This window comes from Haemaphysalis longicornis, unplaced genomic scaffold, assembly GCF_048455015.1.
Source record: "Haemaphysalis longicornis isolate Haplotype H1 unplaced genomic scaffold, Haemaphysalis longicornis Haplotype H1 scaffold_1, whole genome shotgun sequence".
Taxonomy (NCBI): domain Eukaryota; kingdom Metazoa; phylum Arthropoda; class Arachnida; order Ixodida; family Ixodidae; genus Haemaphysalis; species Haemaphysalis longicornis.
In genome coordinates this window covers 450,664,596-450,736,684 of record NW_027526203.1, presented here as the reverse complement: position 1 = coordinate 450,736,684, position 72,089 = coordinate 450,664,596, and the positions used below count along the sequence as shown (strand labels likewise).

The 72,089-nt window shown below is 48.5% G+C and overlaps 1 long non-coding RNA gene and 3 other non-coding genes across 4 annotated transcripts; all 4 read right to left on the bottom strand.

Annotated features, from left to right (window-relative positions):
• Positions 1-41,558: 41,558 nt before the first annotated feature.
• Trnaa-ugc (transfer RNA alanine (anticodon UGC)) lies at positions 41,559-41,630 on the bottom strand. Its single transcript has one exon. It is a non-coding gene; the product is annotated as a tRNA-Ala (tRNA).
• Positions 41,631-41,710: 80 nt separating this feature from the next.
• Trnaa-ugc (transfer RNA alanine (anticodon UGC)) lies at positions 41,711-41,782 on the bottom strand. The gene has a single exon. It is a non-coding gene; the product is annotated as a tRNA-Ala (tRNA).
• Positions 41,783-44,114: 2,332 nt separating this feature from the next.
• On the bottom strand, positions 44,115-47,343 carry LOC144156010 (uncharacterized). The gene is made up of 2 exons (XR_013319681.1): positions 47,012-47,343; positions 44,115-45,512 (listed from the first exon to the last, which is right to left on the bottom strand). It is a non-coding gene; the product is annotated as an uncharacterized LOC144156010 (long non-coding RNA).
• A 7,592-nt stretch (positions 47,344-54,935) lies between these two features.
• On the bottom strand, positions 54,936-55,007 carry Trnaa-ugc (transfer RNA alanine (anticodon UGC)). The gene has a single exon. It is a non-coding gene; the product is annotated as a tRNA-Ala (tRNA).
• Between the last annotated feature and the right edge of the window lie 17,082 nt (positions 55,008-72,089).

Sequence of the window (72,089 nt, the reverse complement as noted above, 5' to 3'; positions counted from 1 at the left end):
GAATCTAGGCCCCGGCGCGTACGATTAATGGAGCTTGCGCCTCCCACTGCGGTGCGCGCGTGTTCGCGGTTCGATCGGGCACTGCAGCAGCCGGATTGCGGCCGCGCTCGGACACGATGTTTGGCGCCGATAGCGAGCCCATCTCGGCGGAGAGAGCAGAAATTAGAGCGGGGGATGTGTACACACTGGCGGCGAGAATGGCGGCTCTCACGAAGGCCCGCGCGAGATGGTTATCGGTAGGAAGCGAAAGACGTATGCAGTGCCCCATCGCAAGCGGTGCGGCGTGCCATTCAAGGTGAGGGTTGCGGCGAGTACGCAGAGGCGGCGCGGCGTGAAAGCTCCATTTCGGCTGCGATCTGCTCGTCCCGTCGTGGACTGATTGGCATGCCGCTCGGGAGATGCACGATCAGGCGGCCGCCGCCGAGAGGAGAGGCTCGCCGATTGCCCCTTCCTGCGCTTCCTGCCTGGCCAGTCCTGGCGAGCCGCCGCGCTGCGCTTCCATCCGAGTTCTCACTACGTTGTGCACGCACGGGTCACGTTGGGCAGGGCGGGCCCTACCTAGAGCGATGCAATGGAGGAGGGGGGGGGGGGGCGAAAACTAGTGTTGGGCAGGTGAAAATTCGGGGTCGCTCCTCATGCATGACTACAAAAAGCGCACGAAATGCGTCATATTGTAACCGGCCAGATGTGTAACAAAATTAACACAACGAAAGGTAAACCTGTGGGGAAGATATACGCACAAATCTCATGAGGCCTGAAACATCAACGCCTGAAACATCAAATCCCACATCGTAGTAAAAAATACGTGTACCCCTCCCCCTTATAAATGGCGTAGAATTCACGATATCGATTTCATATTAAAACGGTCACACATAAATGCCGTGTAAAACCTCGTAAAAACCTCGCGAGGCTATGTAAAACCTCGCACTCATACCCCCTTAGTCGGCGTATAGTTTAGGGCGAATTGTGCCTACATACACACAAAAGTGTCCTGATTGAGGCCAGCCCGTGGCGACCGATGTCTTTACCGAGGGGGCAAAAATTTTGTACGCGTTTGATGAAGACATTGCTGGGTACATGCACCCGTATGGTGTGCTCAATTCCACAGGTGCCTACACCTTCGCCGCGCCTTTTCGTTTCCATGTAGCGCAGACGTCCTCTTGCCGCGGGCGGCCGCTCGCTGAATAAACACCTCCCGCCCGGCCAGCCTCCCTGTCTGGCCTCCCAAGTGGTGGAGGTCCGGTTTCATCCAACGCACCTCATGCAAGGGCACCTCCCTGGAGCTTCGCTCATGCCGGCGCGTTACCTACCCTACCGACACCTGCCCTGTTTGATGTGCCAGAATGGACAATCAGCAACCGGCAGCGGCATCCGCAGAGCATTGCTGATTTCACGGAGACTACGTAAACGACCGGCTTGACAGTTACAACCGCCTCTTTTAACAGGTTGGATTATTCCCTCAATCCACAAAACGTTGTCTCCCACCTAACCCATGTAGCTAGGTCTCAATATACCACGCAGTTGTGTGGCCCATTTTCGAGACGTCTGCCACACGATCCGCAGAGGCCAAAAGAAAGCTAGATGGCCTGCAGCACATCTGAAACGAATAAAGCGCGATGATGATGGCCCTCCATGGTCGCAGAACGAAAACGGAAGGGACAAGTTGTGGCTGGGAGGTAATGATAATCAGTGTACATATTAAAAGGATTAGGACTGAGCAGCGCGCGTTCTTTTTTTTTTGAGGGGGTGGGGGGTGCACTGAAGTTATCTCTAAACACAATGCTAAAAGGGGGAAAGTGGCTTACTAATCCCGTTGCTTCATTTCTACAATCACTTGTTTCCTGGGGAAAAGGAGGGTCTCGACTTTAGGCGTCCCGGAAGCACAGAAATCTATAAACGCACCTCTTTGTTTTCTTTTTACAGCCAAGAGATCGCCAAACGACCGCTCCCGCCGCGTGCAGCGGGCCGCCGATATTACGGCCACCGTCCAGACGTCGTTTATGTCCCGCCAGCGGCTCAATACCGCCCTGACCTCGGCAGTTACCCCGGCCTTTGTTTTCGGCGCCCGCTCCTCTCCGGGCGGAAGGGTCGGGTCGAGTGCAACCACTGCTTGGCTCGTGCGGAGTTGATCGGCACTAGCTTGGCCCAAACGGTGACAAAAGGACCGGGGTACATTTCCAAGTGACCCAAATGTCATGGACGCGCGGATGAGCAACAGCCCTTTCGACCCGCCGTTGTGTCCGACCTCGAGCCATCGTAACCGCGCGCTTTCGCGAGCGACTGGTTTTAGAGCGCTTAGCGTTGTTTTGGGAGTTTCAGGGCGATCTATCTTTAGAGGTGCCGCGCAGTAAAAATATGCGTGAATCTGCAGCCGCCGCCATGCCTTCTCACCAAGGCCCGTTAGGATAGTTCCCTCGGCAGCACGCACTGACAGACAGACAGACAATGAACTTTATTGTGACAGACAATGAACTTTATTGTGCACGCACTGACTTTTTTTTTTTAAAGATGTGTGGTGGGGATAGGTGACGAGGGATTCAGTGACCACGCTAAAATCCTAATGGGTAGATGAGAAGATCTCGCTCAAACCTCATTCGCGACGTGATGACGTCGAATTCCCTTCTACGGAGGCCACAATGCCGGGGAAAGGAGGCCACGACAGCGGAAACTCATTTAGTGTTCTGGTGTGGTTTTTGCAGTACTTACCAGTTTCGCGCTCTGACTTTTTATTTGTTTGCACAGACAGGCACTTTTTCGACGGGGAGGCTGAATGCAGGAGTTACCCCGTACGAACATCTAGAGGGTGCGCCGTACGAAGCTGTATGTCAGTCTGAAACATTCTACCAGAAGACTGAGACATACGGCCACGGGTGTCGCTCGCGGCGTATGTTTTTTCGCGGCACAATGTTTTTTTCGCCACGGCTGCCACGTTGCTTGAACTCTGATAGGCCCCATGTACGGCACCGTCAGAAATTACCGAATCTAATATGCAGCAGTGACGTTGATCATGTCCACCCAAATCTTACAGGGGAAAAACTAAATCGGGCAGAACGTGATAACGCCTTACAATAGAGTGGGTTGCACAGCATACTACGTACCATGTGAAGTGAAGGCCGACTGGATTTTTACCAGCCACGAAAGCAAACATTTCAGCATTTTGATATAATATTCTTGGCTACAGGAGAAACAGCATCACTGTCTTCCTCCTGCTTGCTTCTTGAGCCTGCATGTCTATAAATATCAGATTTTATTTCAGCTTCTAAACTTCAATGCTGAATAAAACGGCACAAGTGGAGCAGTTTTAGCTTACTGCTTCAGAAAACACGGTCCTACAACACTGTAGTGTTTACACAAGAAAATGTTGCTTGCACTCAGTCGACTAAGCCAAGAACGGCATGCACTCCACAAAGTACTGTCTCATACCTTCATGAGAAACACGTACAGTATTCTAAAACGTTTTAAAACGCTTCGTGTGTATACCTAAGTGCAGTGTTGTACGGAACGGCGTTCCAAGGAACGGCGTTCCTGGAACTAGTTCCTTTTTGGAGGTACGGAGGAACGCCACCGTTACATTACGGGTCGGTGGAACTGTAACGGTAACTCGTTAGGTTTATGAAGGAACGGCAGGAACGGCGTTCCTTCTGCAAACGTTACATTGCTAGGATTTGGCTGTTTTTGATGCCGAAGCTCGAGTACAAAAATCTACAAGTCGCTACTGTGTTTCTCTTCCTACAAGCTGGCCAGTTTTCCCGCGCCCTTCAGCGGAACGTGCTTCCTCGAGAGTCAAAGGCAGAAGAATAACCACGCAGCGGGCCGCAGCCTGTGCTTGCTTTCATGCCGGCGGAGCTTACGCGGCGTTCGACGGGTGAATAGCGTAGCCGCGAGAATGCTTTTCACCTTTCATCGTTTCTCTGGAAAGGCCAGGGTGCACGTCTGGCCGATAGAATTGTTCCCTTCCGGGGAAAAGGTTGTCCTAGGTCCGAGCGGTGCTGCAAGTTCCTTGTGAAACCACCGTATCTGTATATTGTTAGGGGTAATTACCGCGTTAGTGAGCGCGAGGCGCGGGTGCGTTGCTATGCTATGCTATAAGGTTTTAAGGGGGGGGGGGGGGGGATGTATGGGTGAAAAGGGCCTGGAACTGCCTGGCGTGGGGTGCCGACGGGGGAGTTGCGCTCGCTGTGAGGTCATTCGTAGTGTCACCGGCTATGATAGAGCTGGGCGCGCCAGTGTCTCGGGATGCTGTACTGCTCGAAGTTACAGAGTAGGCATGCAGTTCGTCACGGCGCGGTCTGTTGGTTGACGGGAATGGGTCGACGGGAGTGCCAGGACCTTTTGTATTGCACGCGTCGTGTTGACAAAGACAGGAACTTCGTCATTGTTGGGCATAATTTCATCGCGTGCCGTATGGACAATACCTGTGAGAGGCCGGCCGAACGAGGACGGCCAGCGTTCAGAGTTACTTTAGTTGGTTGGTTAAAACCATTGCTCTGAGTTTTTATAGGGAACATGTTTTTTACGCACGTGATTATCCTCCGCGTTATTTCCTGTTCTTTTCTCTTATGCGTATTTCTAACCATAGCCACTGATTTGTGCGTCGCGTCCACATATTTGGCTATTTTTGGTTGTCTACTACCCTGATTGTGTTCGGTATACTTTGTCATTCTTGCACGTAGATTTCATGTGTGACTACTCTGCTTACTTTTATTTTATTTTTTTCTTGACTTAAACTTGTATTGTGAAACTTGTATTGTGAAACTTGTATTGTGAAACTTACTCGCAAATTTGTGCTGTATCATCCGCAAAGCTTGACTTTAGTAACCCGCTTACTCAATTCCCTGCGCAGGGCGTGTAAGGCATTTTAAATAACCTGCAATATTGTAATAACCATTCATTAAACGCCTGTGTATTGTTCCTTTCGGCACAGTTTCCTATGCAAAAAATTTAATGTTCCTGCATGTAACTTTCTATTTGCACATCTGAAGCGCAGTAAACTTACAGCGCATTTGTAAGACCGAAGTCGAAAGTGCCATATGTGTTGCACCCATAATAGACGAGCACCAATATCGCAGTTGGACATGTCTGGAGTTTGTCCGGTGCTCCATGAATAAATTTGTCTAGGAGCGTTTCTTTGGATTCTTTTTATCTCCAGATAATCTGCTGCCGGCGCTGTTCCTATTCGTATAATATACGTATTTTGGTGTGAGTTTTAAATTTCACATTTTATTTCGCCTCGGGATTATCCGACACCATACTTTAATCTAAAAAATGAAATGTAACGTTAATGTAACGACACGTTTCAATGTTCGAAGTGGAACGGGAACGCGTTCCTTTCGCAATAAAGGAACTTGGAACGGGAACTCGTTTCAATATTGGGAAGGAACGAGGAACGAGCTTTCGTTCCTGTTTTAGAGGAACGTGTACAACACTGCCTAAGTGTGTGCAAGAATTAGGCAAGGGTCAGTTTTGTTGAAACTTTTGTATCGTAGTTAACACATTCATGTCACTACCGGAGCCTGGCCCGGAGTTAGGCTGTCGGCGGGACATCCTGTACTAACACAAAAACACACACATGAACAATAAATGCAGTTGAGGCAAGTATCAGTTAAACAATACGCATTAGTGACAAATTCTTAAAATCATCAAGAAGTTGAGAAGCGTCATGAAGCGTGATGATGTCGGGCAAGAAGCGTGATGATGTCGTACATGAGACGTAGACTGATCGGCTTCGTTGGTTGGTTGGATGATTGGTGCCAGAAGAATGGCTCACACCCACTGAGGGGGATTGGCCAGGAAATGGGCGCTAGCTCAGAGAAAAAAATAGCAGTGGCTTAGCTCGGCTATGCCATGATATACGTAGCGTGAGCTAAGGTTCAGCTGGTTATTCTTAGCAGACCTGATTGTCTAGGATTAGCTCGATTATCATGCTTACTGCTGCTTCAATGACACACACACACACGGTATACGCATATGTGACACATGTATATTTATCAAGCGGCTCCGGCGCAGCGTAACCAATCGCCCCAGAGCTAAGCTGGTTCCACAGGCGCACGCTGGCGTTGCTGCGACGCACGAACCATTGGTTCCACACCCGGCCGCCCCTCGCATGATCATCAAGTGGACCGGGCCGCCACGTGCGGAACGGAGGTCGGCGAAGACGCTGGGCGCGTGGGGTGTGTGAGAGACACCGGGCAGCGAGCGCAGCACGGCTCTCCAGGAGCCACGCGAAACTGCTCAACCTCGGCAAGTGTAGCTCACGCCACAAAAACTGAGCTCGGGATTAAAAGAAATATAATGAACGCACTTGAAGTACTCGTTTAGGGAAAAAAAAAGTGAATATAAACGGGAACAAAAAATATAATAAGTAGACTGCCAGAAAATGAGGTACGGCTTGAGAGAGGACACACCAACTTTAAAATCAACACTAATGAATGAGGCAAGGATAGAAAGAAGGACAGGCGTGAAAAGTACGTAAAGAAATAAAGCAAGCAGATACGGTAGTGAAGGACAGGCAGTGACAAACATCGACGTCGTCGACGAGCCGGGAGCTGTTGTTGTTGTTCCTTTGTTTGTGGCGCATACCCACTTGGGGGATTGGCCAGGATCGGGAGCTTCATTGGGGATAATGGGCCCGATTTAGGAAACTGAGATTTGGAGAAAAAAATTGATGAGAATAATCGCACAACAAATATCGGAATTTGTAGAAGGAAATGGCGTACTTCACCGGAGTTTGGAAGAAAAGGCTATGCCAGTGAGTACACGCGGCTTAGTATTTCGTCTTCATCATCGTCGTCGTCGTGGTGGTGGTCGTCGTCATGTTCATACAAGACGAAGGCCCGTCCCATTTGTTTTCAACCGATCCTGCCGACCGACAAACGAATTCTGACTGTTCTCAAAATTAACCTGTTCCAGTTAAAATCAAAATTTCGAGCGTAAATATTTCAAAAATTCAGTGCCCTTCCACTCTGTGAAGAAAAAGGACCAGCGAAGCTATGGTGCGTAACGTTAGAGTCTTCTTAGCGCCTAATTGTCATAAAATTTGTTTCGGGGTACTTTCAATAACACAATAGTTACAGCCGTTTTCTGTACCATCCCCGCCACACACAGTGGCTTTAGCCAAGAAAGAAAAAAACCAGCGCTTTTTTTTTTACAAATGCGTGGTTATGTGTCCTTCAGTGCTAACGGATAAAGAAATCCTGCAGCTTCGCTATGGTTCAAGCCTTGCGCAACCAAGTGCAAGCTTCGCCAGTTGAGCTGGTGGAAGTCTACAATGTTGAGGATGACTTGGCATCCACCACTCGCCGCGAAGAAGACGACGGCCTCTTGGATGCATATGCCGACGACTACTAGTATCACCGCAACAATGCAAATAAACAACTGTACTGAAACTTAACTATGTGTCCGGCCATTCTCACCTACAACAGCTTCACCATTCAAGTCTTGCGCGTGAGTGCAAGCTTACCTGAATTTTTAAATTATTTTTCATGATTTTTTTCCACACGCTGAAGGAGTGGCGCGCACTTTTACGATACCGGGGATTTGAGCGGGCGCCGAAGGGTGGCACAGTGCTCTCGTGCACTTCTTTACGTCGTTCGGTTGTCGGGGGTAATCGCTGGAATCGTCTGGATCCCATGGACAGCTCCGCTGTTAAAAAAAAAAAAAAACGTACAGCTATTCAATTCGTTGTTTCAACAAGGAGTCATGCACGGTGGAAGGCACAACATGGGGAATTTACTGTGGTTGACAAGTAAATAACAAGAGAAACCCCTGAAAAAGCCTGGCCATATTTTCTACGCTCGCTGCGCTCTCTCTTTTAGCAGGCACTAAGCTGCAAGTGAACAGGTGGCGTGCCTGTACTATTCTAGTTACCATTTACCATAAGCATCCTCGTTTGAATGTCCGTCCGTCCGTCCGTCCGTCCGTCCGTCCGTCCGTCCGTCCGTCCGTTCGTTCGATCGTTCGTTCGTTCATTCGTCCATTCGTGTGTCCGTCCGTCGTTCGTTCGTTCGTTCGTCCATTCGTTTGTCCGTCCGTCCGTCCACCCATTCGTTTGTTTGTCCGTCCGTCCATCCATCCGTCGTTCGTTCGTTCGTTCGTCCATTCGTTTGTCCGTCCGTCCGTCCGTCCGTTCATTCGTTTGTCCGTCCGTCCGTCCGTTCGTTCGTTCGTTCGTTCGTTCGTTAGTTCGTTCGTTCGTTCGTTCGTTCGTTCGTTCGTTCGTTCGTTCGTTCGTTCGTTCGTTCGTTCGTTCTGGTACCAAATTACAAAAGCACAGCAAACGTCCAGCAATTAGGGTGGAGCCAAAAAGGCTAGAAAAGCACAAATTATTTATTAGTCCAGAGGCGCTCTCTAAGGCGGCTGCAGACGAATCCCCCAACCGACTAAATCGCACTTAATATCTCCTCTGTGCCAGTTTTGTAGCTAACCTGGCACATTGTACCACGTGGCGTGAGAGGGTAAAAAAAAAAAAAGCAAACCCGAAGCAGACAAAATTCTCCGGCAGTCTCGTGAGCAATAGGGTGAACGTGCTGTCCAGTTCCAGCCCGTACGACCAGTTTTGGCTGGCGAAAAGGGCAGTCGCAGCTGGAACTACCAGTGGGCTTCTGAAATGAGGACACCGCTCTGCTAATTTTCCGCTTAATAAGGAGGTTTCTTTTCTCTTTCTGCAGCTTCATGCTGAGCCGCGAGCAGAGTATTAAAAAGGCCAATACCAAAGCTTCACTTTTTGGCAAAAGAACATCGATTTGTACGTAATCGCACGCATCCTCCACTGTCCAACAGTTCCGGGTCCCATCTATACTAGAGGAGAGAAGCAGGAACGAAGCAACTCACAGCGCATCTGGCCCAGTGCCGCACTGTAGATTGAGCGCGAGTAAGCACTGCGTGGGTATGCAAGAAGCGCAGAACCTGAAAGCGGCCGAAGATTTGATCGAAGCCTCAAAATAATCGTACGTTTTCCCCCCGGGGTATACGATCGCCTCAGCCGCGCACCTCGGAATCGAGGGAAGATCGAAGGAGCCGTTCAGCGCACCTACAAACCGGAAAGGTTCGGCCCATGCTTTGAAGTCGCGCAGCGTGCGTTCTGTTCGGACCCGGAGATGCCGACCGGCTCCATAAATTACGCCGGCGCGCTCTCTTCCCGCGGGCAACGACTCACACAGTGCCCTTACGAACACTGCGGTGCACGGGCGTTCGTGGGCATCCGCAGCCGGGTCGCCGCACCGCTGGACACGTGTTTTATCCGCAGCCCACGCTTACGGAGCACGCCCCTCGCACAGTTCTTATGCACTGCTACTACAGTGCGGCCCCCCTTTCCCTGCCATCCTCGTGGGTCTCTTATCGGCGTTGAGGACAGCTCGCGACAATCTCTATACAGCTACCGCCCGCCATGTTTCGCTGCAGCCTCAGCTCCGCCTTCTGTCGTCTCCTGCTGGACAAACCTCTGCACCCACGTGGAGTCTTCCTTCGTTCTTCTCTCGTTTCTTTATGTGTTGCCCTTTCCCCTCCCCAAGCCTCTTCGCCTTGGTATTAATGTGTACAGGAATAGAGACTGCGCATTCCGTCCACCCTCTTCTTCCCGTATTTAGAAACAGGAACTAGATGAAGAGACAACAGCAGCAAATGCAATCATGAAAGATACCCGCATATGAGAGCCCGAAATGATGCATAGTTGGCGCAATACAAACGAGTTTTGCACGGGCTTATCAAAATTGAGTGGATAAGCGTTTGAGGGGAATATACCGCGGCGTAAGCGCTGTCCTGTATCGCCCTTTTGCTTTATGAAACCACCCTGACTGACAAAACTGGCACTTCAACTTGCAAAGCGCTCAATGCGTGGTAAAACAGGGGCTGTGGGCTGTTCAATGTCATGGCAGAAGAGCCCTGGTTCCTGTAGAGTGCGGTTATGCATGAACTGTGCATAGTGACCAAGTAAAGCAGTCTATGAGCTATAGTCTTCAGTCTTAGACTTGAGCTTTACAAGTGACGCGCTTGAATGAACGCGTAGCAAAGGGGATGAGGAGAGTGGCGCTACGCTCCGGGCGAAATAGCATGAGGAAAGACAAGACCGGAACACTGGCTTGATATAATTAATTTTTCTCTGTGATAGTTGTCCTGTTGTTTGTCTGCTTGCATCGTATGTTGTACATAATTTATTTGTTCTCACTTTGTTATTTTATTCACAATGCATTTTTCTTGTAACTTTCTACGTTCCATCGTCTCATTGATTGGTCTGACAATTTCATTTTCTGTTGGCTCGCAAGACTTCTCTCGTGTACCGTTGTATGCTGTTCATACATTGTATACGGTAAATGTTTTTCTTGTGGTGACTTTATTTTTTAATCTTGATTCGAGCACCAGCAAAAAGGCATATCAGCTGTCCCTGGGTACATAAAGAAACGAATCATTGCTTGATACGTTAGTTCATTCATTCACTAGTTGATTTATCCACTGTTATAGGTTTAAAAGCATCTCAATGGCTCGACTGCGAGACACATACATGTTACTAAGTGGGAAAATTTGCAAAAGTTGTGCGTATGTGTGCGTGTAAGTGCGCGCTCGCGCCAAAACCACCACCTGCTGGCGTTCCTAGCAAGGCGAAAGGGAAGGGGAGCGCCTGCTCTTCGCCTGAGAATAGTAATGTTGAATGTTAATGCATTAGACGCGTTATCCGCTCATGTTGTGTGGGGATCCGAAGCGTGTTGTGCATTTTTTAAGTGCGAATGCACTTTATATGCGACCCCAAACCATCCACCGCCGGCGGCGGCGGCGTCCGCAGTGCTCCTCTATATTTAAAAACGAAACAGCATCCGGCGCCAGGTTTCGATCCGAGGACTTTGCGGGCCGCAGCCCGACGCTCTACCGAATAAGCCACGGACGCGAAGCTGATATCGGTGTCAGTAACGCGCCTTATATCTTTAACGCATTCAAACTACGTCGTCAGCGGCGTGCGTTGGCGACTCAGCGGCGTTATAGCGGCTTGATAACTGCGTGGTGTACACGTGATACTACAAACCCGATGGAAGAGATGGAAGAGAAGGCGGCGAGGCGGTGGGCTGCGGGGGCCGAGCGCAAGCGCCGCAAGCGGGCCGACAACCGTGCATTCGCACTTTCACATTCTCCCCCTCGGGGAAATGCGGGGGAATTTTTTTTCTTTTTTCTTTCTTGTTTTTCTTCTTCCTAACGTTTCAAATTTCCTATTTTCCCATGGAAACGCCATGAGCTACTTCCTTCCTTGGGGCCCTTGACTTCTAGGTTGAAGAAAAGATTATAGAACCAAGTGGGACAACAAATGGTAAGAACAGCGCTCAAAAGTACAAAGCAACCATATATTTTAAGGAAGGGGAGGAAAAATTGCTCGGGGCGCTTAAATCTGCTTACGTGCCAAAGGCCAAAGCCTGGCGATAAATTATCGACTTCTTTGCAGCAGCATCGCATTTGCGTCGCTCTCATTGCTTTCTTTGTTTTGTCATTTGGCGCGAATTATTACAACCGCCTCTTTTGCTGCTACAACGTCTATGCGTCTCTTTCTTCGCTCTCGTTTCTTCGTCGCAGGGCGATTACGTCAGCAAGCAGACTGGCGTGCGCCACAGCGTCTCGAAAATCAGGATTCTGCGTGCCTGGTATCCACCCGTTCTACTCATGTCATCACGTCTTCGTGTCACGCGGCGAACATAACTCTACAACATTTACGCTTCAAATTACATAACTTTGTGAATTTTGTTAAGTGGGCTCGTTATCCTCTCAAAGCTTCCGATTCCTGGAAAATCCCTCGAGTGGGTAGTACCACGAAGAAAGGAACAACAGCGACAACTTTGGTTATAGACTGGCAATTACTAGAACATTGTACTGCAATGTGTGGAGATAGCACAGGTTTATTGAACTGCACAGCACTGCAGTTCAATAAACCTGCATTCCTCCTCCTCCTTTCTTAGAAGCCCGACGGCTGCCTGAAGAGTAAGTTATGGCACGGGCCGATGGTCATACCCCATATTTATTGTAACTTCCCCTTCGAGGCATTATTTCCGTGGGTTCTGGGGTTATTGCATTCAGAAATTTTAATAGGTATACGCATTTTCGTTCCATGGAATGATTAAAGCTTTTCTAAAGTTATACTATATATAGCTTAAGTTCTCAAAAAATACGGCCGCGCTGGTTGAAATGTGCGACTGGTATTGCGACTTGGTTAAGGCTATGTGGTCGGTGACTATTTGTGCGTGAACACATATATGTTGAGCAGTCTCTCCTACACAGTGTTTGGGACGAAAGGAGTATTCTGGTATATACACAATACCAGAGTAAGTGCACGCGAGACTTGAATTATCCTTTTAGGTGAAATCGCTGGCGTTGGTGTTAACAATAAAGTCTGTCCGAAAACGCTTGCATGTTTTGCGTCTCCTCTGGAACACGCCTGCACCACAGTCTACTGCGGGCGACTAAATTTGGTATCCACATCCTTTTGAGTTCCTATTTGAGTTCCTCTCAAATCATGAACATATCGTCTTTGTGGCGGAGGCAAACCTGCGATTTCTGCGGAAAATAGTTTAGCAGAATCGCTCTCATGTACTCCCTTAAAAATATTCGCGTATGTCGGCGCGGAAAGGCTGCCCATGCTAGTTCAAAAATTTTTCAAATAATTACATAGTTCAAGTTCAGAATACTTCACAGTTAGGACTAGTGTGAATAAACTTAAATAAACTTCTGCAGCATATACTGGTGGGCAGCCTCTGCTAAGGTTTTGGGTACAATGTACATTACTTCACCGAGAGGAATGTTTGGGAAGAGCGCAGAAACATCGGAGTACCACCCCTGTTTTTGTTTTGTTTTCTATATTTTGCTCTTTTTACCCTTCTTTGCACGCATGTACGGGTCAAACCACTTTGCTGGAAGGCAAAGTGCTTCGACCGACGAGAATTGTTATGCAATAGCGTGAATCTCGAGCAACGTAGAAAAATAGCCTACTTTAATATCTCATACCTGGCGCTTCACTTATCATGCCGTAATGAGCTCCAGCAGCCGGGCAACGTACTCAATAATTTCCTTGGCTCGTTGCTACAATCTTCCGTTGATAGAGCACACGACGGCGGTGGCTAACACGCAGCTTGTAGCCCCATTTGTTACAAGTCGGGCATGGCAGCAGCATAAGGGCCGACAGCTTAGCCGCTGTTCGGATCACCCATAACCTGAGGCTCCGCTGAGCAAATAGAGGAGCCCAGGAAAAGGGTATATGCCGACGAAGAACTGCGCTCATATATGAAGACGTGACTCACCGGTAGGCGTGCATCAAGCTATCAATGTCGCTTCACCGGAGCGCTGATTGGCCATTGCGTAACCCCTGGCGCCTATCGGCAGAGTGCACGAGATTGTTTGTTTGTTTGTTTGTTTGTTTGTTTTCACCTTTTGTGAGCGTGGGAAATTGCCTGCTGCCTGTTCGGGATCAGGTTTTCGTCGATTCCCGACGGTGTTATGAACTCAGCGTGTCTACTTGCTCGTGAGAGATGGAGCCTTCCTACTGCGCCACAAAAAATGATTACTGCCTTAAGCGTGAAAAATTCAGAGACGATCCCTGTAAGGCGATATGACATGCAGCGACAGACAGTTTCTGAGATATATGACCATGCGATTGTGATGATTCTAGGACGATATTCCATGCGCCCAGTACTAAGGTTACCGTCGCGCTTCGTTCCGTCCTTGTGTGCTCTTCCCTTGTCTGCCGAAGTTTTAATACAGCGCGGCTCAAAAAGATGTATAACCAACTAGCCCCCGTTTTAGCCTTGCCTATAAGGTTACCGCTTTCGAATGATAAAAAAAAGCCGGCCATGGGCCTGCGCCACGTGTGTTTTTGTGGTCATTGCCGTCGTTACATGATCCTCGAAATATACCTAGTAAGCTATCGATCGGTCTTGCCATTTTCGGACCATCTTTGTGTAGCCATCTGTCATGAGTATGCTGCTATTTCTAGCAACGACTAAATATGCAAGTCATGATGGATTTTCCTTCCACCTCCACGGTCTGAAAACTCGTCATAAACCTGAGCGCTCAATTATGCCTTGTTACCGTGAAGTCTCGTGGCCGGAGTCTTGAAATTTTGGTCATAGATAATTCACCTGAGAAACGTTTGTGGCGAAAGCGACTCCCGACTGGGCAGTTATCCGCTCCTCGTGAAATACTAATCAGCATCCTTTATAGGATGTTTACGTATTGTTCATGGCGCTTGGGTTTGTTTTTCGTCTAAATTTCACTTCTTCTCGAAGCATCGAAACTCAAATATTCAAATTGTGGGGGCTTAACGCACCAAAATTACACATAATCTATGAGGTGTAGAGAAGGGCTCCCGTAGTGAAGGGCTTCCGATTAATTTACGCCGCCTGGGGATCTTTAGCGTGCCCCGAAAACTCAACATACGGGTGTTTTTTTCTTTTCGCCTCCACCTGGAAAGCGGCCACCGCGGCCGGCATCGAACCGTGACTTGTCCTTGGGCTCGGAAGTACGACGCCTTATAGCCACTGAGTCAGCGCGGCGGGTAAAAAAAAACATTGATTGATTGCTGGATTGATCGATTGATTGATTTATTGATTGATTGATTGCTGGATTGCTTGATTGAATGCTTGATTGATTGATTGATTGATTGATTGATTGATTGATTGATTGATTGATTGATTGATTGATTGATTGATTGATTGATTGATTGATCTCTAAAATAGGGAGCAATTGCGAATTTTCTTTCGTTATAGTCAGTAAGGAAATGCGATGAACCCAATTCCAAAAACTGCAAGGAACCACAATTTATTAATTAATACATTTATTTCACTGAATCGACTCAACCAACCAGCAGTTCTAGCATTCGATTCCATATTCAGAACAATCGTTCAAAAATCCTCTGTGGTGGCAGAAAATAATGTCGTTTTGCCTTCTTTCGTATGCGTGTTTTCCATTAAAAATACAAACGAAGTTTACATGTTTTTTTTTTTTTTTACTTTTTAGTCCGATAATTTTTGGGTAGTCTTCCGAGGCGTCACATGTACCATTATCGATAAACGACAGCAGTGATTAGTCGGTTGAGGTCAACTTTCACCGAAGAGTCTTATCAGTGTAACCGGCAACATTTTGGGCACCCTTCCAGTAACAAGCCATAATCTTAGCTTCTGGAAGCTTCCAAGCCTTTGAAAGCTTTCGCGCTCTTTTTTCTAGGTCATTTCTGGGACGCCAGCACTTTGGCCGCCATCTCTATCTTGCTATCGGTGATATTACATCCTCGTATATATCTGCTGCGAGCTCATGAAGGTTTCCAGGAGGTATCATTTGTTTCTCTCAAACAGTACGCCTCTTGGAAACTCGGACCATCGCAACAAGATAGATAAGGCTCCCAAAGGGTATGCAAGTGTCTTGTAGCGACTGTTGTGTATTTCCTCCTTCTATAGTGAAATAGCTTTTTTTATTATGAGTGGCTCCGAAGTTAGCTGCGGGCCTGATAAAAAATACAGGTGTTTTGAATATCAAAATAGCAAAGCACAATGTCTGGGTATGACACTTACCATGAAGAACATTGCGAAAAATTCGTACCTACTACACAGGAATCTCGCGAATCCAGTTTTTGGTCGGCTGAGGTCTGAAAAAAAAAAGATGGCGATGCTGTTACTTCAAGTAAAGGAGGGGTCCGTTTCCTCGTGTCACGCAAAAATAACGTAAGTGCCGTAGCTGACGTGCCACACAAGGTCCTGCACCACTGAGGGATGGCCTAATGCATGTCGTGACACCTCCAGGATACGTGGCTCTGCTGTAGCTCTCTGGGAGAGAAAGAAATCCAGGTGACTACGAAGCTCAAGGACCGCGCTATCAGAACGAACGAGAAATCACTGACGACGTAGCAGTCAGCACCGTGCAGCGAATAAATTCAAAACGCCTTGCGTGCAGTATTCAACACGAAATCTGTCCATTGCCGTCTGGCATCAGATTCATGCGATGGAGTTATTTGGTGACACAAGGTATACACCCAGGCTGGCCTCAAGAGGTCAGTTGACAGGGCCTCTCTTGAAGTTAACGCATGGGGGTCGCATGGAGCCGGAACAGTATACGGCGATGCATCAGCGCCTGCCGCTGCAGACAGGCAGCCACTCCGTTTCCAGGCGCCCCGCAGCGGGTGGGGGAATTCTCGGCAGCTTTATGCACACCCCTGCAGTCTTGGACCACTTTAGAGAACACAGGCACGCATACACAGTCGAGACTGGTCTGGATACAGCGGAGAACCGAATATAACGGATTAGGCACCTCCTGTTCTGCTCGGTGCTCGTACACTTTGAGGGTAGCAGAATTCGTCTATAACTAACTGACGTATGTATACTATTGGTTACAGCAAACTCGATCTGGGGTGAAATTCGGCTTGCAAAACGGTTAACACTTGTATTCTAGGGCGCCGATTTGAGAGTGGGGTGTGGCTTGCAACTCTCACAGCGCCGTGCCCGGAAATTATGATTTGAACATTATGGCCGACCAGCGATAATTTATTTCTCTGCTTTGCTTTTTGGATGCTTAATATATTAATTTTTGGATATTGGTTTTTGGACATTGGATTTGGATACTGGATGCTTAAGATATTAATTTTTGGATTTGAATATTAACGTTTGGATATTAATGACGTGCCCCAGAGTTTAACAATTTCGCAATGTATTCTGTATGCTGACACTATTTTTTTGTTGAGACAGCGATGCTAACAACTTCCTTTCCAAATTACAAATTGGCTTCTTTCACTAGAGAAATAGTGCTCAACAAATAAATTATCCGCCGCGGTGTCTCAGTGGCTAAGGCGTTGTGCTGCTGAGCACGAGGACGCGGGTTCGATTCGCGGCCGCGGCTGCCGCTTTTCTGGTGGAGGCGAAAAGCAAAAACGTCTGTGTGTACGAGATTTCGGCGCATGTTAAAGATCACCAGGTAGTCAAAATTAATCCGGAGCCCTCCACTACGGCGCGCCTCATCGCCTGCGTTGCGTCGGCGCATGAAACCCTTCAATCAATCAATCAATCAATCAATCAATCAATCAATCAATCAATCAATCAATCAATCAATCAATCAATCAATCAATCAATCAATCAATCAATCAATCAATCAATCAATCAATTAACAAATAAATTATCTATTAACGTCAGCAAAACCTGCTTTATGCTCCATTGCTCCCCTAACAAATCTCTTCCTGCTTTTCGAAATCTTCAGTAATCTTCTAAAAAAACTTACCTTCTGCAACAGTGCTAACATTTTAGGCGTTGTAGTCGACTCTAATTTGAAGTTTGATGAGCATGTTATTTCCATTGTTAAAAAGACGTCCTTTGGTCTCAGAGCGTTAATTGAATCGCGCACGCCCATACTTTACTGCCCAAACCTTTCGTAGCTTATATTTCGCGTTCGTTCACTGTCATTTGAACTACTGTATATCATCGCGGGGTAGCTCGTACACCACTCACCTATCACCAGTCATTACATTACAGAAACAAGCAGTTCGCGTTATCAACTCTGCTCCCCGTCAATCACGATCGTTTCCGTTATTTCAGAAACTCCGGATTTTGCCTCTAACTAAAATTTATCGCTGCAGCCTTGGTACACTGCTTTTCAAAATTCTTGATCATAAACTTATACTAGACATGTTTTCGGTTCGCTTAATTACTAATGCGAATAACGCGCGTTTTTCGCACCATAACAATGCCTTGCTCCCCAACGTTCAAACCCCATTACGGCAAACACATAATACAATTTTCTGCGATATCATTTTGGAATTCCTTGCCGACCAATATAAAAACAAAATCCTACTACAGGTTTAAAATAGCATGCCGCTTGGTTTTTGTGCTAGTATCTTGTTTGTGTTTCAATTTCGGTTGACGTTAAATGTGTCGCATATTGTTGTTGTACCTATATTTTTGTGTAGTTATGATTATCTGCATGTAGTTGTGTTTAATACTATAGTTATGTACATGTTTTTATTTTGAAATGCCGCTCGTATTTTTTATTTTGGGTATTTTGAATGGAGGTCCCGCGTACGGCTTCGGCCTTGGGACCTTCCTCTGTACTACAACCCAGCTGTAAACATATTACTGCAATATACTTTAAATTTGAAGCTGATAGAGGGACTTTTATGAAGATTTGTAGGAATACTAATGTCTCATGGACGTATTCAATAAAAGGTTCTAGGGCCTTCATACTTTGGTATGAAACCACTTATATAAGGCGCTAGAAAATAAATTCTTCTCAGCAATGCACATGTGCGTAGTAGTGAAGCGAACGTTAAAGGTGCCCATCGACTTAAGCACTCATTCGACAATTCCAACATCAAAATTTCTGCAAGTTCTTTTTTTTTTCGTGCCTGCAATCAGTAATGCAGTTTAGGGGTGACCTCTACATGTGGACAGCAAAATATACAATCAAGTTTTTAACAGTGGAGCTGCTTAGCTTGAAATTGCTCCGGTGGCGTTAGCAAAATAAATACCAAAGAAAAAAACTGCGCCGCCTGTAAAAAGTGCACCACAGCATATAGGAACGGCCTTGTAAAATCCGACCAAACTTGGCCTCACCCCTCAACGCTTAGCATAGCCTAGCAAGAACATCCCAAAACCTAACAAGACTTAGCAAAGCCTAGCAAAACCTAGCAACACTTGAAAAAACCGAAAGAAGCTAGGTCGACCCCAGCTCCGCTGTTTTCTCAGCCTTGCACCACTAGTGCAAGCTGCGCCATTTCTTAATGACATGAATGAAAATCACGAGCCTTAAGACTTCGGCAGGTATCGTTGTGATGTTTTAAACAGGGATACATTTAAGAAACATAACTTTATTCCTAAAATCTCCCTAACAGCCTGCATCACGGAAACCTAACGCTAAAGAGACAATCCGCAGGCAACGCCCAGTTTGCACAAAGCCCTTTAATATCATCAGGGCGATAAAAGACGACCATAACCATTTCAGCCCTGGTCATGTTGCGTCGTCATTTGACGACGTAAGACATAATATCCTCTAGCGCCTTAAGAACAAAACGAAAACTGCTAGCTTTCTGAGCGAGTGATGCTCAAGGGTGTCCCTTGCGATAGACATCACCATTGTTGAGTTTTCGCAGGGCTGGACGATATGAAACAGAACAAGCTTCAGTGAACACAGGATATGACGACAGGGCGGGTAACGTAACGGAAATTTCGGTTTGTCAAAATGTCTATAAATTTGTAAATACAGTGGAACCAAGATGATACGTCCCCCTGTCTTACGACGACCCGGTTCTTACGATGGCACACCGTGGTCCCGGCAAACTCTCCATAGAAACAATGTATTAAAAACCCCGAAAATACGACGCTCGGGTGCACGTGGTGCGCTTCATACGACGCATCCTGGCGGGGGTAATCGGCGTTTTTCTCATCTTTTACACCGCTTCGCAGCCTCGTCCCGATCTTTCTTTATTCTTAACCTCCGTTTGACGCTGCCTGATGTGCGAAGGCCCACAGGCAAGCAGACGCAAGCAAGCAGGCGGGTACTGGTCGGCGGGAGTCAACCAACGCGCCAACCGCGAGAAGTCAAAGTCCAGACAAGTGGCGCGGAGGACCGCCAATCTGAAGCTACCATCGAGCCGACGAACGTAAAAAAAAATTACACCATCTTCCCACGTGGGAACCCTGAAGGGATGCAAAGCCGTGGAGTAGTAGCGTATTAATTGGTTGTTAGAGTAAAGACACGTGTAGTAGAGTATTAAATGTCTTCTTTATTTATCGAGTAGTGGGGAACGTTTTGCGGCTTCTCGTTCTCGAAGCGAGGAATCCGCTGTTCGACGCTGGCGTTTCGAAGCGTTGTCACGTTGCCGAACGCCATCTGGATCAGCTACTCGCCGCTGGCGTTTCAAAGCGGCTTCTCGTTCTCGAAGCGAGGAATCCGCTGCTCGACGCTGCCGTTTACGTTCGGCGTCGCGAGCTCTCCTCTGTGCAGCCTTGTCTTCGGAGGTGCTTGCGGTTCTGACAGTGTGCTGGCTGGCGCTAGTTGAAGGTGTGCCAGGCAGTTTGCTGACGGAATCGTTGGCGTCCATTTCCAGTCATCGGAAGGCGCAGTACCGAAGAAGCAACTGAGCGGAGCAAGGACGGGCTCATTTGCAGAGCAGAGGGAGTGGAGAGGAGGAGCAGCGCGCGCTAGCGCACAGGTGGTGTGGAGAGAAGGAGGGCAGAGAGAGCGGCGTTATCACAGCTGTTGTGGAGAGGAGGAGAGGTGCGGACGCCGGACGACGGAGGGTCGACTAAGAGATGCTTTGCATCTAAAACACATGCGACGCAACGCAACACCCGCTTTCTTCGCCTGGTCCATTCAAGTTACCCTCTTTCGCGACGCGCTCTCGCCCCCTCTCTCTGCTCCGTTTATCAGTCTCTTCCAAAGCCACGTTGTCGCTCCGCTCCTGTCTCGTACTCCGCCGTCTGGTAATATTTTTCGTTTCGCTTGGTCTTGGCAGTTACAACTCTCGCCTTTTCCCCTCTCAATTTGCTCTACCACGTTGGCCTTATCTCGCGCGCGCGAGGCGCGGGGCTGGCGGGATGTAAATAGCGTCGGACGGCACGGAGGTCACGTAGCGCGCGGTGCATGTCTGGCGGGCTAGCGTAGCCGGCGTAGAGGGGAGGAGGAGGCACCAAATAGGCGTTTTATTTTTAGAAACTTTAGATTTCTGTTAGGGGTCCGCAAATTACGCAAGAATGCGCTAAATATGGTACTTCAAATAAGTTGTTAGCCCCCCCCTGTCACGTGAGGCCGTCTATTAGGGTGACATTTACCCGTATCCCGATCGTACGACCCCCCGGTCATACGACGCTTCCACGCGATCCCTTGAAAATTGTATTATGGGGGTTCTACTGTACTTTTTTTACCAGTTTTATATTTTTTCTGTAAGATCAAGGTGTCATAGGTTTTACGACAGAACTAAAAAAAAATATTTTTTACAAGAAAGAAATATTTTAATTTCCTAATGACCTAATCAATTGTCGTGCCTGTAAATTAATAAATGCTTGCACTATTACCGTAATTTTGCTTCTGAGGACCAAAGCTGTACGAAAACACGCAGAAAAACAATTTTCGCTTGAATTAAAAAATCCAGGGCCAAAAGACTTAATATACAGCAAAAAGACGAGCCCACAGTCATAGACGCGTTGTGATAAGTGACAGCATGTTGCTGGAACCATCTGTGTGCGTACGTCAGCGCGTGCCCCGGTATTGAAAGTTTAAATAACTGAATAGCGAACTAAAATATTCCTTGCTGATATTGCAAACCTTCTGACATCCAGGGATGTGAGAGAGATATAGGGTTGTGGTCATCCCCGATAGAATTTGAAAGACAAAGAAAAAAGCGGCTGCTTATCTGCTTGCATCGCGGCAAACTACCCCAACATATTTCCGCCACCGCTGCTCCTCCTGTCTCCCCCGCCCAGTGTTCCCCTCCCTGTCGCTCCTAAGAATGCAATGTAGGTTTGTTCATGAGAAATTCAATTCAGTTTTACCGCGTCCGTACTGCTCGCACGCCATCTATTAGGACAACGCGCGTTCTTTTTTATTTATTGCGTCATTTCGCCACAGGGCATCAAAACAGCGGAAAAGTTGCTGCATAAAGGCTGTTGTTTGTTTATTTTTATATCTGGCCTCTCTTCGACACCGCTTAAATGCGTAGTTTTTTTAAAGGCGAAAGCCTCAATTGCTCCACTCTGCGAGAGAGAAAGAGAGAGGGAGAAATCGTTGAGCCTTAGCCTGATGTAGGGGAGCGGTGTGGCCGCCGGTTTGAGGCCGGCAGCCACGTTGGCAGCACGGGTGACCAGAGGTATCTCGACCCCTGAGTCCGAGCTGCGCAGCGCTCCCTCCCACTGCTCTTCCTTAACTATGGAGGGTAACGGATCTTGAGGGCAGGCCCGCATGGAGTGTATCAGCGTGGCTAGGTCCCCTCAGTGTGGACCATTGGGCGAGGGGAATTGCAAGGGATGGATGCAGTGCAGAAATGCTCGACAGGCCAAGGAGTTCGTCTACAGGAGTCACCATAAGCGCTCCTAATTGTTGGTTAGTTCACGGTTGGGCAGGAGGGTATTCACGGCGAGCGAGGCGGTAATGCGTAGTTATATCATGGTACGTGATTAACTGATATCTGGCTGACCTGGCGCCGTGGTAGGGGATGAGACGAGGTTTGCACCGACACGGATAGTAAGTCCTCGTGCTGCGTTCGTGCTGCCTCATTGACCCCCAAACGGTTTGCGCCGTGGTCCAGACGATGTCTACTGGGGAATTTTGAACGAGCAATTTTGGACGCCACGGGTGATACGTACTCGCAGGCGAAGTTTTGGATGACCGTTTTTGAATCCGTGATTACAGCTGTGGGTGACGGCCGAGTCGTTAGTGAGAGCGCTATTGCCGCCACTTCTGCTGCTGCCGGGGTGGTGGTGCGGACGGTTAGAAAGTTAATGGGAGAAGTTTGGGTGGGTAAGGGGGGGGGGGGGGGGGGTGTCATTCGCGCTATTAACGAATGTGAGGGCGAAGGCGTCGAGGTGGCAGTATTGTTCCTCGGAAGAGGGCGGACGCGGAGGCAGTCGCGGATAGGCCAGGGGATGGGGATAGCCGGTTCGGAACAGACTGGGGCCTCGATACCAAGACGGACCAGCACGGGTTGTCCAGGAGACGTTGTGGAGAGGCGACAGAGCTGATTGACATGATGCGCCTTTACCAGTTTCATGGTGGAATTATGAACCCTGAGGCACTCGAGTCTGGCAGTGGATGGACTCAGGAATTTTCAGCGCAGCAATTTCGGACATTTCTGCGAGAAATCGCTGTTGTTGTGCGGTACAGAAAAGAAAAACCGGTGCTGTAAAGGTTAAATAAAATAAAAGACACTTCAGTTAGCATGAGATTTGCACCCAGGTAAATCGCCGTTATCGCCGTTATTCTTGTGTGGTAACGAAAATGGCCACCGCTGTGAAGTGTAAATAAAAAAACCGCATATTTCAGTTGGCATGAGATTTGAACCTGTGTCTCCAGACTGGGATCCAAGTGCATTACCACCGCCCAACGCCACACTCTTTCATTTTGTTTCCCTAGTTCGCACGTTGGCAACGGTGGCCCAAAAGTTGTCGTTGTTGCTTTTTTCTTCCTGTCATATATACCCACTTGGGAGATTGGCCAGGGATCGGGAGCGTTGAGGTGATAAAGTGTCCGCCTCACAAATATGTATTGGAAAAGCAAAAGTTATAGAATTGTCCGTGCCGCGTGACGCGGGAACGTGATCACACGCGAGTAGAACATGTGCGTCCACACCATCCGATCAGAGCTCTGATCCAGGGGACGCTGTGGCCTGTGTTACCAGCTTGTTTGTTGAAGTAATTCGGGCCAAAAGACGAAGAAGCGAAAGCGAAGAATGAAATACGAACACGATTTTGCAGAAAATGAGCACGTGCAATTAATTCACGCCATAACACCAAGAAGCGAAGTCGAAGAAAGAGACGAAAATACAATGTAGCATTTAGGGAGTCATTGGTAAGTGTATGGAGGCTTTCGCTTTCAAAGCACCTAAGCCTACTTATGTGCCCCGAGTTTTTTTTTTTTTTTGCTTCCTATCGTAAAAACCAATCCAACGTGCATTCGCATTGACAAGAACGTTGGTGCTATCAGTTATGTACTTACACTTTGTCTCAAGTATGCCCCAGGTTTCATTTGCGCTGAATAATGTGGACATGCATGTGTCATGCCAGGAGTTCTGTAGTTCGGAAGGGCCCTGCCTACACATGTACTTCATGTTCACGCATTATTTCCCTTTGGCGTGGCGGACAGACAGACAGACCAAAGTTTTGTCTTTAGGTAGCACAAAAAAGACTATCATCTGTAAAACCAGGAGGAGCTTATAAGCTCGCTGACTTCGGGCCTCGCTTTAACTCCAGCTCTACGCTAAATTTCACTCAACTAAAAGCTCGGCCGGTGATGCTGGGTTGAAAACCTCAGACCTCACTCATTTCTCATTCAGCTGGCCACTGCCTCTTAACTCCATGGAAGGTTGGGCCGACCTCACGACGCTCCCCAATTGTGCGGGAAGGTGCCGAGGCCCCACCCTTGAGTGCCCGTGGCCTTTCCAAGACCTGACGACAGTCAAGAACACGTCATGCGCGAGGTCGAAGCAAATAAACGCCGAGTGAATTTAAGAACTCTGGAGACTCTCCAGCTCACCACCTATACTATGACAGCTAGAAAGAATATTTTGCTTTGAAGGCAGAACTGGACATCTGTTGTCGCTGCGATTGCCCGCGATATAATATGATTTGTGCAGGAGGCTTTAATCATGTCCGGACCTCACCCCGGAAACTCAGCGAAGCCATTCCAAACACTGGCGACCGAGAAAATAAAAAAATTGGAAGCGAAGCATTTTTTCCTCGCGTATGCACTACGGCAATGATGAATAGAGACGGAGATTGCTAGGGAATGCTTTCCCATGCGAACGTTTGCGGATCGAGGTGAAAAATGAGACGCCATCTACCTTTTTCATTAGCATGTGCTGCCGAAAAACTTTCGACCCTCCGAGACGCGCTATACTGGTGTGTTCTTCTCTTCGCCTGCGGTCGAGCGAACACAACCCATCCGTTCTGCGCGCCGCCCGCTAACAGGCGGCTGTCCAGCGGATGCTTTCTCGAGCGTCCCTTCCCGTGGCCTCCAAGATTGCGGAGCAACGTGCCACCGACGCAAACGCCGATCTCTGAGGCCGTGCCCTCGCAGCTGGTTTCGCCGGCTCGCCAGTGGATGAAGGGCGCTCGCTCATCCTCATCGGAACACTGGTGGCCGGCCTATTCGGCAAACCCCATAGGCCTAGAGTGAACTTAGGTCTTAATATGGTTACGCAGTGTCTTTTTTTTTTCTCGCAGCAATGAAGTTACGTAGTCTTGTTCAGCACGTGACGCTTGATGTATCGTTGATCGCGTGGCAGTCATGAAGTTGACGCGGCAGCTCTGTCACCCCTGCGATCGTGGCAGCATGCAAGGGCGTCTGGGTTTGGTTCTTTCTGCGCTGCTCGTAGGCAAAACAGTCACCTCACTCGTAGCGCATATTTATCGAATGGCCGTGATGAAGCTGGCACCGCCGCTACGTCACCACCCCGATAAGTAATGCCTGAAAGAACGAGTAAGTTCCACATTTGTTCCTTTACAGCTGGGAAAAACCATCGCCCCATTCACCGAGTTGCGCGGCAATAGACCCTCGAGCAGCTGTTCCGGTTCTTTAATGTTTAAGCTGAGATTGCCACACCGGGGCCGCGGCGGCCGCTTTTCTGATGGAGGCGAAAAGCAAAAACGCCCGTGTGTACGAGATTTCGGCGCACGATAAAGATCCCCAGGTGGTCAAAATTAATCCGGAGCCCTCCACTACGGCGCGCCTCATCGCCTGCGTTGCGTCGGCGCGTTAAACCCCACAATCAATCAAATCGAGATTGCCACACCGGTCCCCGGCTATCTGTCGGATGCACACGCTGACGCCGCTCGCCGGCGGCTCATAGGTATCTCAGGTAACTGATATTTAACAATAAAAAATACGTGCGGCAGGGCAGAAAAAAAAATGTTATGCATTCCCGCTTCGTCCCAAGGCCATTTCATCGAACGCCGATTCATACAATCGGTTACGTCCATTTTACACAACTAAATCCTTGCTGGTTTCCTAACTTTTTCCCGCGATTCATTTTGTTAAGTCTAACTTAATTTTCGTTCGTCCGTTTTACAAGATGTTTTTTCGTCATTAAATAAAAAGTCGGGAGTCATTTTTCTCCGTGAAGGTGGATGGCCAGCGAAGCTAAAGGGACGCCCAACTGTGAATTTACATAGGAACTCTCGACGGAAGTACTCCTGCAGCTTTGTAATTCAATCGCGGTAGCTGATACGGAATCGGGGAGTTGACGTATCAGTTAGTCGTGGAAAATCGGGGCACGACACCGTTATATAAAGTCTTCACACATACTGCACATTGGAAATCCCTTATGCCCCCAGCGACCGGAAGTGCTGACTGTACGAGGCCTTCCCATCCCGACGAGACGAAACAGGGAAAATTCAAAATGGAGAACGGCGCCTTTGTGGTTTTCTGTCGCGTGATCAGCCGGAAGAGTTAATTTCAAGATTCTGCCTGGCTGGCCTTCGGCAGCCGCCTACAAACAAACAAAAACCAGCCAAACAAATGAACAAACGAGCGAACAAACAAACAAACAAAAACGAACGAACTATACTCGGTTACAACTCAAGAACGGCACCACCTCATGCAGTGTATCACTCCGCCAAAGCGCCGGACCCGTGACGTCAGTGCGCGCGCGTTTTGAAAGGGGTTTGCTATGAATGCGTGATATCGTCTGCCTTGTCTCACGCAGTTTGTTTGTCGTCACTGGAGTCGTTTATAAGCATATTAAGTCCAAAAAATCACGGGAACGGCTCACGCCATGTTCAAAATATTCCCAGTAACGCCCTACTTGCGCCGCGCGGAGAAACATCCGGCTACGGTGATAAGGCACAGCGGCAACTTCCGGTGCCGTTCTTAAGTTGTCACCGAGTATAGCGAGGGAACGAACGAACGCACACATGAAAGCCTCGGGCTTGAAAGACATGTAGGTATAGTTGGCTTTGCCGCAAGGCGTTTTTTGAGGACCAGCACAAAACGCAAGAGAACGAAGAGGACAGCAGAGATTGAACAAAAGGCGCAGAAGACGCAGAACCGTAGCCTAAAAGGCATCGCTTTAAAGTTCCTAACATACTTGTATATGTATTCTGCTGGGATCAGGGCCAAGCGTTTCCCTTCAACGTCTGTTGTGAAGCTCTCCGTGATTTTTCAGTTACAGAATACTCAAGTACACAAAGCCCGCGTAAATGAATTCTGCTAAAATCAACCAAAGAATCAATATTAAAATAATACATACATACATACATACATACATACATACATACATACATACATACATACATACATACATACATACATACATACATACGTACACACATACATACACACATACATGCATACGTGCATACATCCATACATGCATACATGCATTCACACATACATACCTACACACATACACACATACATACACACCTACATACATACGTCCAGCCACACATACATACATACATACATGCATACATACATACATACATACATACATACATACATACATACATACATACATACATACATACATACATACATACATACGTTAAGGGTAACAGAGGGCATACATACATTAAAGGGGTCCTGAAATGCCTTCCGCCGATGCATGGATGTACATGTAACCAAATAAAGCAATGTATTAGCAATCTCCTCCTGCAAGAATTTTGTTAAAGCGATGAGTATTAGCTGAGAAATCGTAAATCAAAAACCGCGAATTATCGTCGCGCCGTATTTCCTCCTCCTTTCAACTGTTTCTTCGCTGTTGGCCTCCCCTCCCATGATGCTCCGCTCCTCAGCGGTGACGTACTTCCGCTATTGCGCTCCCACAGACTGCCGTCTGCTACGGGCCAGCTCTTTCGGCTTTTTCATCTCTGTAGACACCATGGACACAGGCTGGAAAAGCGAACGAATGACCTGGCCGCATGTGTGCGGCCTGGCCTTGCCCTTTCGCGGTGTACGTAGCTGCAGGGCTGCAGTTGGTATCGGCGGCGAACTCGCAGCCGCGTGGGGAGAATCGTGCGCTCGTTAACGCCCTTTGGTGCACCGCGCACTGTTTATCCAAAAAGCGCGGTCTCAGATGTGGCCCCGCTGGTGCCGGGTGTTATTTTGCGGTGGTTGTAATTCCTACTACCGGCGGCATGTGAAAAAAGACATTTTCAACCGACACAGAACCCGTGCACAAAACGCGCCGGATCGGATCGCTTTATCAGCGGCGATGAACGTGAAGGCGAAGAGCAAACCAACGCTGCACTCGATCAGCGAGAACCCGTGTTTTGACAAGCTGCACCCATGTGTTGCATTCACTGATCTCCACTTAGTTGCTGGATGGCGCTTCGCCGCTGTCGCGGCCGGGCGCGCGCACGGCCACCGGAAGTTCAACGGCTCGTCCCGGAAGTCAGGCGTCTGCTACGCTTCTCACCCGCTGATAAGCGTCCCCATTGGTGCACTTTGGCATTTTGTTCTCACTTTATTGCATTTTGGCTGTACACAGCGCGTTCAGATCGCAACTTATGCTATACCGAAATATGGGACGTTAATATGAAGCAGAATTTAATTGCAAAGGAGAACGAAAATGTCACTTGGGTCTTGGTTTGAGAGGAGACGACGCAGCTCTAACGGGATTTATGCTAGAAACTATGCTAGGGATTTATGCTAGAAAGAAAACAACGTGGGCACGGCGTCAGGCTGTAGCCGAGTTCGTGCGCCCGTTCTGTCAAAACAGTTGTCAGTAAAGTGGTCACTGCAGAGCCTGCAGCCTGGGAATGGAGAGCTAGTTACACGGGCACAGTTAACCACGGTTAAGGAAAAGCGCGGTTAGACAAAACCGCAGTTTGCTACGTTACACGACAGACGAAACTGCGGTTACGTCGCTAACGATGGTTAACGCAAACTGAGCTTGGCCAGTTCGGTCACGCTAACCACAGTTTCCGCAGCCGCAGTGCTCAAAATCACACAATTCAGTTCGGACGCAAATGGCGGCGCATCAGCGGAGGCGAAAAAAAAAAATCACCTGGCGTTCGGAAGAGACGAAGGTTCTCAAACAGCGGGCGCCCCAAAGCTGTCCTCAAGACGGGCTTGCGTTCTTAGCATCGCTCTCGCAATCAGCGCGACTGCCCGTCAGCAGCGGCTCGTTTCCCGATCCGCCCGATCAACTACGACAAAAGCTGTGCTAAATTTGTAAATTCCGCGTGTCGTCCGCCAAAAATGGATATAGCAGGCAATCTTTAAGCGTTTTCAGCACTCGGAAACGATCGGCGCGCGCGTCGGCCGTGCCTGTAAACACGCCGGCGCGCCTGCCCGCACGGCACTGCTTGCGGCCCGAACCGGCCCGCCACGGCAGCAACAGCTTATCGCATCGCCGCTCTTCGAAATCAATTTGATCGCGGAAAAGAACTTACGCATGCGCGAAAATGGATGTCAGTGCGGTGAAAAATTGTGCTAAGCTGAAAGTTCCCAACACCGAACAGACCTAAGCAAACCGAGCGGGTTGCGAGCTGTTGGCGAAGCCCCTCTTCTCGCCGCGCACGAGTGCGTTGCGTTTGTGTCGGAAGCGAATGCTTTAACGATATTTCTTTTTGTCTACACTGCTTCTCTTTGTTTTTCATCGGGAAGTTAAAAGTGTGCATTTATATTCGTTGCGCTCATAATCAACTGACTCCGGTCACCAAACTTGCAATTTCGCGTGTAACATCCATAACCGCAGTTAGCGATAACCGCGGTTAAAGTTTAGTAACCACGGTTAAACTTAACTGTGGTTACTTTCGCTGTGTAGCTAGGGTATACGTTTGCCACCCAACGCCGGTATAAATCCGGCTTAGAGCGAGGGAATCTGCGTAACAAGAGCTACAGCTTAAAGGGGGCCTGAGATGGATTTCAAAGTGTTTTTGTTTGTGTCAGAAATCTACTCTATAGTTCTTGTAGAAACAAGTCCAAAAATAGTAAGCATATTCGCTCACGCTAACAAAAGTTATTACCCCGACGAGACAGAACTATTTGTTGGCTCGGCGGCTTGCGATGACGACATAGTCCGACCTCGTCCGAGGCGAAGCACTCATTTCATAGTTGGCCGCCGGAATGTCCGCGATTTTTGACGGCGGCGGTTTGGTTTAGAGCGTCGTCGTTACCATGGTTACTTCAGCGAGTGGGTCGCACATGAGACGACGACGTCCTTTTTTTTTTTAAGCTACGTTTTCAGTCTTTACGGACTTTGAGCAGGATATACTGGTGATTGCGGAAGTCGACCTTGCATGCGCGAGAGTTTCCGTGAACGGTAACTTATTTTTACCGTCGCTACATAGCGATACAGAGGCTAGAATTTCTACCGACTGTAGTAGGGAGCCCTCTGCGCCGGCGAAATGAACGCTCGCGTTTTGATTAGATTACCAGAAAGTTCCGAGTGAACGCCCTCCCCCGAAACATCGCCCACCCCCTTTTACGGGTGAAATATTCAATTTACTGAAAGACGCGCGCCCACCCCATAAAATCCATGGCTTTAGCGCCGATGAGTGAACAAAACAAACCCGAATCATCTCTTCATGTGTAGATGCGGTCGCTTATTCGTCCTTTCCGCGCTTGACCCGAAATTTCGCCCATCTCGTATTTTTCACTTGATATCACTGTACTTGTTCTTCCGGAACTTTACGGCACAGTAAATGCGCTGTGCTCTGCGCTTCATGCAAGCAATCTTAGTTGATGTTGTTTACTACATTCTTGCTAAATGATGATCAGGAGCACGATAAATGACCATTTTTTTTAGAATGAGCGAGCAAAATTTCCGCCCCTACTCCAGCTTCCTACGCTTCCAATGGTTCAGATGCCTTTATGAACTAGCATAGCTCTTTTATGCTTTCAAAATCGTCTTGGGCAAGGTAATATAGGTAACTGCGGAATCATTACAATATATCTTACTCATTTTATATCGAAATATTTAGCGGTGGCGTGAATTCTGGTTAATGCAATACTTGGTCCTAATTCTTCCCACTAGATGGCGGCGTCAACGTCATGTTTTCGATTTTTTAAGCTCTACAGTAGAAGTATACGGCTCTTTAAAAAAAAAATATTGTATTGTGAGAGTTCAATCTAAGACGTCTAAGATTCAAGCCATTTCAAGCGTAAGCGAACAGTTCTGGGCAACAAACGTTTGTGTCATTTGCTTTGCGACAAATTCGCCAGCTGTCGCTACTCGGCAGAGCCGGTAAGCCGGAATGCAGAAACCGCAGAGTGCAATCCTTTCGTTTTCAGCGGCAAACGGCTACTCTTGCTTCATTTAACACGGTAAACGAGCGCGCGCTAAGGACACTAGGACACATGTTCATTCAGAAGGCCGGTGCAGCAAACCACACTTTCCTGCGATCATGACTTGATGGGAAGCAATGAAATGAAACTCTTTGGCAGTTGTCGTTATGGGATGAGCATGCTCTTGCCCTTGTCGCGACCGCCGCAGAGAATCAGCTGCGACAGCGTTTGGGCTTGAACTGATTTATTCAGCCCGCGTGAGCACACTTCAGCGTGCGCCTCGTGATCACGAGCAGTGCCCGGCGTCGTCCAAGCGCTGCGTGCGGAGCTCCTCCTTCGTCGTCGGCGCGGCGCTCCCTTGGCGCGCCGTTCGTTACCACCTCTGAAACAACGTCGAGGCTACGCTCGAAACACAGATGGTGCAAAGAATCCTTTCGGGTACAGCGTCCAAGAAAGCAAATGCAAAGAAAACTGATGATACTCTAACACCAGACACGGAGCGCTGAGCGATCACGCTGGCTGCAAGCGTCGTTGCTACTGCGCTCACTGTATCCTTCCGCCGAGAACGGAGGAGCGTCAAGCCCGGTTTGGCCCGGTGTGTAAGTGCTTTACACTCCGGTATAAAACAAACATGTGTGACTGTGTAAAAGCACCCACACACAAAAGATGTTTTTTGTAGCTTTCTGATGTTTTTACGCTCGTAAAAAATTGATTAAATCAAGAGCGCACAAACACGTCACGATTAGTTCAAGAAATAGCCGTTGCGCTCCGATACCATCGACCCCCCAAAAACCCCCATCTCAGGGGCCCTTTAAGAACGAAATTGATATGACATTTGCGTTTCGCTGCGTATCACGCACGTCGTACCGAATATTGTAATACTTCCAAGTGAAACGTCTTCCCAGACGACTACTCTGGTCTGCTTGTGCAGTTGACGGCGCAACAAGCAGGCATTTTTGGCGGAATGCGTGCGAAACCAGCCCATGCGTAGCATGCGCTATGCTGGAACGGCCCGACTTCCGGGACGAGCGCGCGAACTTCCGGCGGCCGTGCGCCGGAGAGCTCGAAGCGCCATCCAGCAACTCTAGTGGAGATCAGTGGTTGCATTCAACACTGACGGGAAAGCGTTTGTTTGCACTTGTTTGGATAGTCGTAAAATGTCCAAACACTCCGGCACTCCGCTAGCAGATCAGCCGGCGAGACATTTCGGAAAACATTTGACAGATGGCGCCGTATGCATTAGTGTGTTGCTACGCAAAACTGATGAGACGCTCTACTAAAACTCCCATCGCGGTGTCACGTAGCGGGACGCAAAAATTTAGCGTTTAGCGTATGCAAAGGCCACAAACGCTGTACTAAAACTCTATTAGCAGCAAAATAGCGTGCGTATGTGAAACCGCTTGCATTTACAAAGCTGCACGCCGAGCGCGTACTTTCAAACCTAGTGACATCGTTTAAATACACTGGCAAGCACAGTGTAACGTAGTCAGATATCAACCGTATGCTCAGGCGACAAGCAAGAGCTTGTTAATTATGTAGGGCGGAGATTGCGCGTAAAGGCCCGTTCGCACTTGCGACGAAAGCGAGTGAGAGCGGCAGGAATTCCGTCGCTTTGTCGCGCGACGATCGTTTTTGTCGAATGGTCGGGACAAATTTTGGTTGCGCGACAGAATTGCTGTCGCTTTCGCTCGCTTTCGTCGCAAGCGGGAATGGAAAGTTCTGCCGCTGCCGTCTGCTACGCAGCTCGGAGGTAACCGCGCGATCTGCTCGGGCCGGATGAACGCGCACACTCCCGCACGGCAGCGCCCCAAGCGGCAGACGGCCGCGTACATCGCTCCCGGCGCCCGCCTGGAGCCCGCCCTCGGCACACTAGCCAGTATATTTCAGGCACTATAATGGAGGAAAGATTTTTTGCTTCCGATGAACCTAGTTCTTTGCCCCTGTGTTTTTAAATACGTGAAGTGGTTAGCACGTCGTCCTCACGCAGCTCTGTATCGTCGTAGCATCGCTGATTGTCCGAACGAAGCTTGCAGCTAAGCCAATGCAGCGACCGAAGCTGTGTGTGTGTGTGTGTGCATCGCCTCCGGTGTGTTGTGGACGCGTTCGTTTCGCGATGAAATGCGACATTGTACTTCTGCGGGTGGATAGTGCTTCCCATGGTCTGGATTATCTTTCTCGAACGACGTACCACTCAACCTCGCATGGGGTATGTGCAGTGTGCCTGGCTAAAAGCCTTCTCGCTTGCGCGCCAGAGTTGTGACTTGCTGCTCGTCCCCGCAAACCCGGTGTGAGGTGAGTGCCGTATTTACGACGGGCAGGAGGAGGCAACTCATCGTCTGTCAATCGCGGTTCAGACTTGCAACGCATGTTGTGACGTTGCGTTCGTTCGAAACGCATCTCTGGATTGTTTTGAAGTTGAATAAAATGTACGCGTCAAACCCGGGCATTCGGCTCAGGGCGTTCTCTGCGATTGCACCAAAGAAGTGCCACGGGACTTTCTTTTTGGTACGTACTCACGTAAGATAAAATCCACGTCGTGTTATGGCCGTGTTGCATTCAATACAAACGGTTAAGCGTTTGTTTACACTTGTTTCGTTTGTCGTAAAATGTCAAAGCACTCCGGCACTCCGCTGGCAGATCAGCCGGCGAGCCGACGCTGAGCAGACGACTCATCTCTTTGCCGGAAGTGCGTGAAAAAGCCGCCCAATAGCAGAATGTCTAGCTCATGACGAACATCTGGGAATCGATGATGTAGACATGTGAAGATGGCGGCGTCCAAAAACACGAAGGAAAGGGTGAGAAAAAAGCGACAAACTTTGCAACAAAAGTGTGAGCTTTCCGCTGCGCGTAAAAGAGTAATACTTGGCACAGGTGACGTTGGCGACCCAATCTAGCGATTGCGCTAGTTCATTTAGTGTGCTCAAAATGCCTTTCAGGGCCCCTTTAAGGGTAACAGAGTGGATCCCTAGAGAAGGCAAGCGGGGCAGAGGACGACAGAAAGTTAGATTGGCAGATGAGATCAAGAAGTTTGCGGGGATAAATTGGTCGCAGTTAGCACAGGCCCGGGGTAATTGGAGATTAATGGGAGAGGCCTTTGCCCTGCAGTGGGCGTAGATAGGCTGGCGATGATGATGATGACGCACACATACATACATGCACACGCACATACATACATACACACATACATATATACACACATACATACATACACCCATACATACGTACATACATACATACGCACATACATACACACACGTGCATACACACATAGATACATGCATACGTGCATACACACACACATACATACATACACACGTACATACATACATACATACATACATACATACATACATACATACATACATACATACATACATACATACATACGGACAGACGGACAGACGGACGGATGGATGGATGGACGGATGGTCGGATATGGAAACGTTAGCCCCAACCACAGAAAAAGCCGTCTATTCAGAGCTACCGTAGAAACAAAAGTATACACACGAAAGGACGACGAAAATATAATGCAGGAACTCAAGCAGAACATCATTGCAGAGTAATTAGAAAAATTTCTATCAAGAAACTATCTAACACATCAATCATTAGCCTCGGTTAAGCATGCAGTGTTTCATTAAACGGCTCTTCCGAACCTATCAAACCCAAATCTTGTCCCTCTCCGGTGCCCTTTAAAATAAGGTAGCTCAGTACATTCTATAAACTCACGTTGGGCTCTACATCACCTCTTCATAGAACACCTGACGTGGGGTGGGAAACATGTTGCCGCATGGAACTAATATCGTGCAAACCATATGGACAGGCCTCTTCTGCCTTTCGCGGGTCCATTCGTTTCGGGTCAGGGTAAGGTAAACATTTTTTTAGAAATGTTTCTCAACTTTAATTAATATCGCCTAGTAAAAAATGCGCTATATAAAAATCCCTGTACTAAAAAATGTAACATGTGAAAGCTGCGACCCAATTACTTATTTGAACGGGGCCATTTCTTCTGATCCTTATTACCCCGGGCGAGTTATTCCTGGACCATTCCTTTAGGGGTCATTTTTAGGCACACCCGTCTATCCTTACCTTCTGCGAGAATGGAGATTGGGGAGGCCACCAATTTACCGTACTTACCCGATTCTAACGCGCCCCCGATTCTATAACGCGCACCCGATTTTCCTGGCAAAAAAACAAAAAAAACTTGCCCCTCCGATTGTAACGCGCACGTAACTTTATAACGAAGACAAACGAATGCGGGAGAAATGGGCGATTTATTTCCCGAAGTAATCTCACTCATCTCACTCCTCGTCACTTTCCGCTGACCACAACATCTCGTCCTCAGTGCCGCCAAGAGCGTTCGCGATGCCACACTTCTGAACAAACGTTCAACCATGGTCGATGGGATCGTGGCCCACGCCTCGCACGCCCATCCCGCGAGCTTCTTCAGAGGCGCACGCTTCAGCGGACCGATCGTTTTGAACGCGTGAGAGCCGCTGCTGCCATTGCTGTTATCAAGTGCGAAAGTGGAACAATTTGACGATTTGTGTGAACGCCGATAGAAAACCATAGGCGCTTATGCTTCCTCCGTTCGAAAAATTGTTGCTAAACATGGAGAAAGTCTTCCTCCATGTTGCTAAAGGCTTTGGCGCCATCTTGAGATGGCGATGGCGATAAGTGGGACGAAATTTCCGCTGTTTCGGCAGTTTCGGTTTCGTAACCGATTCTAACGCGCATGCGATTTTTAGGCCTATTTTTCCGGAAAAAAGGTGCGCGTTAGAATCGGGTAATTACGGTACCTTTCTCAGCTGTCACCTGAAGCCAAATGCGCCAAAGCCGTGTTTTGTTCGCCACTTCGGCCTTCTCGAAGCCTTAACAGTGAATGAGAATAGGGCGCAGCGCATCCTTTCCAGCTGTGCGCATCCCGTCCAGTTGTGAAGAGTCATACGGCGGGGGCCCCGGGATCGGGACCCTGCGCTCGCTCTCCGTGGTTCTGGTCGTGTTAAGGGAACCAGCAGGAGCCGCGACGCGTGACAAGCGGCCCTGTCCCGGAACCCACACAAAGGGGGCCGTTGAGCGAGATAAGATTACGAGCCCCACCGGCGACCCGCGCTGCTGAGATTATAAAGGCGGCCGCGTAATAAATGAAGCGTGTGCGGGCGCCACCTCCGCCCGTGCTCTGTAATTGCCGCCGCACCACAAGTCGGCCGGGCCGTAATTCTAGCAGCGCCTCCCTGCCTGCCCTGCGAGCCTCCGAGACGCAGCGCTGACATGACGAAGCGCGGTGCGGGGGCCGTCGAAGTGCCGAAGCCCCTCCGAGCGGGTAATAGGCCGGTCCGCCGAGGGTCCAGGACCGGTTTGCGGCGAGAGCGCGGTTCCGCCAGCTGAAGGGTGCTCTGTCACTGGCCGCTGGTCACTGCCGGGCTGGACAGCGCACCCCGTTCGGCCGACTCCCGTCCGAGCTAATCGGCAGCCGGTGCTCGATCTAAATGAAGGCGAGATTGCGCGTGCCGCGACCTCCTCTCGCTGCGGCTAGCAGGTCTGGCGTTCGCGGTCAATGGACGCCGTCAATGGCTCCGACAACGAAAGCGAGTGGCACGCCCTCGCCACTCGGCCACTCAATGGGGAGCCGCGTACGCACTCACTCGGCGCGTCTGGAGAGCGAGCCAAGGCGGAACCGGTCAGTGAGCTGCGACGAGGGAGCCAACTTTGAAGTAAGTTGGTTGTGTCCGGCGAAGTCTGGTGCTCTATAACCAGTGGTTGCATTGGTGACTTACCTGGCCATCATAACGACTGTGCCGTGTCCAACTCCGCTGGAACGCGTGCAGTCAATGCTGGTGGGAGGGCCTCGGCTCTGTGACAGGCACGAGGAAATGGCTGCATAAGACTTGGCGAACGTTGTGGGCGTCGATCAGTCGATCACAGTAGATCGACACCACCTGGCTGTAAAAAAGTCCATGGAAGGCCGAAAGCGCTTGTTTGTGAGATGAAATAAAAATGTGTCTTGCTGTCCAAAGTCAGCGAGGACAACTAGACGTTAAATTAAATTCGTAAAAAAGGCTTATATAATCGCCTAACTTCGCGGTGCACGTGCTGTTCATGCTTCACAAAATTTGTTCTAACCACCCTGGATGCGATCGATGTGGGAGTAAACTTTCATATCTGGCAGGAGCTACAGTAAAACAAAAAAACTCCGTATTTGGTATACCGAGTATATTTAGTACACGCAAAAGCATAAGCTAACTATCGTTCGAAAATGCGGCGTCGTGACCAAGAGACGGCCTACAAAATGTTCCATGAATGACACACAAGGCGGTCGACGGCACAGAGAAGAAAAATGAGCGAAAGAATGCTCAGAGTGACGCCGAAGTTCCCGAAGAAGCTCGCATAAACAAACTAAGCTAATTGAGTTGAAAAAAAAAGGGAATTCGGGAATCAAACCCCAGGCGGCCACTTGAATGCGAAAAGACGCATTCACAACACCGGCAATCCTTTATCTCGGTCAGTCCACCTCACTAAAGGTAGACCTAATGAACGCGCTGTGGCCTTCACCCCCGTTAGCGATTCGAGCATGCTAATCTCGGAAATAGCAAAGAAATCACAGCTCTTCAACCCTGTGAAGAGGGACGTCCAGCGAATCTGACAGTTTGGTGGGATTTACTATGTTGTGGTTTAGCTATGTTGGATATTTGCTATATTGAATTATAAGGACAGCGGCGCGATCTCTACGTCACAGACTAAGAATACACAAGATTGCTGGGTGGAGGCAATGACGTTTCGTTATAGCGCGGCTATGCCAATCACGACGCAGGCCGTGATTGGCGTATACACAAGGAGCATACACGACTCGGGAAAGAGGCGGTGGTGGTGCAAAAGTGGGGCTGTAACCATACTCAAAGTTCGGGTGGGCAACGTCCTCAGCAGTCCAAAAGGTGGCAGTGCCGGAGTGCCCCAAGGTCCAGGTCTAAGTCCGCTGGTCTTCAGCCTCGCGCTGTCGGGCCTGCCTGACAGCATTCACGCACACCTAGAGCACAGTGTCTGAATCTGCATTTATGCTGACGATGTTGCACGGTAGACCTGGAGACCAAAGTGCCAGAGCAGCCAAATCAGGAAGTCTCTGCAAAGAGCGTTGTACGTGGTTTCAGAATATATCATGGCAATCGGGCTGCGGCTTTCGACTACCACGTCTGAAGCCATGATTTGCACCCCAACCCCAGAGCACGGTATTCAACCTACCCTTTGGAAGTACATTCGGCTCACAGATCCGGTGGAAAACCCCCAGGTCAGATATCTGTGACTTACTATTGACCCTCGCCTGACCTGGGGCCCAGCAATCAAACAGCTACTCGGCCAGTCCAGTCGTGTTCTGAAAGCTATCCGTAAACTCTTGGCCTAGGGGTGTGGGTGCTCACGTACTTGAACTCTTCGAATTTACGATGCTATGAAGTGCTCCGGAGTCCTCTACGCTATGCCCCTTGTCACCGTCAAGCCAACACGACGGAGAAAACTGGAGATCGAGCACAGGAATGCACTTCGGACCGCTATAGGCTGGCCACGCTCGTTGCAATGCGCGGGCACTCTTGATGAAGCCGGTGCCTGGACTCTCGCACTCCGCGCCCCACAGCGAGCCCCTAGTCACACTGAGCGGCTCCATGGCATATGGCTCGAGATGGAGGCGCCCTCCTCGCACGGCTATGAGAACGACCTCACTCTCGAATGGGCATGATTGTTCGTGCCTTCGAAGCGGTGATCGGCAAGATCCGACGGATCGCATCATTCCTACTCCACCTTACGTGACGAATGAGATCGCCGTAAGTGCCACTTTGCCGCAGGTGCCCTCAAAATGGACCACTCTACTGTGCGAATTAAGGCATGAAGCAGCGGCCTACTTGGAGATCCTTGAGGGACACATGCTGATATTCGCCGACTGATTGATTGTAGGGTTTAAATCGCCGACGGAGCGCAGACGATGAGGCGCGCCGTAGGGTAGGGCGCCGGATTAATGTTGACCACCTGGGGATCTTTAACGTGCGCCGAAATCTTGCACACACGGGCGTTTTTACTTTTCGCCTCCATTACAAAAGCAGCCACCATGGCCGGGAATCGAACCCGCGTCCTCATGCTCAGCACCGCAATGATATTCACCGAAGCGTCCATGCTTCCAGGCAAGAGTACGGCGGCTGCAGCATCCATCGCGCCTGCCTTCGCTTCAGCCAGGCAATGCCGACTGCCAGTGGCCATCACGACCGAAATCGCGGGCCTTCACTTGGCTGCTGACATCATTAAGGAGTGCGAGAAGAATCTCTTCAACCAGAAAGTAGCCACTCTTTCAGATTCGAAGGCTGCCCTTCTGAGGCTCGACCGGGCCCACCGCAGCTGTCTCGCTGTACAAAGTCTCGCCAGCAAACTGCACAGCCTTAGCGCCAACGGCCTTAGCATCTATCTGCAGAGACTAGTTGCTCGCGTAGGCATCAAGTGAAATGAGCAGGCCTGATCGCCGGGCGAAAGAAGCGCATCATCCATCTATTTCGATGAGTAGGCAATCAGGACCCTGGACGTCACGCGGTACCTTATCCAAAGGGACCTCCAAGTCATGCACCCTGACCCCCGAGTCGCATCCGGCAAGCCACCTTCGAGGGGACTGACAAGCCACCTTCCTTCGAGGGGGCTGACCCTAGCTGACCGAATTCTCCTTCGTCTGCGAATCGGCTGTCACCGCAGCGCAGAAAGAAGTCACAAACTTGGAATCATTGGTTCACCTGCCTGCCCACACTGTCCTGCAATAGAGACGGTCGCACATGCACTCTGCGATTGTCCGCAACATTCGCAGGCTCGATCATCGCTTAGAGCATCGTAAGCGAAACTGGGACTACCTCCATGCGCCTTTTTCAAACCACTTGTTCCCGGAATGTTGCCCTTCAAATCGCGAGAAACCGTTCCGGGCCCTGCTGGATTTTTTTAAAGAAAACTTGACTGTCGGATCGGCTATGATGCTGCCAGCGCTGTCCATGCTACGCTGCTTGTGAACCATCATCTTATTCTCCCTTTCTATCTCTTATTCTGTCTATCCTCTTTTCTGTCTATCCTCCTCCTAGACTCAGTCTTAATTGAGGTGCTCTCAACCCGAGAGGCAGCTATCGGCTGGGTCGACTTTACTTTCTCTTCCAACTATAGCAGCTCTCTCGGAATACATACTCCCACCGTAGACGGTCATGCTTCACTGCGCAACACATGATGTGAAAGAGCCAGTTGACAAAGACCAAGCTTACACCGATCTTGTTAAAGTCGGCTTCACCTCTGAACACAAAATCATTCATGGAAACACATTTTTATAAGGGAAATATAGGTTAGGTCGGCTTATATGAAAATATGGAGGCGCTGAGGCATTTCTTTACTTTTTGTTATTTTTTTCCATACGTTGAACACATGTCGCTGAGTGAATTGTTGCCGCCGGCGCGAGACCCTAGTTGAGTGGCGAGTACGGTCCCGCTATATGTCCCCTATGCTTGACGATGCGAACACTGGTCTGTGCCGAGTCACAGTAACAGAAAGAATAAAAAAGATGGAAAGCGAAAAGGACGATGATAATAATGAGAGGACACGTCAAGCAACCAGGCACGAATACTTTCGCAATCATTACATCATAAGGCACGCGTTATGTCCTCGAAATTTTTGGTCCTGCGTGGAGCGGGTTGCTGTGAGGCACCAACCAGGGTTAGGGAAACCACATTATTCGAACGAAATGACTAATCCACGAGTCACAAATGATTTAGAGTGAAACAAAATTACATATTAAAGGAGCACCTGGGACGAAATAGGTTGAAGCAGACTCATGAGCACCTAAAAATGAGTACTGGCATTCTTCTACTGGCCGGTGAAGAAATTGGCGTTCACCAGACGTTTCATTAAAATGCGAGAATGATGGGGTGGCGTTACGGCGTTTGAAAGAAAAGCAAAAAAAAAGAACGTGGGTGCATTGCAGGAGCTCACTCAGTCCGTTCTTCCTCAATAGTGGCCTGCTGGCAAGCGCCCACGGTTAAATCGAGTGACAGACACACGGACAGAAAGGCGGGCAGACAGGCGGACAGACTGATGGACAAACGGAGCGCCGAGTTCTTCCACAAGAAGTGACCGTCTCCACACTTTCTCCGGACCAGGAGTTTCAAACTTCTGCTTTTACCATAGGCCCTCTATCTCATACGGACTACTGCAAGCGGCCTTGGGCATTTGTGACCTAACGGTTGAAACTTCTCTGCTCGAACGAACTGCAACCGTCGCCGCTGGGTTAACACCGGCGGCCACCCGGACACCCTACACGAGCTCGGTATAATTGTTCTCTCTCTCCAGCTTTCCTAATTGGGTCTACTAGGAATGAGTATTTTCAAAACGCGAAAACCAGTTGTGAGCCCAGCTGAACTTTTTAAAGGAGACGGGACTCTCGGACTGGCTATGATGCTGTCCGTGCTGCGCGGCTTGTAATCCATCATCTTCATTTTTCTTCCTTCCTATCGTCTTCTCTGTCTATCTTCCTCCTAGATTCAGCCTTGACTGAGGTGCCCTCAACTCGAGAGCAAAATATCGGCTGGCTCATTTTCACCTTTCTCTTTCAATAAAGCAGCACACATTTAAACGTCTATGCTTACCTGGTTGCAGTTTTGTTTTTAAACATAAAGAATGCTTGGAGGTGCCGGGGACCGAACCCGGGGCCTTTCACATGCAAAGCGAACGCTCTACCACTCAGCTACACCCCCACACGCACACCGAAGGTTGCATACACTACAAATGCTCGTACGTGCTCAAACTTTCGTTTTGAAAAAGAAAAGAAAACACCTGGAGGTGCCGGGGATAGAACCCGGGACCTTTCACATGCAAAGCGAACGGCCTACCACTGAGCTACACCCCCCGTTTTTCTTTTCCTGCATTTTTCAGGTTACACACTAATTGTCGGTTTACAACCAACCGGCCAGACTCTGGCTGTGGAAAACTGCTAAAAACGTCTAATGTTGCAAGGTTCCTAAAATCATGCAGTCACTTGGTTTCTATACAGTGCATCTCGTTCACTTTGTGGAGCAATTTAACATTCTTTGCAAAATACTCGGAGACAGTTTTCGCATCCACGTCGGAGTGCCTTATAGCCATTCGACTTCGCCATATTGCGTATAGGCCCAACAGCCTGACAATGTCACATGGTAAGCCATTTAGGGCTTCTACTGAACGAAACCGGATACCATGAGCTGTAAGTGGGAAGTATTTTTAAAGTCCTCAGCAGGACGTCCCAAAAAAGGATGGCGTCCTAACCCTCAATGAAGACGTGCTCTATTGTCTCTGGTTTCTGACAGAGGAGGCAATTAGTTGGCCTGGCGTACAAACAATTCGTTTCTTTCCATCCATGTTTTTCATGGGAGGGTTTCTGTATGTAAGTTAAAAAAGAATGTGTTCCCGGAAGCCGGTACAACCATCATCTTAACACGGCAAAGGACATCCTGGCCAAGACCCAGGTTGTACATCTCCCGATACAATGGTACAGGGAACTTTCAGGAACTTTCAAGGCTTCCTTTCAACAGTTGACATATATTTGAAAGAAAAGCGCGCACGCACCCAGAAATCCGACAAGCACCCCTTCTTTCAGGTACCCCTTCACCGCACAACAAACATCATCACTTGACGATACAATATATTTGAGAAGCTCTTTCACCAGCGCCACTTGAAGAAAAGTACGAAGAAATGGGTCTGTGGTGTCCCGCAAAAACAAAAACCTATTCCCGATTTGCCGCACAAAAATGTGCGACAGGCCTAACCCTCCTTCCTTAAAGGGACAGACAACCGATTTTTGTCGAGTATATATTCTCTATCCCAAATGAAAGTGCATCACTTAAAACACCTTAACGAGAACCGGTTTTGCTGATACGCCCCGTAACTTTTTAAATCGAAATTTTTAGATCTATGAGCCGTGTGTGTCCTCCCAAAAACTATGCTGGCAACCATGACATACAGCAGCTCGGCAACGTACTTTTGTCTGTATGCGAATTGAAAAACGATATTTAAAAGCTTGTCCCCAGCTAAAAAAAACTACCACCTCCCCTCGCGGGAACCCTTGTGTAGATGCGACGCATAGGGGGTTCACGTTGCAGCGCTGGACAGCGGAGGAACGGCGCTGGAACGATGGAGCGGAGCGGCCCAGGCACCGCGTTTTATAGCGCGCATAACGGTGAGGGGACGCGCCGGAACCAGTGCATCTGCCGCGGCTATGACGCAACACAATCCAGCACAATCCACTTTAATTCAATCCAATCCAAATCCAATCCAATTTAATCCAAGCCAAGCCAAACCAAGCTAAGCCAAGGCAAGCCAATCCAATCGAATCCAATCCAAGGCCCCTCGCGAGAGAGTGTTCGCTATCGGAGAGGAGAGGGGGTGAGCGGCGGAGAGCGGCGGAGAGAGCAGCTGGCGCGGCGAGGAGAACGGGGGAGGGGCGGACGCCGACGACGACGCCGGATGCAGGGACAAGGCGAGTGAATGAGATGCCTTCGCATCTAAAAGTGTGAATCGCAGGCTTTCTTATTCCTTTACGTGTTTTTTTTTAATTCAACAGTCTATTTTGCACGAACGCGCCATCTGTTGGGATAGACGATAGGTAAAATCTGGCTTCACGTTGTGGACGTCGGAAGTTCGATTCTCCCCGGGCGCGACTTTTTTTTTAAGACGATAGTCTTTCTTGGGCTACTTAAACCTAGAAATTTTGGTCTGTGTCTGCATGTCTGTCTGTCTGTCTGTCTGTCCGTCTGTCTGTCGGTGACTCGATTCAGCCACCCGGCCAAAGTAAAACCATAGAGAAAGAAATACTGGTAAGAGTGGACACTCCCATAGAGCCCTGCGGCCGAATGACTGTACTGTAGTGTAGCGCACCGAGCGGACGGAGAGCCAAACTACTAACCATACTTTCGTACGTTCACTTTGAGTTTCGGTTTCGCGGACACCGATTTTGGCGGGTAGTTTGAAGGACTGGAAAGCGCTGCTCACAGCGACGGGCATCGGTACGGTATTCGGACGCTTTCATGCAATAATTAGCGTTTATTTGAATATATCATTCTCAGGCTTAGTGCCCGTATGCTTTTACAAAAAAAAAAACCTTTTTTCTGAAAATGTGAAATTGCAATTTACAGTACCACTCACACTTGGTTAAGAATTCTGTCGCGTGTTCACATGTTGCCGAGCCACATAAAAGAGACACACCATAAATGAAGAAATATTTATTGCATGGCACTAAACGGAACAAGTTCAAATTGTCATCATTCTTTGCAACACACATATAATAATAAACAGTGAGTAATACACAACAGAGACAATACACAGTAGTGAGAGGAAAATACGTTTCCAGGAATGAAAAAAAAAATGCACAAGTAAAGGTATCACAACCACACAAAGGATTTTTTCTCCACGGTAATTGAAAATGCAGAAAACCCAGAAACGCAGCCATCCACAGATTTACTTGTATCTACGACACCCTCAGACGCTGTGCGCTGTTCCAGTCATACTAAAATATCAACCATAACATAATCTAGACACTGGGATGCTTGCAACTGTTTACAACCACTATCTCCGCAGATAATTTTCTTAGTCTGGCAATTTCTCCAATTAGGATGTGAAAGAAGGGAAAAACTTTGGCTTTGATGGCCTCGCTTATTTGATGAACGCTAATGAGATCTATTTCCTCGGGGCAACTTCAAATCAGTAGCAGTAATTGAACAGAAATCCCATTTATGTGGAGATGCACACGCAAAAGGTTAAGAGGAAAAAAATCAACTTCCTATTGGTTCCTTGCAAGGGTGCATTTTCCCAAGAAGCCGGGTTACCTTCCGAAAGCGTTGCCTTCCCAGTAAAGGCAAAGGGCCAGGCAAGGATATTTTAGGTACGTGCACGTAGTCAACCGACAGGTTCCAGGCTCGATTAAGGCACACAAATTCATGCCTTCCGCTGTCAAAACGAACAGTCTAATATAAGAAACAGGGAAGCAGTATATGCTTCTCGTGTATGAGACAATGGTGGCACATTACAGAATCCCATAAGCATTTGACAACGTAGGTCCCAACGTGGTTCTCTTTATCTAGGCCAGTCCGACAACAGGCAGCACGTATGGTGACAAACGACATTTAGCATGACCTCTTACCCTGGCAGTCTTCATAATGTAAAAGGGTTTTTGTGAATGTACTGTTTTCACAATATTACAACTAGCAGCAACAATAACTTGCGAGTGGAGTTTGGAGACTATACGCTGTTGTTAGTGGTTTTAATGATATGAGGCATGTCAGTGATAAAAAACCGTTTGTTCCTTGAGTCAACGATAGTCTTTTCAGTGGTCACGCCTTATTGAGTGCCGAGACTTGCGTTAGATTTTAAGTGCTAATGGCAAGGTTAAATAGATGGAATACAGTTGCGGTATCCATCAGAAGCATCAATAAGGTAGCAAGAAGCATTGCAGGCAGCCATCAATACAACTGAATAACTCTGGGAGAACAGTTGGCACGGCCACTTTTGTGAGTCCTGTGAGGGCACGATTCATGAAGTGCTTGCACCATGTTTGGTATGACGAATGCAGCTGGCTGGTTGGCTCTGTCTTGAGGGCACCTGTAGACCTGCACAGGTGATAGGTGATATAGTACACAAACTGCTTGCAATGACAGATGATATGCGAATAGTCTGTAAATTTCACTGCAACTAGTATTCAAGTATTGCCTCCAGTACATGCCACCTATTTAATTGATTGATTGATTGTGGGGTTTAACGCGCCGACGCAACGCAGGCGATGAGGCGCGCCGTAGTGGAGGGCTCCGGATTAAATGCCACCTATTTAAAACACAAGTTCTCTTATTCTATTCAGCAATCATACGGTCAAGCTATTAGCAACACTTAAAATATGGGTCTTTGTAATTACCGCAACACTGGTTAGGCACATTCTTAATGCAATTCACCTATTGTTTGGGTTAACAAGAATGATAACGCTGCTCACATAGCCTGAATCCCTTTGTCTTTTTTTTGTAAAATCAGGACGAAGAGCGAGAGCGAGCTGAACGTTAAACAAACCTGTTGCCCCACGGGCTCGCGAAAGAAACGCATCCCGAGAACGGGCACCTGGCAAAAGTATATCTGGGCGCTGTGTGGGCACCATGGCAAGCAGCAGTGAGCGTCGTACTGAGTACTACTGACCGCCAAAGGCCATGCCTTAAAAAGATATGACAAGAAACACACAGTTCCGACTGAATAGGTGCAATCTGCGCAATACGTGTTTAATGAAACTAGCCAAAATATGACCAGAGAAAAGAGAGCAAACGCTTGAAAAAACGGCAAGTGTGGAACAGTTGTATGCAATGCCTGCGATACCGGAATTGATATACGATGTAGAACGAAGACCAAATTTGAAGGTTTCAATGCACTGCGCACTCACCCCGCCTCGAGCAAAGCTGTTATCTGCCGACGAAAGACGCGTTTTTACCGTACCTGGCGCGCCAAAGCGAAGCGACGAGCGCGCGTTATCTGCGTCGGCGAGCGGTTTCGCTTTGTACGCAGGCAGCTTGGTATGCACCCATGTGTAAAACTTACGATGAGTGTGGGGCTGCTGGTTATGCCCAGATAAGTCAAATTAATGCAGATACGGCTACTTCGCCATGTACGTTAGCCCGGACGGCTTTGCAGCGCATCACGGCCATAATACCAGTAACAGTTGGCCAAGCTAGCAATGGCTAGCTAGTATAATACAACGCAGCCTGCGGCTCACGTAATTCACTGCAGCGACAGCGCACAACGCCTGCTTCGCCTACGGACCGCCGGCCGGCCGGCCACTTCCGCAACTCACAGCCGTCGTTTGCGGCACGTAAACGCTACGTGCGACGACGGGCGCGTACCGCTGGCATCCCTCAGCGCTAGATAAAACGGCACAACCAGCCTAAAATACCATTACGTCCAGCTAAAAAATGGTGTCTTACGCCTTTCCGGGGCGTTTCCAAAGCGCTTATCTTAAAGACGCAGCACTAGCTATGCCTGATTCCCTGAGGTTACGCAGTGCTCGCAGCGTTTGCAGTACAAGGAAACGTAAATATGATACGCCACACCAGCACTTTAAAAAAGAAAGTCTCACCTTTCGTTCAGGAGAGGTTAGCACGAGGCTGCAGAAACGCACGTGCAAACGCTGCCGAAAGAGCCAAATGGCGGCTTGCGCTTGCGGCTTGGCGGCTTGGCCAGGCTTGGCGCAAAGAAGCCACAAAAATTTACATTGACAGCCATTCAACTTATTACACAAATAAAAATGTGTAGTCTAATGTGTAACAAAATTTTAAAAGTATAATATTGTGTGTTAGCTTAATTTTAAATATATAGTTTTTTACCACTTGCGCCGACTGCCGGACGGCGCGCGAGTCACGCCACTCGGCCGCGATAAGCCCGTGTGTCCACTCTTCTAATTTTTTTATTTCTCTATGGTAAAACTGATATTGCGCAATTGTCTTATATACTCACAGCCATGTAAACGTCTAAGCCCGGTTTATATGTTCATACTTGTCAACTTTGTTGAACAAGAACAGTACATTACGCAAATATAAGACAGGAAATTAGTACACAAGAAATATTTACAGTGTTCCTTTATTAAAAAATTCATGGATGCTTGGTTTTTCGATAGCAAATGATATTCTACATCTACTGCAGAAAACCGCCGCCTCCTGGCGGCATATGAAAAATCACGCGGCAACAGCAACGAAAGGTTCCACTAGCTAGGTTATACGTTCTGCTTGGAACGCACGTGGAGCACGGCCACGCGGCTCTATAAACCTTATAGTCGGCCGCCTCAATTCACGCGTGTCTCCGCCGTACTGCAGCGCTGGCATCGAGGAACCCGGTCTGTAGCAGTGGAACGCGGTAAATTCAAATCGCCTTGCGCAGACCTTTAGTGTGTTTACCTTGGAATGAGCGCCACGGTTCAGAAACAGCATGAGAGGTGAGCGGGAAAGCAAAGGGGGGCAGCATTTCCTTGACAAATGCCTACAAAGACTATCGTCTTTTGATGACATTTGCAACGAAAGGAGCAGATACGCGGCCACGGTGTAAGAATATTCTTACACCGTGTACGCGGCCAATTTTTTTTTTAAGCTGGCGTTGGCGTATTCGGCAACTGCAATCAAATATTTTGGCAAAACAAACGTCCCTGACTTAGACAGAATCGTCAAAGCTCCTTCACTGGGTCTGTTTACTGAACGCTGCCGTTGATTCTGGGCATGGAGGCCCAGTTAGCCACACCGAGAGCAACCCAGCGACGGCGGGTGGCATGTCTTAAAAAATTTCAAAATAATGTTTAAAAATACATATACAATTTAAACGTATACAAAGACGTGTGTTAAAAGGTTTTCAATACGTAAATAAACGTTTCAGCAGTTACAGTAGCTGCTAGGTTTGCAGGTCACGTGACCGGCACACATATTGCAGCGTCAAGTTTCGACACTACGAACTGCCACCCTTCCAATTTCAGTAAGTTTGCTGCCAAATTAAAACTATTTCCGGCAATTTGTTTATGAATTGCTTGTGGTTACCGGGATATATAAAACGCTGGCTTTCAGATGAGCTAGAGAACATATACGCTACAAGAATCGGTTGTTACGTCACTGTAACTCTACGAAACAGATAGATCCTGGTCATTCGCTCCCACGCAGATCCCCACAAACATACAGCGCACACTCGATGTATCTTCTGCACGCGCAATTGTGAACAGTCCAGTACCTGCATCACGTACCAGAGTTTCGCGAGAAAGAACAGATTGCATACAGCTGCCCGTGCAAAAATAGGCAAAGCCCTGGCTTCCCATTTGATTGGCTTTTCCCGCAGTTTTTTTTTGTCTCCTCCTTCCAGCACGCATTGGTGTCCTCATAGCAGTCCAACTACCGGGTGCACCGAGATAGCGCGTTGATATGACCGTCCAACGTTTTAAGATACGTTTGTCGTCGAGCTCCACTCCCCGTGCCAAAAACCCGTGCACTTATCCTGTTGACCGAGCTGCCTGTCATGGAGCAGAATCCTCTAGTTACTGCTACTGCAGTGCTCATGCTCCTCTTGCAAACACAAAACAAAGCAACATCATCCGCATACGCCCGGAGACGAACTTCACCTAAGTGCAACTGAAACACATGAATATAGGCCTGGCTATGCAAAATCTTCAAACAACAAGGTTCAAGAAATATCGAAATGAGAAGTGGCTAATTGGACAGTCCGGTCTAACGGAATGCAAAACAGGAATTCGTTCATTGACGCTTTTATTAGTAATCAACTGTGTGGAGCAGTTGCTATAAATCATGTAAACTCCGTTTATCAACACATCGCCCATGTTCACACGTTTAAGTACACAGAAAAGAACCTTGTGACATAACCTATCAAAGGCCCTTTCGAAATCAACTTGCAACACTGCCACTTTTTAGTATAATATTTTGCGACACTGTATAACGCAACGCGCCACGTGAGTATTGGTCACAATACCCCTCCCGCGGATACCACAAATCTGATGCCGCCCCACTATGGTTGGGATTAGTGTGTGCAAACGAAAGTACTTTTATTAGAATTTTGTAATCAACATTAGTTAGTGTTATTGGCCTGTAACCTGACGCTGACTGCAGTTTTACGGTGTCATCCGATTTCGGTATTAACACCGTATGTGTCCTTGAAAATGGTGGCAGAAGGGGTTGCCTCTTATACGCCTCTATAAATACAGAATACAAAAAAGGGCAAATTTTCCTGCCGTGTTTCTTGTAAAATTCACCTACTAGCCCGTCTAGCCCAGGTGTTCTGCTAGTTTGTAATTCGGCTATTGCGTTCTCTATTTCAGCAAATGATATCAACTCTTCTAAAGTTCGTATGACTTCCGAATCGAGCTGTGGAAGCAAGGGAAGAAACTTTTCCTCAAACTCGTCCATTCTAGGTGAGCTGGGGCCAAACAGCTTGATATAATGTTCGACAAACGCGTTTTGTATGCATGTTTTGTACGCAGTCAATCGACCTTGGTACATTATGCTCTCAACATCGCTCTTTCTGGCACACCACTTATCGTCGCAAAGCGCCCGCCTTGTTGGCTGCTCCCTGGCGAGAACCCTTTCTGCGCGTGCGTGCACTGTCGCTCTTTCAAACCTGATTTTGTCGATTGCTTCGATCTTACTTTTCATTCCCGCGATGTCTTTCTTAAACAAACCTGGCATGTCGCTTTCCGGTTTCAGCAACTGCGTCAAGTTAGATCGCAGTTTTGCCCCTGTTCGTTTCTGTAACTTTTTTAGCACGCTTGCTCTTTCTACTGCTTCTATTTGCACTTCTTGTTTAAAAAGTTCCCACTTAGTGCGCCAGCCAGCATCGTAATCTTCCAAGTGTTTAGTCAAGCTAACCTCCACTTTATCGCGAAATACAGAGTCATTCAGGAATTCTGCGTTTAATTTCCGTAAATCCCAGTTTAATTTGTTTGCGTTCTCTTTTCGCTGCCCAATCGTGAACGAAACCTGGTAATGATCAGTGAAAGACGCGCTTTCTACGAGTACGAGTTACATTCAGCAGCCGCTTCCAACGATACATATTCGAGGTCGAGGCGCGCATGACTTGATCCCTGAAAGTGCGTGAAACGCAGATATTTCGAAGGAGGTGAGAACAAAACGACATCTGTAACCTCGTATTCCTCAATGAGCTCTACCAACACTTTCGTACTTTCATCAATAAAAGGTGCGCCACCATTTTTGTCTTCACTCGCACAGACGCAGTAAAAATCTTCCAGTAACAACACGTTTTTATCGCAACCCAAGTACCCCCTGACTTATTGGAAAAAGTCAAGTTTGCTACGTACTCCATTCGGGGGATAAACACACATAAAACGTAACGGTACACCTACACACGTAAAATCACACACGACAAGCCTTCCTGACTCACAAAAAGTCATGTTTTCTACACTGAAATCTTTTGAATTCCTCAAGAAAATACAACACCCCTTCGAAACCTCTACTGCACGGCTAACGCACACACTGTAAACATTTTCAAACTGTTTAACCAAGCTGTCAGTACGGTCCTCACTTTCAATTTTCGTTTGTCGTATTTTCATTTAGCAACCGTTTCAGTTGACATTGCTTGCGCCGCTCTCCTATAGCCCTCTGACGTTGAGCGTGCTTATTAGGAGCGGTTTTCTAATAGTCATTTTGACACGAAAGTGTTTTATTCCCAGATACACGGAGGTTTGGCTGACGTCATATCCGTCACGGAAATGACGCCTGTACAACGAAGCAAGCGGCCTCTAAAGGGTGAACCCCTGCACACAGGATCTTCTTGCGGGGGAGCAACTTTAGTATTAAAGAGTACGTTATACTTAGGGTTGTTCGTTTCCGGATTTTATATTTTAGCACGAAAGTGTTTTATGCCGCGACGCCCCAAGATTTCAGTGACGTCATATCCATCACGGAAATGACGCCAGTACACCTTTTCCGAAGCGACCCGCCAGAGGACATCGCTCGCCAAGCACATCCACAAGACAGCCGACGACCCGCAAATCATGCTCAGCTGCAGATTTCGCTGCACATTTCACTTTCGTGTTCGACTTATTCCTACGACACAGGAATCAACCACAGCTTTTTTGCTCAAAGTGAGAACCGCACCAAGAACCTAGTTTCGGAAACGCATCGCGTACTCGGAAACACTCCGCTATTCAATGAAGACCTTACGTGGTCGTCCAGTACGTGCGAGTTGGCCTGCCATGCCCTAAACATTTTGCACACGCCCTTAACACAGCCCTATCAAGTTATCGCCCACCTCGGAGCAGGTTCAGGCGGAACGTTCGGTTTCAGCTCGAACGTTGGCCTTCGTTGAGGCGTTGCATTGAGCAGGGGCCCCTCCAGGTTTTCACTTTGGCCATGCAACTCACTACTGCTGCGCCTTCTCACACCGCTAGCAGCGTTAGCCATTTCCTCGCCGCTCGCTGCCACTTCTTCATTTGGCGTCGCCGTTCACACCGTCAGGCCAGCTGCGGTTGCGCCTTCCTTGACAAAAGCGCCCTCTCCCGGGCTTTGGTCGAGACGCCTCGGCGGCTCGACACGTTCTGGATTCCGGACTTCTCCACTTCTTCATTCCTCGCACCGCGGTCTCCTGAGCCACTGATTGATTGATTGTAGGGTTTAACGCGCCGACGCAACGCAGGCGATGAGGCGCGCCGTAGTGGAGGGCTCCGGATTAATTTAGACCACCTGGGTATCTTTAACGTGTACCGAAATCTCGTACACACGGGCGTTTCTGCTTTTCGCCTCCATCAGAAGAGCAACCGCCACGACCGGGAATCGAACTCGCGACCTTGTGCTCAGTACCGCGACGCCTTAGCCACTAAGCCACCGCGGCGGATTCTGCTGAACCACTAAAAACCGCTCCGGGCCCGGCCGGCCGCGGGGAGCCCTGCATCCTGCTTATGATCACCTAGGTGTCCGAAAGTAGAATCATCGCCATAAGCTGTTTTTTGGGGTTTTTTTATTGCCTGCTTAGACATAAAACCGTTACTGAACACAAACACTAAAATAACGCATCAGTGGTTTTGCCACCGATGCGTTATAATTTTTTTTTTAAAGAAACTAACTCACCAAGAACTGGCAGCCACTCGGGCGGTTCCGCCTGAGTGCGATACACATCCCGTAGATACACAACACTTTCAATGAAGTTCTCGCGCACAGGTCGCGCATTCACACCAGCATGGTTCACAGCCAATATTCTTGTTTTCCATATACTATGGAGACCTAGAACCATGATTGTCGTATGAGACGCCCCCAGCATTTTGCAGTGGAAGAAATGGAATTCCGTGGGGCGTGACAGGAAATTCCTTTTTCAGTGTTCGCTGTAGTATACCCCAATGAAACATAGGGTCCCAGCAATCAATGAATACACGATCAGTGGTTTCAGGTACCTTTTCGTGACCCACACGGCCATAAGCCAGCGATGTCGGAGTGCCGGAAATATAAAGTATATAATGTATAACCCGTTTACATTTTTATTTAGTTTTAGTATCCTAAGCACCTAAGATGACTATTTCTTGAATAGCGCTCGTGCAGTAAGCGTCCCCCAAATTGCCACAAATATCTTATTTCCAGCTACTGCATTTCTTAGGCGGAAAAGAGTCCGCAGATGTATGGTCGCGCTGCTGACCGCTGTGCTATTTCACCCAGCACAAAAAGTGCTTCCAGCATTATAGTTTTACGCTGTAGGATAAAAGTTTCCCTTGATTTTAATTCCTCAGTACCTATAATAACCTCGCAGAATATTCTCCCGCCTTCAATTGGTCTTACAATTTTCTACTAACGTACCTGTCAGCGAAGGCTCGCATGTGCGCTTGTGTGGGGCGACTTGGAGTTAGAGCTTGATGCAGTCTGCAAACTAACAAACGAAAGACATGCTCTTCCAGGCCCAAACGTGCCGGGGCTTAGTTTCAACTCAGCGAACGAATGGCGACGACCCCACCGCCGCGGTGGCTCAGTGACTGAGGCGTTGCGCTGCTGAGCACGAGGACGCAGGTTTGATTCCCGGCCGCAACGTCCGCTTTTCGGATAGAGGCGAAAAGCAAAAACACTCGTGTGTTCGAGATTTCAGCGCACGTTAAAGATCCCCAGGTGGTCAAAATTAATCCGGAGCCCTCCACTACGGCGCGCCTCCTCGCATGCGTTGCGTCGGTGCGTTAAACGCTACGATCAATGAATCAATGGCGACGACTCGCCGGCGGTCAACATAATAAACGCTGGGCCGACTGATTCTGTCGGAGGGTCGCCGAGCCGTGCAGTAGCGCAGTCAAGCCCAGCGATCTCGTTTTGACGTCAAACGAAACGCCATAGGAAATCGGAAAGGGGGATGCAGAGAAGAGGACAGCATTTCCGAATTGATTTTTCTCCTGAAAAAAGTTGAGTAAACGCAGCGATAATAGTCGTAACATAGCCAAGAGACTCCAGACTACAAGTTGCGCACTAATCCGCCATGTTTACAAACCACTTCCGTGTCCTTTTAAATGGCACGTTTTACATGTCAGCTAGGGAAATGTAATGGCCACAAGTAATTAAAATATATGCGATTAATTCGAGCATTATTAAGATGATAAGTTCAAATTTGGCTCGTACTGAATTGAAACATTCAAGTTAGTGCGGCCTTCTTATGAAAACTTTATTGAAATAGACTTTCAAGAATGGTACGATGGAGTTTTCGCGGAAAAGGCCTCAAACATATGCAACAGCGCTTCAAGGATACTAGAACTATGGATGAAGAGCCGGTGAGTCCTCTTGGCACCATTAGCAGCTCTTTTCGAATTCTTCCGCAGAGTAATTTTCTTGGGCACGCCTGAATACACTAACGAAGTAAGCAAGGTCTCCATTTCCTTGCCATGAATTTCCAAAACTCTCCACAAGAATGCTGCTCATATCTTCGTCTTCACTTTAATAAAATGGCTCGTACCCAGAAAGAGGGGGATTTGCTACGGATTCTAAGCGGCGGCTAATTTGTTAAGTACCTAAATGGTAAATATGGGAGTGAAATAATAATAATAACCAGACTCAGTCCGTAGGGATGGGGGAGAAGATATGAAATCACTGTTTCACATCTCTGAGTTTCATTTTGTTCACTTTTTCTGTTCACTTTGTTGTCGACGTCTGGAGACAGATCTTTCGCCGATCTCTTAATTGCTGTCTGAATTCATGATACGCCAACTCTCAAAAGCAAAAAAAAAAAAAAAATCCGATCTGGAAAGGCCCACGAAACAGTCTGAACAGTCACGCAAAAAGCCAAATCCCATTGGGCAAATGGATTTGGCCCATTTTGATCCCTGCTACATCAGAATCTGCCTCATGTTCGATAGGAACTACGATCTGCGTACACGTTTGCCGGGCGTTATCTCACCTATTTTCTTGCCGAGTTTTTTCTAGGCAGTGCAGCTTTATGAGACTTAGTTTCAATTTGTGGATTTGACTCATTTCGGAAAACAACAACGCCTCAAATGCTCGTAAGCGCTCACACTTTCGTTTTGAAAAAATAAAAAAAAAGCATGGAGGTGCCGGGGATCGAACCCGGGGCCTTTCACATGCAAAGCGAACGCTCTACCACTGAGCTACACCCCCACATGCACACCACCTGTTGCCGAAACTACAAATGCTCGTACGTGCTCACACTCTCGTTTTGCAATATAAAAGAAAACACTTGGAGGTGCCGGGGATCGGACCCGGAGCATTTCACATGCAAAGCGAACGCTCAGCCACTCAGCTTCAACCCTACAGCCACACAGGGTTCCGCAGAAACAAATGTTTCGCAGTCAGTCGCGGCATTCCTCTCGGTCGAGAATGACATCAGCAGGTGCTTGCCCGGCAAGTGCTTGCCCGACAAGCGCGTCTCTCCTCGTGAATTACACCCTAGTGCCATCTACTGGTTCCCTTGAAACACTAATTTTTCTGATTTTTTTTTTTTTTTTTTTGCTGTTTTGTTGCCTGGAACACCGCGTGTATAGCTACGTTTTCCGACCTCACTGCCGCCGAGGCTGCCGTGGGTTTCGACGCCGTCGGCCTGGGTTCGAGCCCCAGCAAGTGACATCTTGTTTTCGTTTCTTTTTTTTTTTTTTTTTTGCCACGACCCACATTTTTTTTTTTACTGCAAAATGCTCGGCACAATGTACTGCAAAATTATCACGAAATGTTTTGTGAAAATGAGGTTAGTTCGGTATCGCTTAAAGAGGTTTAGCCTACCAACACGTTTATTCGGAGGCCCTATTCAATAAGCTGTAAATTCACAGTGAAATGTGAATTCCCCAGAAGCTTTGTCTGATTCGCTTTCTCTTTTGGTCACGTGCTTCCAGTTGACAAAGAGGTTGTTGGTGCTTTTGTCATTTTGACGTTTCATGACGTTTACTGGCGCCAGTTCTAAAGTTTTCCTTATTTCACACTATAGCTGAAAGAGCATAATTCATGCCCGGCATTGAAAAGCAAGATGAAATGCCACGGACATGACGACGTAGGTTTAGCTTTGCTATTCAACAGCAATACGGCTTGTATGTCACGCCAGCTTTGTGAACGTCTGAGGAGATGTGACGTAATATAAACAGCTGGCGGGAACGTATGCGTAACACATTGTCAATTTCAGCCTGCGTAAAAGTGACGTGTTGCTACGTAACAGCTTACAACTGTCGGCTCCTGTCGCTGTGAAATAGGGCGAAAAGCCGACCTTCGGCGCCGTGAAATTCCCGTGGATTTGCAGCAGACTCAGTTTCGCACGACGCGCGGTTTAAAACTGTTTTCTAGCAAAAGAAATGAATGTTTTGACTGTTTTCAAGTCAGTGATAACGGCGCATAAAAATAACGTCCTGTATTTTGTTTTGATGTTTGGCCATAAAATAACAATTATTTGTTTAGTGTGACACCAGCATGAGAGGGTAGCCTCTCTATTACAAATAACTCAAGGCATTGCATTTGCCCACACCCCTTCTAGTAAGCCGGTGGTCACGTGATTGAATTCAAGAGAAAAATGAGAAAAGAAACCTAACTATTTTATTCATGACTGCGCTGATTGAGTTACAGCTTGACGAATGAGTGAATCGGCGGCATCAGTACGCTGTGTCGTTATTAGGCGCAGCGTTTCGCTGTTCTTACCGCGTTATACAACCGATGGTCAGGGCCGTCTTTTTCTGTGGTCACCTTGTACATAGCCGCAGACGATGGCGTGCCGGTGGTGACGGCAGGGAAGGTTATGATAACACAACAAAACTTGCATTGCAGCAGATCTGAATTATATTGTTAAAAGCGATTGAAATAAATAAACAGATACAGTAAAAAAAGATTGTGTGATGTTATTGAGCTTAACACACCCATTTAGCTCGCTTTCGCCCACTTTTGTATCAACGTTACTTGATCGCCTTGTGGTGTTGACGCTGATTTTAACCTGAAGAAATGTGTTTCTCTTGCCAACTTCAGCTGCCGTCCTAATTTTATAGCACATGCCAAGTGTTTTATATCGTTTATACGGAATATTTGATCGTTTGGTTAAGATCTTTATAAGCTAAGCGTCAAATTATACTGCATGTCGTCATAGCTATACGTGCATCACGTCACTGATTGCTTACGTTTTGCTTACGCGAAAAAACATGGCGAATTCACTGTGAATATATGCAGTCGAGACTGTTGTCCGGTGCTGGTTGGGGGAAAGGGAAGGGGGGGGGGGGTCCATGTTGCGATGAAAATTTTTTGCTGGGGATTCCAGTTGTAAGCAGCGCCCCTGGCGGTCGCTGCTTACCGGTTGGCTTCCAAAGTTTTGTTTCTTAAATTCATCCTTATTTATAGTCTTAAATACAGTTAATCCTGGACGTAATGAACCTCCATGTAACGAATTACTGGATTTAACGAAGGCCATCCCCAGTGAAGCCCATGTGCTTTTGACCTCAATGTAACGAATGCATTGCGAATTGCGAATGCAAAAAAAAAAAAAAAAAAAAAACTCCAGCGTTCACTGTAATTGTGGCAACACTTGCTCGGAACGAGAAAGACACGCCAGAGCGTACGCCCCTCCAAGGTGATATCCAATGATTATCACTTCCAAAAAAGGGGGGAAAGCTCAGACTTATAGCAACAATGATGGCCTAAAGGTCGTTGCGGTAGCGAAGAAGAAAATCGGCTGCAATCGGGGACTTAAACCGTCGTGATGGTCGTGAAGGTTGCACAGCTTACGTTTTGTCAAGCCAAGTTAGAATATAGTTAGAATTTGCCAAGTTAGAATTTGTCAAAACAAGTTAGAATATAGACTGGGAAAATGGACTCAAAGGGATAAAATAAATGTTGCACTTGTGCGAAAAGGTACGGTATAAATAGTCACGATCGTCCCACCATCCTATCAAGAAAAATACACGGATGCCTAACTGAAGCAATCGCACGAGGCCCAGCTTCAATCGCCAAGCTGTAGTCTTCACGGACCATGCTCATCATCATCATCAGCCTGTCTACGCCCACTGCAGGGCAACCTCTACCATAGATCTCTAATTATCCCCGCTATGCTAACTGCGTCCAGTGTATCCCGCAAAATTGTTGATCTCATCTGCCCACCTAAGTTTATACCGCCCTCTGCCACGCTTTTTTTTCCTTCTCTAGGGATCCACTCTGTTACCCTTAATGACCAGCGGTTATCTTGCATTCGCATTACATTCCCTGTCCACTTCTATTTCTTCTTAATTTCTGCTAATATGTCGTTAACACGCATTTGTTCGCTGACCCACTCCGCTCGCTTCTTGTCCCTTAATTTTACAGCTATCATCTTCCGTTCCATTGCTCTCTGAGTCGTTCTCCATTTATTAAGTTGAACCCTCTTAGTGAGCCTCCAAGTTTCTACCCCGTAGGTGAGTACCGGTAAGATGCAGCTGTCATACACTTTCTTCTTCAGGGATAATGGTAGGCTGCCATTCATTATCTGAGAATGACTGCCGTATGCACTCCACCCCATTCTGATCCTTCTAATTATCTCTGCCTCATGGTTGGGATCCGGGGTCACAACTTGGCCTAAGTAGATATATTCTTTTACCACTTCCACTACCTCGCCCCCTATCCCAAACTGCTGTGCTGTCCCGAGGCTATTGAGCATAACTTTAGTTTTCTGCGTATTTTCAGGCCCGCGATTCTGCTCTGCTTGTCCAGTGCGGAAAGCATGCTTTGCAATTCGTCGCCCGAGTTCGGATGCCCGAGTTCAGTATATTACAGTGGCATCCGCCATTCGGATCATGAGGTTGACATGGGTGGGCATGCAGAGACTTAAAATGGCCTGTAACTGTCCGTCTTTAGAGGATCCGGAAGTCACGGGAAACTGTCACAGTAGCTGTAAATCACAGGTCATTTTGTGTCATACGATCAGCGGCCTCGTTGTTCTTGATGCCAACATGGGATGGTAGCCACTGGAATCGCACAACAAAGCCGTAGCTGGTGAGATCCTTCACAGGCTCTGATGAGTCGGTAGGATTCCCACACTGCAACAGCTGCAGTGCTGCTTTGGAATCAGTCAAGATAACCGCTTGCTGCGGTCTGCATGACTTAGGCTTTCCAAAGCAGCCGCGATCGAAACACCATAGCTCTCAGTGAATAAAACCAGATGGTCTACTCGAGCCGTCCAGCACAGCTGTGCACGCCATGGGAGATGGTAGGATATGCAGAACACAACGTAATGTGCTGGCCACGGTATGCTGCAGAGCGAACCACGCTGTTCTTGGCGATGCCCAAGTTAGCATCCTTACACACCACTGGGGACAACGTCCTCTTCCCTGTGGGGCCTTGAACACTAGCAGAAAGGTATCGCGCTCGCCTATTAGCTTCCCTCGGGACACACAACTCTCGGACTCACGGTGAAGGAGGCACGTATTTGACGCATCGTGTGCCACTCGGGTGACACAATTGCCGGTACATCGTGCAAGGTTGGCCCCGCCTGATCAAACTACGTACCGCCACCGCCACCGCCACCATTCTTCACTGAAGTGAATCACGAGAATGACAAAACGATTGTGACAAGGCTTGAAAAATGGGTGCAAGTATTATTTTAATGCAGCAAGAAGCTGGGAAAATGGTCGCACTCAGCGCACGCGTAACCTTCGACGCGCGAGCACGTACCGGAGCGCATTCGTTGGTTGGATAGAAAGGGCTGAAATAAAGCCACCTTCAAATCATTCAAAAACTAACATGCAGTATCTCTGTGTGTAACGTAAAAAAATGAAGGAAGCTCGCACTAACGCGTAAGACTTGACGGTAGCGAAGCTGTACATACGCAACCTTCACGGCCATCACGAAGGTTGCAGCCGGTTTGATTATTTTCGCTGCCGCGCGCCCTTTACTCCATCATTGTTGCTGTGACCCCAGATCCCAACCATGAGGCAGAGGTAATTAGAAGGATAAGAATGGGGTGGGGTGCATATGGCAGACATTCTCAGATAATGAATAGCAGCCTACCATTGTCGCTGAAGAAGGAAGTGTATGACAGCTGCATCTTACCGGTACTCACCTACGGTGCAGAAACCTGGAGGCTCACTAAGAGGGTTCAACTTAAATTGAGAACGACTCAGCGTGCAATGGAGCGGAAAATGATGGGTGTAACATTAAGGGACAAGAAGAGAGCGGAGTGCATGGGTCAGGGAACAAACACGTGTTAAGGACATATTAGTAGAGATTAAGAAAAAGAAATGGACGTGGGCAGGGCATGTAATGCGAAGGCAAGATAACCGCTGGTCATTAAGGGTAACTGAGTGGATCCCCAGAGAAGGCAAGCGTTGCAGGGGGCGGCAGAAAGTTAGATGGGCAGATGAGATCAAGAAGTTTGCGGGGATAAATTGGTCACAGTTGGCACAGGACCGAGGTAATTGGAGAATAATGGGAGAAGCCTTTGCCCTGCAGTGGGCGTAGATAGGCTGGTGATGATGATGATTATGATGATGATGATGATGTTGTTGTTGTTGCTGTAAGTGTGAGATTCTTTCTTTTTTTTTTTTGACGTGATAATCATTGGACACTGCCTTGGAGGGGCGCACGCTATGACGTGCCTTTTTCGTTACGAGCAAGTGTTGCAACGATTACGGCAAACGCTGGAGAATTTTTTTTTTTAATCTTAGCCAATCTTTCTAAGTGAATAAGCTTGGCTTGACGAAGGTGCGCCGAGGACGCTGGCCGGTCGCCGTGAGGCACGCACACACGAGCGCTCGGCCTTTCCTTGTTTTTTTTTTTTTTTAACTGCCGGGCAGTCGCCGCTAGGCACGCGCTCGCGTGCGCTCGGCATTTTCTTGGTATTTGTAAGTGCGGACACGCAAAATAACGATTTACTAAACAGCTTCGCTGTTAAAAAATAAAAGCTTCATTCCAGGCGGCACTTTCACACGCTTTATTCGGTTCAAGAAACTTTTTGCCGTATATTTTTTTCTGTGTTACATTGATCAAACATTTCATAGAAAAGCGGGCAGTCAAAAACTCTCCGGACATCCAAATTTCATCCAGGTATCTGGAAATTCCGCCTCGCATGTTACTTGCACACCCCCAAAAGTTCGCGGGCAACGCACGCGCCAGCCGTATTTGAAGTACAGTACGTAAAAAAAGGTCACATTAATTACAAAAACGGTTTACGACCTGTCTCACGTGTGCGTTCGAAAGACCGATACTACCATCACGAATTCTAAACAAATTGGTTTGACCCCACCTTTCCCTGTTAGAGGCCCCCCAAAAAACCGCGAATACTCACTGTGTGAAGTTTCAGTCCGCTGAGTCTGAGACAATGAAACTTGCATTGCGTACCAAATTTCTGCGGCCCAAAGTAAATAGCATGGTATGGTCCACGAAAAAAACTGACATCCTTGTTCCTTTCCATTTATCCGCACTCTCCTTCAGCCTTTGCACTTGACTGTACCACTAAAGATTTCTGTCTCGGAGTGGGTCACCCAGATATTTTACCGGTGTGGAGACTCAGCTAATGTTTGTGATAGTCGCCGGAATCGACCACCATTCGTAGTGCCAAAATCGCAGGCACTTCGACCATATCGCTGATATTACCGTGACAGTACTAGAAACGTACAAAAAAAAAAAAAAACAAGGCAGTAGTGGCATCGGGGGTGAGCGCTCGCCTCGCATTCTGGAGGCCCTGGGTTCGATTCCCATCCTAACCTAATTTTCTTTTCAGCCCGATCACTGTAGTGTTGTTCCCTTGGCGCTGTCGGCCATTTTAGGAGCCATTTCGCTGTTACAGGTGCCGACGCCTGACGGTGGTTTTGCTTTAGCATTAAAATAATAATAACGTCTTTTATATCTACGATGCAGACGATGTGCCAATTAGAACACGTTAGGATAGTGTCTTCTTTAAAACTTATCTTGATATCCAAGCGTACGTCAGACTTTTGACTCACAAAGGGTACCGCGGGGTCCGTATTCCGGCGACGTCAGATTGACCGCATACACAATAAACGTCAAACACACTTGCCGTTAGATACAGCGCCAGTAGCTGGCGTTCCACGGAGTGCCATTTACTACCGCAATCCTGTATTCAGGTTGCAAGGAACACACAACCCGACAAAGCAACTCAGTGTGACGATGTCGCTGTGAAGCAAAGTAAATGCGAAGCCTCGCACCAACATGAACTAGGTAAAAAGGCCGCATATAAGGGACTCTCCTGCTCCCTTCCAAGCGATTGGTCAAGCACGCCCCATTTTACTTGCCGCATACTCATATTTGTCATTGTTTTCTTAAGTGCGCAATCACACCACAAGACTTGCCCCGGAAATATGACGCGGTGCGGTAGCTTGAGTGTTGCTGTATGCACAGCTGAAGCGTGTAGATGTCGAAGAATGCTAGCACTTGAAATGATGACTCGAAATTAGGAGCGAAGGTTGGCAGTCGGAACGAACTGAAAACTGCCGTTGTGCAATACCAGCCCCGGAGAAATATGATCGCGCATCGCTCGGAGGTGCTGCCCACCTATCGGGCGCCACCTTCCGACGGCGAACAGGGCGCGTAACAGCGCCGCTTGGGAAATGCCTCTTGTTGGGGCCCTGTTGTCTCTTGTTTAAAACGCGGCTCCTGCCAGCAGAGCACACGCGGCGACAGTTGCGTCATAGTAGCAATTTGGTTGGCGCCATTAGATTGAGGCGGGACGACGACGGAAGCGGCAGCCCAGTCGGCGAGCTGCTGCTGCTGCAGGCGGCTGCAGCGCGCAACGCGTGCCCGAGGATAATTCCGAACCATTTTCTCCCCGCGCCGCTTCTTTGCTATTCGACCGAAACTAAGAGCCGATAATGACAGGCCGCAGGACACCGGCGTGTCCCCTCGATCCGCCGATTAACCTTTTTTTTTTTTCTTTTTCGCGATCACGTACGATCTGCTTTACAAAACGCGATCGCCTTACGCCGGAGGTTGATATCTTCTCGCCTTTCCCCCCTCCCGCCTTCCTTTTTTTTTATTTTTTACGTGTCTTGTAGCGCACAGCAGGCCTTGTTTATCTTATACACAGGGGGTACAGGATGATGCAAGAAATGAAGCGACGGGCTCCTCAGACAGCGAAAAACAAGAAAGGATAATTTGAAGCGAGAAAAGAGAGGGGTGAATATTCCATGGGCAGACAAATTAGCGGCGGCGGTGTGTGCGTATACGTCTGGTATAGCCGTGTAATGAGGCGTCACGAGCCCCTCGAAGGACTCGCACGGTTGGTTACGCCGCATAACCAAATATGAAGAGAAGGCACGCAAGAACGCCCACCGTATAAAATGCCACAGCGATCCTCACCTTCCGTGCTCGGATATAGCCATGGAAAGCCAACCTTCTTTCGTGTCGGGGAAATCACAGGGCCGGAATTGGCGCGATTGGAGTTTGGATAGAACGACCTAGCTTCGGCAAATTTCTCTACTAGAAAATGTTGCGGTGTGCTCGAGCGCATAAAAGAAGACTGGGCGATGAAGGGGCGAAGGGAGAAGCGATTCATGCCGATGCTTCGAAACTATGCCGTCAAGTGCATTCTCGACGCATATCGGAGTCTGACCATTGCGCAGAACCCACGAGCGGGCCTGCCTGTACGGCTACTTGAACTGGTCGCACGAGCTGCTTTGCTTTGTTTGATCTTGCTTGCTGCTTCTCAAAAATAGGCATGCAACAACAATCGAACCATGCACGCGTGCCTACAACCACATGGACCACTTGCAAAGCAAACTAGCGTTATGCCGAGGAGCCGAGCAGCCGAGGAACGTATCCCGAACGCAAATAGCGATTCGAAGTCGCCGTGGGACTGGGGATCGCCGCTCTTCTTCGTCTGCCTATAGCTCTCCGACGAATGCAAACACTTGTGAGGATCAAAAGCGTGCGTGTACACGTTTGTCTTCCCTTGTGGACATCAGTGCCGTTATTTGCTTCCCATGGCGTAGCAACCGAGCTGCAGTCCGGCAAGCCGGGCTCAGAGTGAACAGGCAATATACGCGTAGCCCCATCGCGGGCCCCTTGGCCTGTCCTTTTCTGGTTGCGGAGCCGTGACTGCGAACGTTAACGGTCAGCCGATCTGTGATGGCTGGCGCGATCACTCACTCACTCACTCACTCACTCACTCACTCACTCACTCACTCACTCACTCACTCACTCACTCACTCACTCACTCACTCACTCACTCACTCACTCACTCACTCACTCACTCACTCACTCAAGATATATCAGTTATCAACTAATCAATTTCGCCTACAGAAATGCCACGTGAGTTCGAAGTCAGGGTATTGCACTCATCTCGAAAAGTATTGGGCCGTATTCCCACCACAGACTTCTCTCCTCACGCAGAATAACATTTCGTGAAGACGTCACGACGGCCCGCCGCGCTCGCGACGTAACGCGTCTCTTTTGTACCGCCCACATATTAACTACTTGTGGATTGAGGGAATGTCAGTGTGTCCCGGTGAGTTAAGTTATTTCTATTCTCAACGCTGTGGGTCTAGCGGGGCGTTAGCCCGCGGGATGTCTGCTCCAAAGCACAATATATTTAATCCGAATCGATAGCTACCACTATCTCGATGCGCATTCTGCCCGTCTGACCTTGAAACCAAGGTATTTCTAAACCCGTGCCGCGTGTGCACGGAGGAGCGGCAGGACGCAATTCTTCACATTCTCACTCTGTTAGAAGGGGACCGAGAATGCATGAACATTCTACGCTCACACCAGATAGCATGCGGCACAAGGAGCTGTACCCGCGCCGCGCATGCACGGAGGAGCGGCGGCACGGACTCCTTCACAAATGCGCTCCACCCAATCTCTATCCCATCGGCACGCCATCGCTGTGTTTTAGACCTTAAAAAATCGGGGCAAATCACCACAAGAAAATTGTGTAGAAGAGTTGAAACGTGTGTAACACAGACCAATCACGGTAGCACGGTATGGTATTTACCCAATCAGGGTATCGACCAATCAACAGTGAATAGTGAAAAGGAAACAGTTTCTTATCTAATTACGGGGCACAGTGAGAAGATCATTTAAAACGATTATAGAGAGTTTGCCCCCTTCTTTCTCCTCCGGGCTGTCGATGATGATGACGACGATGACGATGATGAGTATGATGATGAGGATGGTGGCTTTATTTTCTCCAAAACCTGGGGAAGGGTGAAGAGCAAGTAGGAGTCTCACGGAGCTTCTCCCCTCAGGTATGGCACTCGCCGCCCTTGGGCGCGAACGGCAAATCTGCGACCACTCATGGTCCCAGACTAGGCACCCCACTGCTTCACACTAGTGATTATTAGATGCGTGTGTAGAGTTGTTGGCCGAGACTCGCAAGCCCACATTAAGTGAGCAAGTGTCGCTGGCTGTGTGCACCACTAGCAGTGATGTTTGTAAAGTTCGGGTAAACATGGCTGAATGACACAGGGTTACGGAAAGAATTAGCCTATATTTTACGGCAAGCTACAGATGGACGTTTAATAAGCATCGGATGCCTGGCGAGATATCTCTGGCGCTTCATGCGACAATATTGCGTGATGTCCAGGAAAAGGCCATCTACGTTTCCCTTGTACCCGGAACATGCACCCGGCTGCCTCTTGGCCTTTTATTAGCAAATGGCTTTCGCGGGTTGATTGGGATCCATGGGAAGGGGTGCGGCTTGACCCGGCTCGGTCGGTTAGCTCTCGAGCTGCAAGGTTAGCCGCTTCATTTCCTTCCAGCCCCGCATGGGCAAGAGTCCAAATCAGCTCCGGATTCAATGAAATCACTTGCCACTACCGCCTCTCTCGCCTGTGCTACCCTCAACCCCATCGGTCACTCTCTATCATGACGGAACGATACTGGCGCCTTCTCCAATAACCTTCCCTGTCGCGCCAGACTACACGCAATTTACCTATTTATATTTCCCTCTCCCCAAGGCCCGGACTTTGCAGCCCACGAAACAGTTGTTATATCACTTGGCAATGCCCTCACATATCATTCCCTCTCATCTCTTCTGGGGGGTACTTGGAGGCGGCGTTAGGGGGCATGGATCCTCGGGCCCAGCAAGCGCTCGCCGAACGAGCAGCCCAGGTCACCGGCGTCCTCCAAGCACTGGTCACCACTCGTCGTTGACCCAACGGATGTAGAATAAAATTTGTTTTCTCTCTCTCTCATTTGCAAACACCACTTGCGCTTCTTCTTCGTTGAGGATGGCAGAGCAGATGGTATGCCCTCTTGATGACGAATTCCAGTTTAGCCCGATTCCATCCAAGGAAGTGACGCCCTCATCCCCAATCATGTTGTGCCTCCTAGCAGCCGTGGCGTCCACAGCAGCGCGCAGACATCTTCTAGTAGCGACGGTATTTGAAATTACGCGCGTATCATCACCCGTGTGCGTACTAACAACCACGGAATTTGCAGAAACGCGCGAAGCACAGCCGTTACCTTCAACTTTTAGCATGCAAATAAAGAAAAAAAAACTTGGCATGCAGAAAACATCCCGCTCCTGTGGCCCAACGCAATCTCTTCATGTTCAAGAGATCCATGGTTGGAAACCAGTTAGAGAAAATAAAGACTTTTTTTTTTTTCAAATCTCAACACCCCCTTGACGTCAGGGGCACATTTGACAATGTCACCCATCAAACTATACTCCAAGTCCTGCAATCCCCCCCTCCCCCCCCTCCCGCAGACGGAAAATATACCGTTATGTGCGGGACTTTCTCACCGATCCCACAGTCACGATGGGCCTGGGACACCTGTGCATAGCAACGCTAAAATCCCCACGAAAAGGCACCCCGCCAACGTTATGTCATTTATCCGATGCTTTTCAACTTGGAAATGCGAGGCCTGCCGCCACTTCTAAACAACATACCAGAAATCAGCCATGCGCTGTACGCAGATGATATCTGGACGCGCACATGATCAGTAGGCGAACAAGACGCACTCAAAACAGCGATAAACACCGCGGAAGAATACCTCCGGGCTCGCTGGCGTTCTGTTCCCCTGATAAATTGGAACTTTTACTGTTCAAGAAATGCAGCAAAGGTCTCCCACCAGCCCCCAGCCCCGACCTTAAAACTCGCAATTAATGCATTTCGCATACTCGGCTTAACTTTTCAGAAAGACGGTGCAGGCCTTGCAACCCTCCAAAAACTTCAAGAAACAGTACTTGAAATCACTTGTCTCATTCGCCGCGAGGCAACAGACGCACGGTCTCAAAGAGCTGAACACTACACTAGTAAGATTACATACGGCACTCCAAATCTCAGTCTGAAGATTAGCGAGCGCGGAAAACTGAATATCGTTATCCCGATGACCTACCCCGGCTCTTAGCCTACCCCGCCAACTTCTGCCGACAAGCTAATCAAACTTGCTCTCCACAATACCTGGGAGGAACTCGCGGAAGCCCTCAAAACCAGCCAGCTCTAAAGACTCAAACTCACCAAACCGGTCGCTATAAGCTACATCGTATTGGCTACGATGAACAGGAGACATTATATACGGTAAACAGCGCCTCTCACTCGCCCTACGCCAAATTGTCCCCGTTGCTCCCATCCCTATAAATATGCATCCTGTATTCAATGCGTACCGAAGAACAGCCCGTGTCATCTCCCTTACAAAATCCTACGGAGACAACAAACCAGCGGTCCGCTACAGAGACGCTGCCCGGTACCCTCAAAAGTCTGCGCATTCCGTCAGCGTTGTCAACAACCGTGGCACAAACTCACATCATCCACAATCCCAACATCAGACACAGAGTCTGCAGAGGAAATCGCCACAGTGCACGCTGCCACCACGGGCTCAGACTACCTCGCCATCTTCTCCGACTCCCAAAACGCCTGTGGCAACTAGAAACTAGGTCGTGTTTCTGGTCAAGCCATTCGCAGCCTGAACAATCTACATACCCCCCCGAATTCCACATAGTCTGGACCTCAGGCAACGCATCCTTCGAGGGGAATGAAGCGGCTCAACGCCACTGCCCGCGAAAGTACCTTCCGGTCCTTCCCCTCGTTGGCAACCCATTGATGACCACATGCGACGACGATCTAAGAAGATACATCCGATCTTCTGGATCGGATGTATCTGGAACTATACTAAACTGGAACTATACATCTGCCTTAATCAAGGATGGCCAGAGAAGGCGTCATTGCCATCGGACAGCTGCAAACACCTACCCACAGGGAACACCACTCCAGTATATATGTATCTAACAACATACACATTGACTTGTCAACAGTCCCCACACCCAACACTCTCTACCATATGCTGTGGGAGTGCGGACACTGATCGTCATTAACCCCTCAACCGAAGCCCACCCTGGAGCAGTGGGAGGATCAATTGGCCTCAAGACAGGCACCGACTGGTGGACAGGGCCCGCCGGGCAGCAAAGGACCTAGGCTTCCTGGAGTAAGAAGGCCTCCCAACAAGGAAAGAATGCAGTTCAATAAACGTGCATTCCTCCTCCTCCGCTACCCGGTGGATGAGCCGTAAATGCTGGCCGAATAGGCCAGGAAAATTTCTTCCTAAAAAATCTGCAGAATTTAGAGAATTGTCTGCTAACGCGTAGCATTCTTATGCCGCTTGTCTAGAGTGTGAGTTCTTTACAGCCAAATTATTGGGGTTTTCTAAATTCTGTTCGACCAATTATCTCTATTTACGCTATTATATTGATTACAGATAGAATTTCCGCCAAATCTGCATTTTTGTGGAAATGCAGGGCTTTACAAGATCGTGGCTGTGGGGGTACTCGGCAAAGAATGGTACGCATTAAAATGTCTCCAAACTGTGTCATCTTAGTAGTAGGACGGACGAACTCTCAAAATGGGCGATATTTTAAAAACCGTTACGTGCGGATACAAACTGCCATTCCCTTTAGGAGAAAAACTGTGGCTGCCCGAGCTGGGGCCGGTGCCTTAAGTAAAATCATTGCTAAGCCTCCCTTCGGTACTTGAGGCATTTCTTTCGGAGTGGGGCCATTCGACACCCTCTGCGACATTCTGTGATGTTAAACATAAGTACCCGCCCAGGTGGCTTGTCCTTTACAAACGTATATCTTTTCGTGATTAATAAATGGGTGAAATACTTTCTTGAAGCAGGGGGCCGGCGGCCCTGGCCGTAACGAAATAGGTACAGGGTAAAAGAATAGGAATATAGAGCTTTGGAAAGGCCCCACTGTATTAGAGTTCAAACAGACATTCGAAAGTGCTCACAGGGTAAGAGGAGGCGCCAACGCCTGTTGTTGCGTACGGTTGTCTTTCGAACAAAAATACCGTAGAACAGCTGAATGGTTCAGTCGCAATTTTCAGAATTGTGCGTGTGTCACACCGCAAAGAGAATAGGATAACGAGCCCTGTATCAATTATTATTGGAAACAAGCAATTAATACCCAGCAGGACGTACTCTAATCCCGGAGCGACCGAATTCCCAATCGAGCCCACCCACGGCGTCGGGCCAACCTAGATCAGTACATCTCGTTCGGAACTTCTTACAGTAAGCTTAAGAATTCTCATTCCGGTTTCCTCTTATCGTTCTATTGATTTCACAGGCCAGGAATAGCCCGGGAATGACGCGCGTTACGGTCCAGGGAAAACGGACTCCTATACAGTGGCCAGACGGCCACAGTGTAATAAGCAGAAGCCACTACGAATCAAATAAGCTCGCCACTTTTCAGAGAGGATCTGCTCATGGGAGCGTGCTCGGTACATGGTAATTTGCGACTCAAGGAAAGCATTAAAATGTCCTGAAGGGATCAAGGACCACCGCACATATAACCACATAATTTCTTTTTCTTTTCGACAAAATAAAGAGAATGCCACGAATGCTTTCCTTTTTCATTGGTTGTCGATGACGATTTCACGGTGATACGTCGCATGAGGGAAAAATATTACTTACATTTTAGTGCATAAACCACAAACGTACAAATTAACTTCAAAGCAACATTACTGCCAGGCTCGCATTACTGTTTTCTCTGTGTTACATTTTTGACTGTCTTCTTCGGCACGTCCAAGTGAGGTGGATTGCTCTTTTAGTTCCTGCTCCTGAAACATCATAGAGGCAGTATTTTGATGAAGAAGCATCATTCAACAACTTGTAAAAAATTGCAGGTAGAATTCCTATCCGATAATGGTGTCCGCATGCCAGGCACTTTTTGTCTTGGGAGAATAACTCGTGGGTGTTCGTGTTTGCTTTCTGGCGCTATCGGCAGCTGCGATTGATGGCGCGGAGTAAAATGCTAGTTATTCAATCACATACCGCCAAGTGGGTGACGCAGCTAAAAAATGCTTCACGTTAAAAGAACATGGGCGTTCCGCGCTTGCGTCTGCGTTGGTACGTGTCTCAACCCAATACCTTTATTGAGCTTTTTTTTGTTTTTGTTGCATGGCCGCAGTGAAATATGCAACGCTATTTAATACAAAGCTTCGATTAATTGCTCACGTTAAAATAAAATCCATTTCCACGATTGAATACCAGAAAATTGTGAGCAGGACAAGCGAACATTTCATTCTGGCATACAAAGCAAATTTTCGTAATACCAAAAAATGTTGCTTTCGAGATGAGCGCGATGTGTCAAAGCGAGAAACAACAAAATGAAAACGATGTGAGGCGGTCCTCGAACCGGCAGTCTAGGAAAAGCCCGCTGCGTTGACTCAGGGGCCATAAGTCGTTAAGTGCTGCTGTAGGCACGAGGTTGACAGTTCGATCCTTCTTTCCGGATGAAGGTGGGGAACGAAAGCATCTGCGTGTACAAGCGTCTCGACTCTCGTTAAAGAACCATCATTCCGCACGCAGCTTATGCGGGGGAGCCCGTTTACGGAGAGCGTGCGGTGCTGTCGCCGGGTGGGGCACGATGTAATTTAGTTTTAAACAACCTGTCTCATTATCCCAGTCTCTAAACCCCCGTGTCATTTCTACAGGTCGTGCCGCCATGTCACAGAGCATCCCCGAGAAGCCCACGTTTGGGAGGACTGAGGCAGGCAGCTTCTGCTTGCATCGGCCTGCCATTCCAAGCGTACTTGGCGTCTTCGCCCGCGCCACGAAAGCGCACAGCTGCAGCCCAGACCGAGGCTCATCTCGGCATAACACGGCGCCCACGTGCGCGTATGGGCGGCAGGGGGCGGAACGAGCGCGCCATCCAGGCCGATCCCCACGAAGGCGCCGGATGCACTCATTCTTCGGCGCGCGGTCGTTGTGTCGAACGTGGCTGCCTTGGTGGCGCATCGATGTCCGCATCGAGATCGCGCGCGTGGTATCTCCAGCGCGCGCGAAGCGGACGACACAAAGCCCTCGCAGCCGCGGCGTGCATGTTTAGCGCGGCGAAGAATAGACTGGCGGCGCGTCCCGAGATGCGATCGTAATTACGCGATTACTCGGTGCCCCGTCGAAAACTACTCGACGAGCCGTCGATTACTGGAGCGGCGGCCCGGCACGTTTGCGAAGCCGCCGCCAAAGGCCGGCCGTGGAATGCCGCCCGAGCATGCCGCGCGGGCACGACCCGACGGCCGCGACGACGCCCGTGAGCCCCGGCCAGCCTGGCACCACGCAGGGTTGCCGCAGCCGCCGGAAGCCTGCCTGCAGTGTAATGCAATGCGATCGCGAGCCGCCAATGTCCGGTAATTGACAGCACTTCCCCGTGAACCATAGACACTCGCATTGGCGTCTCAGCAGTAAGCATTCTCACTTGGTAGTCTGGGAGAGCCTAGGTGCGCGTGCATTCCAGCATATTTTTACAAGACGAACATAAATAACCACGCCGCTTACGGGTGTGTCCTCGGCGTCGGCTTGGCGACAGAAAAGAACGATAGGCAGTTCTGTCTTTTTTTTTCTTTTTTTAGTTTTGGGGTTAACGTGCTCGCGTTACGGCAGGTCTACAGTCGCCCTGTATAGTGTATGCAGGGCTCCCGGCAAGTACTAACCACCTGGGGTTCTTTGACCGCGCACTTGACGTCGTGCCCCCAGACATTTTTTCTTGCCACTTTCAGGAAATCAGCCGCCGCTAATGGCAGGTTTCATATTCAAAGGACTCTTTCGACGTGCCTATCGTAAACACTCCTTTCGAAACAACGAGCTGCACAGACACAAAATAAACACACCGGGGGAGCGAAAAATGTGCTACCACAAATGTCATCGTTTATTTTCCTTGGGGAATTATGCACTCGCTGTACAGTGGTGCTACAGACGACTAGAATAAATGAATAATTACAATCAACAAAGCAATTAAAACCAGATCAAACATCGATCTTCATTAAGCATCACAGGTGCCGGAGAGCACATTGA